Source organism: Coptis chinensis, chromosome 9, assembly GCF_015680905.1.
Source record: "Coptis chinensis isolate HL-2020 chromosome 9, ASM1568090v1, whole genome shotgun sequence".
NCBI lineage: Eukaryota > Viridiplantae > Streptophyta > Magnoliopsida > Ranunculales > Ranunculaceae > Coptis > Coptis chinensis.
In genome coordinates, this window is record NC_141464.1 from 42,097,059 (window position 1) to 42,169,147 (window position 72,089).

A 72,089-nucleotide genomic window follows, 5' to 3' on the forward strand; every position below is an offset into this window, starting at 1 on the left:
AGTAAAGGCTTTAGTGGAACTTCACTAAAAGTGGAGTCATGGACTAGTATTAATGAAAAGATGAGCAAGAACTACAATGTCCCATACACACAAAGGCAACTTATCAAAAACCAATGGGACTACCTCCAAAAACAATATGCGGCATGGAGAGTCCTATAAAAAAGGACGAGACATGGAGTCAATTTTGTTGGGGTGTCTTTGAATTCCCGAATGAAGTCTGGGACGATTTAATTGAGGTAGAAACCAACACACTTTTTTTATTCATACAATTTATTAGCGTACACGGTTTTTTTTATTTGATTCATTTTATTGCGATAAACATAAATATCCGTTGACGGGTCAATTCAGGCATTCTCTATTGGCGAATAGGGAGTTGTTAGAATCCTTGTTTGAGCCCACCCTAGCTTGTGGTGATGAAATGTTTAATCACAAGCATCCAATTCCGATTACGAATGCCCCTAATGATCATGCTGCAAAGGTTCAGAATATTGAAAGTGATGGAGAGGAAAACCAAATTCATGGAGTTGATTACTTCACTAATGTCACAATTTGTGAGGACTATGATCGTTCATACACTTCACAGGATGTACCCATGGAAGACACACAATATAATCCTACTTATGATGTTCCATCTGATAATGAAGAATCTTCTACATATGCACAAAATACTGCAGTAGATGGACCACCAAACCAAATACATGTTCCGACTACTTCAAGAACAAAGAGTGATGCAAGTAGCTCACAGCAAAAACATAAGAGAGATTTGATTGAGCCATCAGATCCTCTTGTAAAGAGTATTAGAGAGCTTGTGGAGATGGTGAAGACTAAAACCATGGGTGACAAAAAGCTTAGCTTGTGGATGAAGGTGATGCGCAAATGAAAGAGTTATATGCTTTGGGTTTGCTAGATGATTCTCTTTACCTTAACTCCTTGGAAGCTCTTTTCCTTCATCCTTCTCACAATAAGAAGCTTCTGAATCTTCAAAAATATAGGCTTAAGATCCAATTCTTGAAGAATACTACTTCTAGCTAGGATGACCTAATCTATGCAAATGATGTGTTACTTGCATGACTTTCGTATTTACATTTTGTTGTCTGGATTATTGTCATATGATGGTTAATATAACTCCGCATTTATGAGTATTTTTGTTGACTTGATTGGTTATGGTTACTTTTTGTTGCTATGAGGTTATTATTTGATTTTGTTTTGTTACGTACTTTAATTCAGGGAAGATGACACCACGACAATGGTTATTAGTCTATTTAATCATAATATTCACATGACTTTCGACAAATCGTAAGCGATATAAGGTAGAAGATATGCATATCCTCACTTAATTACTGGAAAAATGTACGTACAAAAGCTTCTACGTGGAACTTCTACACATATGTTTAATATGTTTAGGTTGAAGAAGCCTGCCTAGCTTCATTATACTATGTGATCCTTTTCAGCAAAGGGGTTAGCTTCATGATAGTAAACATATTGATGTAGAGGAAAAAATGGCTATGTTTTTAATGACTATTGGTCACAATAAACGAAATCGAACAATAGTGGATCGATTTCAAATTATCAAAACCTAAGATCGAGATAGGAGATTGAATCAATCCATTTCCAAATTAAAGACAGACCATCAAATGATCAGAACCTAAGATCGAGATAGGAGATTGCACAGTTATATTACAGGATAAAATAAATGAAAAATTGTTCATGGTGGAAAAAAAATATATATAACATTATGTACCTCCTTCAGCTTTAATTCGGATTCTTCTATGCTATAAGCAAAATCGGTAAGACATGATATTAGTATGGACATGTAGAGAAAATATTATTATGTTATTAACAAAATCTCGGGAAAAAAAGAAATCCATAGCCAATATAAAGTCGCATTATGACAAGGTTTAGAAACAGAATCATCAATATTAATAGATCTAATCACTACACCAGTCCTCAAACTTTTGCATTTTTAGTCCTGACCAACCCTTGCTTCCCACATTCCAGACTCAACATTAAGATCAGGAACACCCTCTCCACTCCAACATGAATCACCTCAATTGCAGAAACCACTTTTTCGTTATCGAGTTTAATTAAACCATCTCCTTCTGTGGAAGACTTACTCATGGGTCTGTAGAAACCCTATATGGGGGAATTGTTATATTCAACCCTAGTTCAATAGCTTTTTCCACAATCTCAATGTAGCCTTAATATAGGTTCACTGAAGTGCTGGGATCAAGTTTTAGGCGTCAAGCCAACCTGATGCTTCTTATCCGGACTTTGAAATCAAGAAAAATATTCATCATTGAGCACATGCCTAGCTAAAAGTGAAAATTCTTGAATCAAATGCAATCTCAGAGGACTAAATTTGATTAACGGTGAATTTCCAACTTATTGTGTAAATAGAAATTGTTCAATCCTTGATGGTATCAATAAATAGTCTCCTAATCTTTTTCCTTGCTCAGTTTCCTCATCAAGAAAGTTATAATGGTAAGAGAATGGAATTTAAGATCGTTTCATATTATTGTTATTTTAGAGGTGCCACAATGTTTAGCCAAGGGTCCAGTAAAAAACAACATACCTTTCTGGAGATTTATGTAGCATGCGAAGTTGTTCGTGAAATAGCACTTTTGAAACCATATAGGTCACCTTGCTGCCAAATTCAAGAGCCATATCCCCTATCTCATCTATAACAACAAAGCTCCCTACACATTGGAAATCATCTTGACATCAATTACAATTTATTGAAAGGACAACATATTGTAGTTAATATCTCCTTTATATATTCCCCACTCTCTGACACCCACCTTAAGATTGGATATCAAAATGATGGATGCTGCAGAAAGGTAACTAATCCATAAAATAAGATGGCAAATGGCCAAACAACATAGAGTATTGAGTCATTGGACACATAGATCGAGAAAATCATTCATGGGACAGTTAAAATCATTGCAGAAGGATGCTTAAATGGCAACGGTCCATCCGTAAGAAATTCAACAATTGAACCCACCAACAAAATAAAAACTCATTGCATGAACAAAGACCCTGCTAATAGTCCACACAAAATAATACATAGTTTCTTATGGACAATTTGGCGCAACTTGACTTCGAAGAAGTACTTTACGACAAAAGTATGTCAGAAGTGAATCTAAAGAGATGATTTGCACAAAAGCAAGTAGAATTGGTGATACATGTGTTGGCTATATATATATATATATATATATATATATATCGGTTTGGCTATACTGCCACTCTTATCTCACACTTCTTCTCAGCCGTCCGATCCAACCTCAAGATCTGATGATCTAATTCACCCAAAATTTCCGATATTTCAAAATTTCGTGTTATTTCAAAAACAAAAAAACAAAAAAAAAGGAAAAACGCGAAATTTGAGAAGAAAACTCATCTCGTCTTCTTCTTCTTCTCCAAAACCCAAACCCTTCAAACAAATTCATAAATTATTCAAACAAATCGGTTTGCAAATTTAAAGCCGCCTCTACTAGAAGGCCGGTGTTTTTACAAATTTGTCTTAAACTAATAATCGGATGGCGATAGATCCAAGTAATGAAGGAGGGGCAACCGAAGAGAAGAGGGATATTTCTTACATTAAAAGTACCCGACTAAAGACCAAGAAGAAAGATGACAAGAATAATAATGAAGATGACGACTTGGTAAAACCTTCAAATTTAAAACCCTATTTTTATTTTATTTATTTTTTTTACTGCCTTTAATAATTTATGGTGTATTTTTTTTTTTTTTTTTTTTTTTATGTAGTCTGATGAGGATTTGGCATTGAAGCAACAATTGGAACTTTATGTTGAGAGAGTTCATGATTCTAATCCTGGTATCCAGAAAATTGCTCTTGAAAGCATGAGGTACATCGAATTCCTGCTAAGAAAGCTGTTGCTAAAATACCTACACCTCGATATGATATTGTAGATACTTATGAAAGAGATTATTTATGTACATTTAATCAACCGAATTCTTATTTAGGTGGCCGTGGAGCTCGTTCGGAGATTGGGGAGTTTGTTGCGTATGATCTTGATAATGAGGATGAAGATTGGTATGAAGAGGAGTATATTGAAAACGAAGCGAAAAAGAATAAGAATTTACTCACACCGGAAGAGTTTGAAGGGGTATTGTTTAGGTTAGAGGTTATGGATCATAAGACGAGGGAGAGAGCGGGTGTTATAACACCTACTCTTAGTTCGCCGATACCTGTTTTGTTATAGATGGATGATGCATTTGAGGTTATGTAGTTTGAGTCGATAAGTTATAGTGTTTTTCAATCGATTTTTAGGTATTGGAGAGATAAGAGAGAAAGGTGGCAAAAGCCTATTCTTCGTCGATTACAACCCCCACCGCCTGTTAATGATACTAATCCTTATAATGTGTTTCGTCCTAGGGAGAAAGTTCATCGGTTACATACAAGAAGAATGCAGAGGAGGAGAAAACAATGTGTTGTCGTTTGTTGGGCTTCGTCAAATTAGGCTTAATTTGGATCGGACTAAAGACAGTGATAGAGGCATTGATTAAGAGGGAAGAGAAGAAAAGAGAGTTATTAGAGAGTGAAGTTAGTATTCTCGGGTTCAAATGAAGTACAAACAAGATACTCGGTTTATGGAAGATGGTTTTGGGTTTGGCTTTCCACCTTATTCTTATACTATAGATTCATCGATCGAGGATGATGATTATCCCGATTCGGATGATATGACAATCACTTCGGCTTCCACCTCAACCGGCTTTTGTGCAGAATTTACCGTTTACAAGACCGTTAGATCCACAAAAATTGGTCGCTGCAGAAATCAAACCACCATTGAGTCCTCCAAATCGAAATGGTATGCCAGTCCAATTATACAGATTTCGTGGAAGGATTGGCGAGGGAGGACGGATAGTATTTGATAGATGGAATCCACTTTTGAGAACTCCAATTGGTCATGACAATGCTCCCTTTGTATCACCTATTTGATTTTCAAACTTTTGATCCGATAATTTGTATAGTTTTGACGTTTTCAAGAATGAATATGATTCATTTTTTGTGATACTTGATTGTAACAATGCCTTAATTAGCTCTTGTACTGAAGGCTGCATTTCCTTAGATCCTTCATCTGTTATTGGGAATTTTGATTTTCAATAATGGAGGAGATTGAATACTTAAATAATGGTGGACTTCTACTTGGTTTGGCATTAAGACCTCCATAGCTCAGTATTAAAGCAAGTAAGCAACTAAACTTGGAAATTTAGTTCCAATCTGCAAAATTGTAAGGATAATCTGTAAGGCCATTGGGTATTAAGCCATTTACACAAAAAAACCAAATGGTGATGGGCAGCTCAGGTGTAAATACAGTGTAGTTTAGCAGCAGCTAACGAAGTTTGGTTTTAGCAAATATTCCATATGCCGTCTATATTTTGAGTTTGTTGTTAAAAATACACTCCAAACTGTGATACAAAGTTGGTTACCAAATGATGTATTGAAGTATTCAACCCTTTTAATTACAGGTGGTTTAAGAAGAACTGGTTCAAGACGGTATAAGATCCATAAGTTTGTTTTATATCGAAATCCTAATACTGTCCATCCAATGATGCACAAAGATATACACATTATGGGAAAACAAACACTCGGACAATTACATAAATACTTCTAGTCACTCATCTATCTCCATGCCGATGCAACTATCAAGATCTTGTCCTCCCACCCAAAATGGAGTGCACCCCCTTCTTCTTTCAACTTGTATCTATCGCAGTACTGTTGTTTGAGTGTTCTGATCGTAGCTGTATAAGATCTTATTAGTCGAAACCGAGATAGTTATAGTCATAAGAAGGCCAGCTCCGTCCATTATGCTCTTTAATACAATATCAAGCATCCATTTGCTTCTTCTTGCCATTGCCTCAAGGATAATATTAGAGCGAGAAACAAAAGAATACAAATGTCAGTAACAATAACAAGAACAAGCAAGTCTAGATCTAGTTCAATGATGAATCCTCCCACATGTTAAAAATACTATGATACAATCAGCATATTCAATAATAATAAAATACAATCACAGAGTTACCAATTACTTGCTAAAAGTGGAGGTGAAACTCTTATAGTGACACTCTTATCTCACTCTTCTCCTCAGCCGTCCGATCTCGCCCTCAAGATCTGAAGATCTAATTCACTGATAAAACCGATATTTCAAAATTTTGCGGTATTTCAAAATTAAAAAAAAAACGAAAATAACAAAAAACACGAAATTGGGTTCTCTCTCTCTCTCGGCTTCTTCTTCTCCAGTTTGAACCAAGCTTCTGGATTAAGGTATTTTTCCACTTTTAATTCGTTTGATTTGTTATTTAATTAGCTTGGATTCGTTTGAAATAAACCTAGTAAACTTTATTCTTGGATGTAATTGGTAACTCTGTGATTGTATTTTATTATTATTGAATATGCTGATTGTATCATAGTATTTTTAACATGTAGGAGGATTCATCATTGAACTAGATCTAGACTTGCTTGTTCTTGTTATTGTTACTGACATTTGTATTCTTTTGTTTCTCGCTCTAATATTATCCTTGAGGCAATGGCAAGAAGAAGCAAATGGATGCTTGATATCATATTAAAGAGCATAATGGATGGAGCTGGCCTTCTTATGACTATAACTATCTCGGTTTCGACTAATAAGATCTTATACAGCTACGATCAGAACACTCCTTAAACAATAGTACTGCGATAGATACAAGTTGAAAGAAGAAGGGGGTGCACTCCATTTTGGGTGGGAGGACAAGATCTTGATAGTTGCATCGGCATGGAGATAGATGAGTGACTGGAAGTATTTATGTAATTGTCCGAGTGTTTGTTTTCCCATAATGTGTATATCTTTGTGCATCATTGGATGCACAGTATTAGGATTTCGATATAAAACAAAATTATGGATCTTATACCGTCTTTAACCAGTTCTTCTTAAACCGTCTGTAATTAAAAGGGTTGAATACTTCAGTACATCATTTGGTAACCAACTTTGTATCATAGTTTGGAGTGTATTTTTAACAACAAACTCAAAATATAGACGGCATATGGAATATTTGCTAAAACCAAACTTCGTTAGTCACTGCTAAAACTACAATCAGTATTTACACCTGAGCTGCCCATCACCATTTGGTTTTTTTGTGTAAATGGCTTAATACCCAATGGCCTTACAGATTATCCTTACAATTTTGCAGATTGGAACTAAATTTCCAAGTTTAGTTGCTTACTTGCTTTAATACTGAGCTATGGAGGTCTTAATGCCAAACCAAGTAGAAGTCCACCATCATTTAAGTATTCAATCTCCTCCATTATTGAAAATCAAAATTCCCAATAACAGATGAAGGATCTAAGGAAATGCAGCCTTCAGTACAAGAGCTAATTAAGGCATTGTTACAATCAAGTATCACAAAAAATGAATCATATTCATTCTTGAAAATGTCAAAACTATACAAATTATCGGATCAAAAGTTTGAAAATCAAATAGATGATACAAAGGGAGCATTGTCATGACCAATTGGAGTTCTCAAAAGTGGATTCCATCTATCAAATACTATCCGTCCTCCTCTGCCAATCCTTCCACGAAATCAGATATCGGACTGGCATACCATTCTGGACTGGAGGACTCAATGGTGGTTTGATTCCTGCAGCAGCCAATTTTTGTGGATCTAACGGTCTTGTAAACGGTAAATTCTGCACAAAAGCCGGTTGAGGTGGAAGCCGAGTGATTGTCATATCATCTAAATCAGGATAATCATCATCCTCGATCGATGAACCTATAGTATAAGAATAAGGTGGAAAGCCAAACCCAAAACCATCTTCCATAAACTGAGTATCTTGTTTGTACTTCATTTGAACCCGCAGAATACTAACTTCACTCTCTAATAACTCTCTTTTTTTCTCTTCCCTCTTAATCAATGCCTCTATCAATTGTCTTAGTCCGATCCAAATTACGCCTAATTTGACGAAGCCAATCAACGACAACACATTGTTTTCCCTCCTCTGCATTCTTCTTGTATGTAACCGATGAACTTTCTCCCTAGGGCCGAAAAACACATTATAAGGATTAGTATCATTAACAAAGCGGGGTAGCAATCGACGAAGAATAGGCTTTTGCCACCTTTCTCTCTTATCTCTCCAATACCTAAAAATCGATTGAAAAACACTATAACTTATCGACTCAAACTACATAACCTCAAATGCATCATCCATCTATAACAAAACAGGTATCGGCGAACTAAGAGTAGGTGTTATAACACCCGCTCTCTCCCTCGTCTTATGATCCATAACCTCTAACCTAAACAATACCCCTTCAAACTCTTCCGGTGTGAGTAAATTCTTATTCTTTTTCGCTTCGTTTTCAATATACTCCTCTTCATACCAATCTTCATCCTCATTATCAAGATCATACGCAACAAACTCCCCAATCTCCGAACGAGCTCCACGGCCACCTAAATAAGAATTCGGTTGATTAAATGTACATAAATAATCTCTTTCATAAGTATCTACAATATCATATCGAGGTGTAGGTATTTCAAAGAATGACTTTCTTAGCGAATTGATGTACCTCATGCTTTCAAGAGCAATTTTCGATACCGTGATTAGAATCATGAACTCTCTCAACATAAAGTTCCAATTGTTGCTTCAATGCCAAATCCTCATCAGACTACATATTCAAAAAAAAAAAAAAAAAATACACCATAAATTATTAAAGGCGAAAAAAAAAATAAATAAAATAAAAATAGGGTTTTAAATTTGAAGGTTTTACCAAGTCGTCATCTTCATTATTATTCTTGTCATCTTTCTTCTTCGGGTCTTTAGCTGGTACTTTAACAGAAGAAATATCCCTCTTCTCTTCAGTTGCCCCTCCTTCATTACTTGGATCTATCGCCATCTGATTATTAGTTTAAGACAACTGTAAAAACACCAGCAGCTTCTAGTAGACAGCTTAAATTTGCAAACCGATTTGTTTGAATAATTTATGAATTTGTTTGAAGGGTTTGGGTTTTGGAGAAGAAGAAGAAGACGAGATGAGTTTTCTTCTCAAATTTCGCGTTTTTCCTTTTTTTTTTTTTTTTTCTTTTTGTTTTTGAAATAACACGAAATTTTGAAATATCGGAAATTTTGGGTGAATTAGATCATCAGATCTTGAGGTTGGATCGGACGGCTGAGAAGAAGTGTGAGATAAGAGTGGCAGATTTAGAGTGGCAGTATAGCCATATATATATATATATATTAGAAAAATGGATTGGCACAAATCCATTGAGAAATGAATGAATAATTTGTCTCCCAAGTTACTCCACTTGAGATGAAATGGGTTTCACTTGAAACAATACGTAAAGAGGGAAAAACCTTTTCGAAAGGGTGCACTGGTTTGAAACAGTGCATTATGCCGAAAAGGTACGACCTTTTGAAATAGGCACTAGTTCGAAACAGTGCTTTATGCCGAAAAGGTACGACCTTTCGAAACAATGATTTATGCCAAAATGGTGCGTCCTTTCGAAACATGTGACTTTTCAAAGAGGTGCCTAACTTTTTTAAAGAGTTATTGTGCCGAAAAGGCATTTCTTACCTATAAATAGTGGATGAATTTGGAAAGAAAGACACACCATATCACACATTTTGATATTTCTCTTCTCCCTCTGTTCTTAGTCAAATACTATGTTGTGTTATCTGATTATATAGAATTGAAGTGCTAGCTTTCTATAAAAGGAAATACGTTCTATCTTGGGAGACAGTTTCTCATTAACCTTTAAGCACCGTGAGGGGGAAAATCTGTCTTAAGGACATAGTGGTTCTACACTAGGCTCAGATTTAACAAAAAAGTACAACACTTACAAGACAAAAGGTTAGTAATGTTTGGTGATTGGTAAATAGTAAGTACAATTAAGTTGTATATTCCCAACAACTTAAGACAGATCCATTGCCTTGAATTAATTTTTGGTTATACTTATTGTTAATGCACTAACAATCTTGAAGTGTTTTGTTCACATTTCGTTGAGAAGCGGTGGTTGAAAGATTGATATGTGGCAGAAACATTTTCTTGCCATAGTTCATCACTATGATATTTCCATGTGATGGGACATGTATGTATTTCTAGTTAATTACACACTCAGAAATTTTATTTTGGCAGTTCTTTAATTAGTAGTGAACGCTAAGGTGACCTTCAAAATTCCTTCAATCCGTTTGAAGAGATGTGAAAGAAGGGAATGGTTCACGTACTGATTGAATGGAAAGTCAATTTGTGTCGATGAAGTGCTTGAAGCACACTAGTTTGTGTCCAATTTAATGGATGTCTAGTAACATAAATAACCACCATGGTCTTTGTAATGGTCTTGGCGCCATATGGTTTGGGTTTAAACAAAAATGGTTCATTGAACATGGGTGGAATTAAAATGAACTTGACGAAAAGGTGTGACTGTTTGAAAAGGCAAACACTTGGAAGAGGAACCAAGATATTTCAAACAAGACACTGGCCTGTTGGTAAGATAAGGTTCAAGACTTGGAATTTTTGTGACTCTTTGTGAACATAACCAATAACCAACAGAAGTAATAAATGGTTGACTATTCAGTCTTATGAATGTCAACATACGTGTAAGCAAATTAAGGTCTTAGAAGTGTTTAGATATTATATGAATGATATGTGATATTCTTTAACAAGACGCCTCACTTGAAAAACATACATCTAAATGATTTTCCAATTTATTGACTTTGTCATGAGAAATTGGAAAAATGTGGGGGATTATGTATCTCCTTAAATTAATCAATTCAAAATTGGAAATTTGTTGAAGCATTACTCAAAAGACATCAAATGCATGTAGTGTTTTACTCTAGGAAAGATGCATAAATTTCAAGGAAATCCTCATAGCAAATGTGCATAGCAAGGTCCACTATGGAATCATAATTCATAGCGTTGGACAAGGCTAGAGAAGAAGCAGAGTGACTTCAAAATTTCTTAGAGGATATTCCAAATTGGGCTAAACATGTGTCAGCAGTGTGTATATACTGTGAAGTCAATCTGCTATTGGTAGAGCACAGAGTATCATGTATAACGGGAAGTCTCGACACATCCGTCATAGACATAACACCATTAGACAATTGCTCTCAAATGGAGTTATCTCAATCGACTATGCAAGGTCAAAAGATAACATTGCAGATCCGCTTACAAAAGGTTTAACAAGAGAGCAAGTGGAAAAATTATCAAGGGGAATGGGCATAAAACCTTTGAGATAATCAAACAAGAATCCTCATAATGGAAAAACCAACCTAGTTGACTGGACATCCCAATATCTAGGTTCAATGGGCCAACTAAATTATGTCTGTGACTCAGTGAGCACTGAAGAGTAATACTATACTCTAACCCATTCCTATATAGCGCATATCTGCCGCGAGACCCAGGATAAGTCAAACTTTTAATGATTTACTATATCTTTGAAAGTTATGTTATCTAAGTAGAGTATTGCAGAATACTCTTTATAGAAATCACCTATGTTCGTGCGAAGTGGGGCAATTTCTATGAGAATTTTAAAGGCAAATGTCTTAGAAGCACTATCTAAAACCAAGAAGTGTTCAAGGCCAAAATGAACACAAACGTGAGAACCAACAGTATTCGAGAAGGTACTGTGTGAAAATGATTGTCTAGGTTTATACAAACGGTTGACAGTTCAAGGACATTAATTGAAGTCTACTGATCGTCCAATTAAATCCGATTGTCTTTCACTAAGGCAAGTTCAAGGCCTCCCAGGCTACTTGACCTGATGAGGTATTTAAGCATGCGCATAAGCAAATTTGTTGGCCAACAACACCTCAATTTTATTGGTTTCCTTATCTTTTCCAAACTGTCATAATCTATAAGCGTTTTATGTTGTTAACAACATATTGGATCAAGTTAAAGTAGAAAATACCTGCCGCCTTATATAATATGCATTGAATACATACAGTGGTGCCAATGGAAATGATATGATATGAGCATGGTAGTGTGATCAATCAAGGGTAGTACACTTTAAGATGAGATAAATAACCATAGTTCTATACTTCACATAAGGTGATCCATCACCAGATACTTTTTTAGTACGAAGAAGATAGAGTATAGGCGCAATTAATTACATGAACTACTATATATAGATTTCCCAATTGGAGTTGGTCGTATGTGATTTCTTTGTGATGTAGAATTAAGTCATAGATCTTTGTAGAGATTATTTCTTATAATTAAATTGTTATTAAGAGAAACAGGGTTTATAGGAAACACTCTCCCTAATTATAGGAAACTTTTTAATTTCAGAATTAAACCGTAGATCTTTGTAGAGATTATTTCTTGTAATTAATTGTTATTAAGAGAAACAAAGTTTATACGAAACACTCTCCCTGCTTATAGGAAACTTTTTAATTTCTAACTTAAGTTAGAAATCTATGACTCGATCTCTATGAGTGTTCCAATTGAATTAGGAAAGTGTTTAATGTGGAAATCGACTCTCTATGAGTGTTCCAATTGAATTAGAAAAGTGTTTAAAGTGGAAATCGACTCTCTATGAGTGTTCCAATTGAGTTAGGAAAATGTTTAACGTGGAAATCTCTATTTATTTTTAAGTGTCCACGTGGCATAACTCTATCAAGAATGCGCCACCTAGGAAAGAGACTGTCCACCTCACCTCTACTCTGCTTTAATATAGAGAGGTGATATATAGATAGATATATGGATATATTGATATTTGAAACTATTGAAATTACATACACGTGTATCCCATATTATTGTATACGCATCACCATACGGGTTGGGTCGGTTATTCTCGGGTTTTGAAAATACTAGGATACTGCTAAGCAGTGGGGGCGTGAGCGGAGAGGGAGGAGTGGAGATGAAGGGCGGAGAAGAGAGAGAGACTGTTAAAGGGAGGGGGGATGGAGAAGAGAGAGAGAGACTACTGGAGAAGAAAAAAGGGTGCGATCGGACACAAAAAGAAGTGTTTTTGGGGGGCATGCATTGCAAAAAGAGAGGGTGACACGACGCAAGCGATTTTTTGGGTGACTTTAGAAAAGCGACCTCAAGAGTTCGCTACGCTCACGGATACACCGACATAATCGGTTATGTAAATTAGCAATCCGATCTAAGTGGATAACCGACCCATATGACTCAGTTTGGGTCCGGCCGGCTGATTTTGTGGGTTACTGTGGTCCAAGCCATTGGAACATGGACTGGGCCTCCAATTCCTTGTAGCCACTTCTTCGAACATGGACCCCAATTACTCGGTCCAACCCATTTGGCCCAACTTCTCTCCTTCTTCTTCTTCCCCATCTCTCTCAAAACTTGAGATCAATCCTAAAAACTCAAATTCACACCATGAATACAACAGCAACACAAGGAGGGGGCCCACATTCATTAGCATTTAGAGTAATGAGACTCTGTAAACCATCTTTCCAAATTGACACACCTCTTTTTCTAGACCCACTTGATCTTTTAACTGGTGAAGACATTCTAGACAACTCTATTCCTTCTTCTCAACTCCCATCTCTTTTCCCACCTTTTAATAACATTCAAAGCCTTGAAACTGATCTTTCTTATCGAAATAGACATGAACTAAATACCCCTTTTGATGCCATGGGTCTTTCTGGTCTCCTTGTTCTTCCTCAAGCCTTTGGGTATGTTTTGTTTTGGATTTTAATTGGTTGGGCAGTTTTTCTTTTTAGTTTTAATAATAAGTTCCCCTGATGTGTGTGTGTGTGTGTGTGTGTTTTGCAGGGCAATTTATTTGGGAGAGACGTTTTGTAGTTATATTAGTATTAATAATAGTTCTACTTATGAAGCTCGGGAAGTTGTGATCAAGGTACTTCTCTTTTACATGTTTATGAACATTGATTTTTATTTGTTTTTGAGGTGACATACCCATAGGGGAATTAGATTCCTTAACCCTCGCTTAAATCGAAGACAGTGGTAGAATCCTATGTAGGGATAAAGTGCTCGAATGTTATATCTCTTGGTTCCTTGATGTTTGTTGGATTAAAAGAAAAGTGGCATTTGATGAAGATGAGACCTCAAAGCCAGCTGAGATGCCGTGAAATGACGTTCGTTGCCTTCTATTTACCTGTGCAACGAGATTGCATATGAAAATGGACTCCAAGTACTACTGCTTGTGACAGAATTAAAAGATCCATCAACCAAGCTGGACAATAGAAATGACATCCTAAGAGGACATTGTTGATTGCATTCCAGCACTATGTTCTAAAGAACATCAATTGACCACAAATTTCTTCCTCGTGATGTGATTATGTATGATGGTGGAATATGAATGCACACACACAACGCAACCACAAATCAATAAGGATAGAACAAAATATGAACTTCTACCTGAAAGAGAAAGCCTCAAAAGATGATCCATCTAGGTAGTTCCACTAGATGCTGATTTATCAAAAAAGAAAATCTAGGCAGTTCTGTTTCATACACCAAATCAAGGCGACTCTTCCAAGTTCTCACTAAAGTCAATTGCACATCATGTGCCTGTCCCTCAAATTGTCTCTTATGTTAGCTATTGATAGTTTGCTATTTCTTGTGAACCAAGTAATGGAGGGACATGGAGAAGAATCAATATGATATGTTAGTTAAGTGTTGGATTTGTGTGCGTGTGCATATAGAATTTAACAATTGGGTTTGGGATATTTAGCTCTTGTTCAATCTATGTTTTCACTTCTATTTCTCATGATGACGCATTGTGTACCTACTTTGTACTATTTTGATTGTTATGATAGCCTGTACCATACCTAAATGGGTCTGACTGGATGCAGGCTGAAATTCAAACTGAGAAGCAGAGGATCTTACTTCTTGATACTTCAAAATCACCTGTAGAGTCTATAAGATCTGGGGGCAGATATGATTTTATCGTGGAACATGATGTGAAAGAACTTGGGGCTCACACGTATGGTTAAAATCTTGTCCGTTTGCTCTTTCTTGATCAAGATACCATATCCTAATGTATTGATTTGCTTGCAATGATACTCAGGTTGGTATGCACAGCATTATATAATGATGGCGATGGAGACCGCAAATATCTTCCACAGTTTTTCAAGTTCATCGTTGCAAATCCTCTTTCGGTTAAAACAAAGGTACTATCCTGTCTCATAATTTGCATGATCAGAATGTTCCTTCGTTAACACCTAGTTGCTTCGGTTGTAACTTGTAAGCAACAACCTGTACATATAAAGATGCTTTTAAAAAAATTAGCTGCTGCCTGGGATGTTGTCTTAGTATTCTCTTACATCCTTTAATATGGGTTGTGCACTAAATTCTCTGATACTTTGTGCAGGTTCGCACTGTCAAGGTAGGTTCTTGCTGTTTGCATTTGTGAGTGTAAGTTCTCGTAATATTTTATTCAGTTAGAAATTTTATGAATCACTTGTCTTGAATGACTGAAATTTAAATCAATGCCTTGAACCTATCTATAAGGTGCCATAGTTATCATGAGTGAATTTTTTGCTGATCCAGATAGGGGGAAGAAATGCTGAGTAAGCTGTTAGTAAAGCAACGAGCACAATTGATATGAAAATTTTCTTTTAATGTTTAGTACGCACATCAATACTATTACAGTATTACAATGCAGATTATTCAGCCAACTTTGTTGAGTGTTTAGAGGTTGAAGCTTTGCACTTGTCAATCACAAGTCGTGCAGCTAAAAAACTAATTAATAGATAAGTAACATAAACAATGCTAGTGCAGGTTCATTCTTTTGAAATTGATTGACTATTTTATGTGTTGCTGCTCTGAACAACCTGACTAAGTCAAACTAATTGGTTACTAAGAAATCTCTACTGTTTAGGCGGTTGTTCATATCATGAAGCTTAAAGACAATACTAATGTTAACATGGATATTTGTTGCATCACCTCCTTTTTGTAGATAGGTAATCTGCTAGTTGAGTTTAAGCATTGGTTTAGCCTAACTCCATTGGTCTGTCATATAAAAGTTCCTGATTTAGATCCAGAATTTCTATTTTCTCTAGGTCCTATGTTTGTTCAAAAGTAAATAAGACCTTTTTCAGATTGCCTTCCTCTGCGAAATGAATTGTATGATGTTAATTTTCTAGTCTGCTTGATGATAGTTGGATCCTTTTACCTTCAGGAAAATACGTTTTTGGAGGCTTGCCTGGAAAATCATACAAAAACAAACCTTTATATGGATCAAGTTGAGTTTGAACCTGCTCAGAATTGGAGTGTGAAAGTACTGAAAGCAGATGAGCATCAGTCACTTTCTAATTCCCAGACTAGGTGGCTTGAGATATCCATTTTTTTTGGTTTAAGTACTTGTAGTTCACTCATTTCAGATATTTGGTCTTTTTTTTCCTCTTGTTAGTACGTATCTTTCCTTTGTTTATGTATAGCTTACTACTTGTTTATTCTTTCTTTTTTAGAAACTGACATGTAACATCTTTTTCTTGTTGATCTTCATTCAATTTGTGGACTAGCAGAGAGATATTTAAGCCACCTATTCTCATAAGATCGGGGGGAGGAATCCACAATTATCTCTATCAGTTGACATTGGCTTCACATGGGTCTCAACAAATGAAAGTCGAGGGAAGTAACTCCCTTGGTAAACTTCAGATAACTTGGCGTACTAATCTGGGTGAACCAGGGCGTTTGCAGACGCAACAAATACTTGGAAGTGTAAGTGTGCATTCATCTTAATTAAGTGGTTACACTTTGTTCCTGACATCCTAATGTACTGCACTGTGCAACTTTTACCTCGTTTGGTCTTTTGATCCAATGGATACGCTATGAAATGTATGATAGGTCAATAGTAATAAATAGAACTCTAGAATTGGGGTTTGTTTCAAGGGGTGCCCTTTGATGATAGCTGATTCGGTTTTGTCACCTTGTGGTATTACTTTTAATGATTTGCTCCTTTCGTTATGTAAGATCTGCATATGCATAGGATTGAGGTTCTACCTGTGGAAGTACACGAGTATTAATGTCCATGGACAAACCGGATTCTGTACAACTTCACCGTACTCATGTGTGGTGGATACTAAATAGGGTCTTAAAACATTGGCAAACTGCTTTAAGAAATGTGCTCCAGAATCCGTCATATCATACAATCACTCAACACCAAAATGTATTCATTTATTCCTTCGGTCTTAATAAATTAGTTTAGAATATGAATAGGTCTTCCTATACAACTATATACGACTAAGCTACTTGTGGTGTATTTGTATGCGCTGATCCTTCCACATGAAGAGGGGCAACCTAATTTTGATCGCTTTCTTCATGACAAATGGTCTTGTGATCATGTGGATGTACCTAAAAACAACGTGTGGGAAACCACATTAAGTACTTGGCGCTTGGGGTTTTTTCTGTTCTTTTCCTTTCATTTGTTAATGAGTACAAATTTTATTTACTGATTAAAATAAAAGCATAAATTGAAATTGTTTTGGTGAGAGTGCTAATACAACAGGCATAACTCCTGCACAAATATTCTTTTGCAGCCTATTGCACGAAAAGAGATTGAACTGAAGATTGTGGAGGTTCCATCTTTCATCATCTTAGCGAGACCCTTCTTGGTAATTATGTTACCTCGATTCTGCCAGATGTTTTTGGTTTTTCATATTTACTACACATATTTGCAGCCTGAATTTGAAAAGCTGCATTTTCTATGATAAAAGTATATTTCTCATTCTAAGCACGATTGGTTTGAAGGACTATCACCCATTTTATACCTAAACCGCATGCTTCTTGTTATAACCTTCTGTTTAGAAATTCTACTAGTTTGGTCATTTAAGTCAAGTTTTGCTGTGGAATCTGGATGGTTAAGATTGTATGGCTAAGATGAAAACTGTGTAACATTCTTTTTTGTTTCTCTCTTTTTAATATATTCTACTGTGTATATGATTTGCAGATGCGGTAGCAGTGTAAAATGAAGATACCTATTTAAAATTTAAAAAAAAAAGGGAAAAGAAAATTCTAAAATTGGAGTTTGATTCCTATTTTACGTGTTAGATGCAGTTATAAGGCATTCATGTAGAAGTTCATAGAAGTCGTGTTCTTCACAGGTACGCTTAAACCTTTCAAACCAGACGGAGATGAAAATGGGACCATTTGAAATATTTTTCTCACAAAGCATTCCCGAGGATGAGAAAGCTGTTATTGTTAATGGTCTCCAGACAATGGTAAGGTGTTGCCTTTTCCAGTAAGTCTTCAAAAATACATGAGTTGAAGTGTGAATAGTCGAGAGTTTCTGCATGGGCCCCCAGTGAATTAATTTAATTGACTCTATGTTTGAAAGAATGAGTTAACTGAGTTGACGTATTTTGTACAGGTTTTACCAGAAGTGGAAGCATTTAGCTCTACAGATTTGAACCTTGTGAGTGGAAAGTTTAGATATTCAACTTTTAGATCCTTACTGCACTTGAAATTTGCTTGAGTCTCCATGGTGCCGTTAGTATACAAGAATGTAATGATGATTGATGAGTAATTATCATAGGTCCATTTATTTCTCATTCCAGCCTTCCTTTAAAGTGATACTTTTTTGCCTTTGCTAATGCAGAGTCTGATTGCTACTAAACTCGGTGTTCAGAGAATCAGCGGGATTACAGTGTTTGACGTGAGAGAGAAGAAAACTTATGAACCTCTTCCAGATATGGAGGTTCATTTCCAAAACAAATTAACTTCAATCTTACATTGCATTTCCTTAACATCTTAATGGAGCCAACCACCTTACTGTATCTGACATGTCTGTTGAAACCATTTATATCTTTGCAGATATTTGTGGATGCAGATTGATACAATTGGTGCTTCAGATTCCTTTGTGGCAGAAATTGCGTATAAAACTCCTTCCGCAGCTTAAATTTGCTCTTCATTGTCTGGTAACTCCCTTAAATAGCTGAGTTGGAATCTTGCCCTCAGTTTCAGATCAGTAACCGCCTAATCAAGTACTGATTCCCTTCACTGCGTTGGTGGACCTGCTGCTATCTCGTAAAGTGTGCCATGCCCAAAACCCGGGGAGGCAGGAATGCAGGGTTTCTGTTCATTGAAACTTTATAATTGTATCTTTTGTGCAGACAAGGTTGTGTGAATTGATCTCAGTTTTAAAGTTAGTTATTTTTTTTGCAGATTGTCTTCAGTTCCTGTTACTAATTGTATGTAGATTCATTCATCAACTCTCGAGTACTTTGAGTTTGTATCGCCATTTTACTAGTCCAGAATTTTTGTCTAGCATTTGAAGTATTGTAGCCCTGGAGGAAGTAGAATGATTCTACATGATAACGTGCATTCAAAACTCATCTTTTGATCTGGTGGGTGGGGGGTGGGCCTGGGCTTGAACCTCTGGCTTCTTAGTTGCATTAAGGTTTGTCTACCGTCTTGCGTGCTCGCTTTTTTGTAGCCTCGGCTTTGAGCCCAATCCCGCGAGTTTTTTTTTTATTTTCCTATAATTTCTAAGTTTGAATTGATCAACTAAATTTTGGCAAGAAAACTTGTTTAGTTAATGTTTATTCATCTTTAATCTTACAGTTGTCTAGCTTTACTCCCCCAGAATTTATCCCCCCGTTCTTTCATCAAGAGGTTTATCGCTTTAAGATCACACCACATCCAAATCAATTGTTATCTTTTTGGTTAATGCATGTAAAAAGACTTCATTGCCCTTTGTTCTTTTAATATTTTTCTAACTTTACCCCCAGAATTTAGGCTAATTAACTTTATCCTTCCAGTTCTTTCATCTAGAGGTTTATCCTCCAGAATTTAGGTCAATTAGTTTTACCTCCCTAGTTATTTCATTTAGAGGTTTACTCCCTAGGACCACAACACATCCAAATCAACTGAGTTTGACCATAGTATTTTTTGTCAATACAAATGAAAAGACTCTAATGCCCTTTTTTAGGTATAATTACATAAATACTTTGTGACTTTGGCAAATACAAAATTCAAATTCAAATCATCTAGGACACATGTCACGATCTTGTAAACTATATCCGACGGCTATACACCATCACTACCATTTAGGGGTGCAAACGGATAGGTTCGGATTTGGATATAACTGTATCCGAATTTGAATCCGAAAATTTATACCGATATCCGAACCCGTATCCGAATCCGACGAAGATTAAAAAATTTATCCGAATCGGATATCGGATAATATCCGATCCGAAAATTAAAATTAATTAAAATTTTATTTGCTTTGAATAATTCATTTTACCACTATAAAAACTAGTATAAATATATATATTTATCATTTATTATTATTATTTTGTTATTACAATTTTATATTATTAGTTTATGATTTTATATAATATTTTATACAATAAAAAAAAAAATAAAAAATAAATTATATATTTTATATATTTTGTTATATACCAATCCTTATCAAGTGACATCCATACCCTTAGAGTGGTATATGACTGTCGGATAGAGTTCACAAAATCATGACATGTGTCCTAGATGATTTGAATTTGAATTTTGTATTTGCCAAAGTCACAGGATATTTATATAATTATACCTAAAAAAGGGCATTAGAGTCTTTTCATTTGTATTGACCAAAAACACTACGGTCAAACTCAGTTGACTTGGATGTGTTGTGGTCTTGGGGGGTAAACCTCTAAATAAAAGAACTAGGGGGGTAAAGCTAATTGATCTAAGTTTTTGGGGGTAAAGCTAGAAAACTATTAAAAGGACAAAGAGCAATGAAGTCTTTTTACATATATTGACCAAAAAAGATAAAATTTGATTTGGATGTGGATGATCTTAGAGTGATCTTAAAGGTGGGGCGGCTAATTGGCCTAAATTCTGGGAGATAAAGCTAGAAAACTGTTAATCTTACTAGCAAGTTTTCCTGACGGTAAGTCCGAGTTATTTTTGTATGAATTTCTTGTGTAAAAAGCTGTTGATATTAAAATTTGAGAGGTTTAAGGGTTGTAGGAATAATAATCTCCACAATGGTAGTTCATTTTGCGAGAACTGTCAAAAATAAGAGCTTTGATTTAAAAGTACCTATCAAATGGAAGTTCTGTTTGAAAAGGGTGATTGTAAGTTCAGCGAGACAACCACTGCATCAGAAATACGAAAAATGCGTGGTCAACCCGCACACCACCTGCTCTCAGACGTCCCATACTCTAGAACATGGGTGAACATCTATCGCTTCAATTAATTAGAACTAATGAATTCCATGAACAATCTTAGGAATGATAATGAACAAGTTGTTCTAAAACTATAATTTTCTTTTTCTTCATGTGTGTGTATGTGTCATGTCCCTCAAGCACTGGCATGGTATTTTAATATTGTGCAAGGGTATTTTAGTATTTTACTTATTGGGTAAGTGAGTATAAAGAGAGAAATGTTGTTTAGAGAAATCAAGAAGAAAATAGAAGAAACCATGCTTTAGTTTAAGTTTAAGTGAAACAGAGATTAGGCTCTGCATTTGTTTGAATCAGAAATTGTTTGTCCAATTATCTTGTTTCTGTTTACTGTTTAGGTCTTCACAAACTCGGTTTACTATTTATGTGAACTCGGCTCACTGTTCATAAGAGTGGTTTACTGTTCACTAAATGGATCTAGTTCATAACAGTATGAGTGACATATTTTGTCAATGGTGTTTTGGTGCACAAACAACGCTTCAATTTTATTTGCTATTGAATGTCGAAATCACTTACATATTGGAATAGTACCTATTATTCTTTTAATATTGTTATATTATTCTCTTATTCAAATCTTTTCGTATATATTACCGTATTAGTATGTTATAAACTATAAACAGACCAGTGTGTATACCCCCAAATGTTGATTGGGCATACCATCTTTGATAAATATTACCTTGACAAATAGGGTAATTCCCCATCAGTGGATTCAGTCTCTGAGCATACAAAATGGTAATGTGCGAATAACAAAAGTACAATGGAGGTAAGCGACAAACATAAAAAAAATATGGTTGGTTGCTACATATCAAAAAGAAAATCTTAAAAATTCGAGTACTACTCAATCAATCAAAATTCAAAACAAAAATACCATCTCTACTCTACTCCCATTAAAAGTATTACTTATTATTTATGTTTCTACCCATCCAGAAAATTCTTCTTGGATTCCAATAAAATAGTAGAATCGTGGATAGGGAACTCTACTAGCAACCTACCAAATTTATTGTAGAAATTTTTGGGTTGAAGCTCTAATATCTAAGCTAAGGGCTCATATAAAAGAACTTGTGGTGTGCGTAAGGCTTTAGTGAACTACTGTAATCTTGGCTATTCCATATGAATTTTATAATTTTAATTCATAATGATAATGAATATATTGTATATGTTATGTAATATGTAATATAAATAGAATAAATAATAATATATTTACATACAACACAACAATATTATTATAAAAATTTTTATTATAACAATTAATAGAATTAAATGGAAATAACTATAATAACTTAAACTTATATTTCTATATATATATTATAGCTCTCCCCTCATCAATTGAGGGAGAGTTTTGAGAGTGTCCACGTGGCCAAAACTAATTACTATAAAATAGGGAGAGCTAATTACGTGAAATCAGGAGCCAAAAAATTCATCAACTTTTTTTGTGCCGGCCTTTCTCCACTAACGAGAAGAGGTAAACCCCAACAAAAACCCCGAACTCTCTCACAAAGTAAAAAAAACAAAAAACGGAAAATTGTCGAACTCAATAGATCGAACTTTGCCAATCAATTCCCCACCCTACTAATAACATATTATGAGAAAAGATGGCAATTCACATATTCCTTCTCCTTTCTCTAAAAATTGATTTCTATCTCTTCTCAATCCTTAGGGCATCACCAATGGGTCCTTCATATAGCCCTCTATTTTCAAATTTGAGGGAGCAAAGGAAAAACTCTCTTCCAATGCAACCCCTATATGGGACTCTAATATTACCATCCTTTATAACTGTCTCTAATTTTATGGGTGATTTTCCAGTTTCCAGTTGGCTCGCATTTATGGTGATTTTATAGTTTCCGGTGTTGTGATTTGTTTTTCTGTTCAATTACAAAAAACAAAAAAGAAACAATGTTCAAGGTGAGAATCGAACATGCGACCTACCACTTGAGAGGCCACATAGAATATTACCGTACCCACAACATATGAGCTGTGATAGATTTCCAAGCATTTAATCTTGATTTTGAAGGTGTGCACTGTAGAACTCAATTTTGAAGATCCTCTATACCACTTTGCTCCTTCATACACGCCTTGAAAAAGCTGATGTGGCCCTCTATTTTAAGGGCCTGCATTGGTGATGCCCTTAATGTTTAACAGATTTTTAAAGGCAAAACAAAAAAGGGTTTTGCTTTAGTGTAGTTGAATCCATACAATTTCTCCAGTCGATGAATGACTAAACGAAAAAGGGTCCGGTTTATTAATACGTACAATTTCTCTGGTGATGAAGGTATTTTTTTAGGTTAAATTTGTTATATATTGAGTTTCAATTTGATCTCAAGTTAATTGTTACTTTTTCTTCTTCGATATGTGTTTTTAGGACTTGGGTAATGTTTGTGTGAGTTTGGGCAGTGGATTTCTGGAAGGAGAGAAGAGAAAGAAGGAAACACTCAAAAGACGAAGAAATTTGATGGTGTTGTATATGGGAGGAGAAAAGAGAAGGATGGAAACACTGAAAAGGTGGGAGAATTTGCTTTCAGCAATGGAGTTCAGAACAAATTTGATGGTGTTGTATATGGAAGGAGAGAAGAGAAACAAGGAAACACTGAAAAAACAGAAGAATTTGTCTTTGCAGCTGCACAAGAAGCTCATGTATCGGATAAAGAAAGAGAAGAAGAGAACACAGAGGACAGAGTAAACCAAACCAATACGAGTTTGAGCTGCATCTTCACAGAAGGAGAAGAGTTCAGAGTCTAAGGAGCTTGATGTAGGTACAAGAGTTCAGCCACGGAGGAAAGCCTAATTCAAAAAAGATAAGGAGGGACATTGATAGTGATGAAACACAACCATCATCTAGTAAAACACAATCACATAGTGGTAAAGAGATCGACATAGGGTATCTAACATTAGTCAAAGTTATTATCAGTATAATTGTTCAACACTTCAACTCATTTTGGTATATGAAGAGATTTATGCTTTTCAAACCTTTTGATATGATCATGGCGTGGCCAAAAGTGATTGCGTTTTAGAAGCAACATAAATTAGGTTGCAGTAGTGAAGTCTATGTTGTTACCCATTAAGGTGACTTTATGGTATTCACTTAGGACTTAATAGCAGTCCCTTTTAGAGGTCATTAAGGGTGTCCACGTTGACAGGGACAAGGGGATTATGAGAAAGATGGAGAAAAAAACGCACACGCACACAACCACAATTTTTGTAATTCTAACGTCTTCTTTGAAGGTTGATGAACTGATGAATTGATAGACAGTTGCACCTTCAGTCGACTCAACTACGACAGACAAATATGAAGATGGAGATACTTCAGGTCAGTTCATCTTATCTATTTCCTTTGCTCGAGACTGGGTATCTCTTTCAGATGAATAAGAAGATTAAGTCCACTGTACTCGCTCATCAAGTAGGAAATTTGCAGGCACATCTTGAATTTGGATATCGTCAAACCCGCTTGCTGCGGTTGGATACGTGGACGCCAAATTTGATTTGAAGTTTATGTGGGAGGTAAAAAGTTACTTTGAGTTTTTGAAGATGTTGTTTTTGTTTTTTATTAGTTATAAAGTTATGTAATGTTTATGGTAGGTCTTTAGTCCATTGTTGAAGCCTATCGTTGCGCTTGAGAATCTACAACAACAACCAGTCACAATGCTTTATGAGCTTTGTCAGAAACAGGGCAAAAATGTTGATATTAAACATTTTCATTTCACTTTATTTTAGAGTTTCGGCCTGAGTTATTGGGGTAGTCATCTTAAGCGAGTGCTTCATATGCTTGGTTTGTATGGTTACAGGGTGTTTGAACCTTTGTAGGCATCTTGAGCGAGTGCATTATATGCTTGATTTGTGTGGTTACAGGGGTTGGTAATGCATTGCCAATAAACCCCATGTATCTTAATGGTCAGGTCAGCCCAAGCCTTCTATGTGAAGTAGCAAATTTTATAAATTTTACTTTGCTTAATAAGGTCTTATAAATATGCGTCATTTATTAGAATTTTGCATTTCACCTCAATAAATCATTTATTTTAAATGAGTTGTTATGAATGTTAGTCTTAAGCCTTACAAGCCGGTCTAATTTCAAGTAGGAAAGGTTAAGTAACTGAGGGTTTATCTTTAGTGAGTATCAAATTATGTAAGTGTTTAACTATTGTATCTTTTATCCTATCCAGGGCATGGTAAATTTGAGAGTCTAGGAGCTCTTGGGATTTCTTCTATGCTTTTTGATGGACAATTTAATAGTATATAGGCTCATGCACTTATACAGAGGGACTTAGACGTGGAGCATCGCTATTCAACACTTCAAGTTAAATTACGATATCAGGTAAGTATACTTTGTGTCATCAAACTTTTAATTACTATAACCTTTGAACTTATATGAGACAGAACTAGAAAGACATTATATTGAATAGCCTCTTACGTTATGTAAGATTGAGGGTAAAGTAGCCTGTTGCAGATTCCATCTACACGAAGTGTAATTTGTTCTTCATGGTGGCACTCCTTTTATCGGACATCATCACAAAGCTAATGTATAGCAGAAAGATAATTAGGATTGAATGTGAGCTTTGAAGTTATATTAGAATAAGAAAATAGTGACGGATTCAAACTCCTTGAACACGTTGGACTGGAAATGATTAATTATAGTATAATAGGGACTCCTTTAATTGTTATAGGAAGGATTCAAATGTAACTATGTAAGGGCTGCACACAAATATAATAGAGCCCCAAAATACGAAAACACATCTCTCATAAAAAAACAAAAGGAACTACATAGTGTATGTTGCTTCAAGGATATTGCATTGGATAAATCAACTTCTACTATAGCAGTTAGATCTTCCAAGTAGAAATGACAATCTTCTAATTGAGATATGGAACCCATGATCCATCTCCTTCCTGTGTGTCCAATCAAAGACTGAATTGGTGATATATGCAATAAGAACAAAACATATTGTTCTCAATTAAGCCTACAAACTCATGCATCAATTCACATTTACATTTCACAGTAGCAATACCCTACGCCAGTTAAAGGACACACTTTTATTGAAGAATATGCATTCAATATATACATATTCCCACACACATTCAACTCAAGAACTACACTCACAAGCTCTCTTCAATGCATATTAATTAAACAACTTCAGACCTCACAACTGCTACTGGTGTAATAAGTCAATGTAGGATCAAAAGCAGGTTTTAAAAAATTAGGATCATGTGATATCCTCTGAAGTAACAACTGATATCTATCTCTATACAAACCCGCCTCCGCCGAAGCATCCCCATGTATAGGAAACTTTCTAGTATACCTACAAGAAAAAATGCCTCTTAATTTGAACTTTGTAAACACTTTTTTCTTCGTTTTCACTCCCATTTTTTGTATTTCTTCCTCTTTTTTCTCTCTTGGTTTCTTTGTTGGAAAATGGCGGCAGCATTAAGTCTGGGAACATTACACTTGATGCTTCTGTTATTAGATTCTCTGACGAGGCTCTTGATGAGCAGAAACATAGCATTAGGATTGCCGATGAAAAGGTTGTGTTGGCTGTTCAAGCCTATGATTTGGTACGTAACATTGTTACTTAGTGTTTCCGAATGGAAGATATATGTTATGTTATGATTTGTTACACGTTCATGCAACAGGTGGATGCACATATTCAATAGCAGGATCAGTACTTGAGGAAATTTGATGAAGACCTTAGACGAGGTAGTTTTCTCATTTATGAACTTTGGTCACTGGCTAGATGATTCTATGAGACTAGAAAGTACTACTATGATTACGTTTATTTATCCATTCATTGTTTGTGGTAATGGGGATTGTAACAGAGAGGGATACCGTCTTTGCTCTTGGGGTGTCTATTATGAGCTCGATGGCAATGCAAAGCCTGGGAACGGTAGTGGAAGTGGTAGACCAGGACGTAAGAAGTAAGCATTTGTCTTTGACAGTGGAAAATATTGTTAAGTTTCTATCATTTTTAATGCAATGATTGAAGTCTAATTCCAGTCAAATTATGGTTATAAAATACTGTTGAGTTTGTTTTTTGGACTTTCTGACTTACATTTTGGAGTACATATGCAGGACATGCTTAGCAACAGCTGTTGCGCAATCGGATGCACCAATGATGGATTTAGACTTGCCAGAAATCCATCATTGTTATAAAGTTTGAGACAGAGACTTTGGTTCTAATGTTTGAGACAGAGGCTTTGGTTCTAATGTTTGAGACAGAGGCTTTGGGATGAGGACAAATCAAGGAAGGAAGCCAGGAATATGAGATGAGGGTGTAGGAGTACAAAGTATAAATGTTCAAAATAGGCTTAGGATTTATATATATGCCTATGAGGGGAGTGCAAGCTGCATACGCTTAGGAATTGGTTCCTGACTTCTTCACATTTATGAGTTTTAATGAGATTCTTAGATTAGGCACAATAACACTTGGCTGAGTTGATCTTAAGTTTTCGACCCAACCCTAATTTGTCCAAGAAAATATGATGCCAATTCAAATAATATCTTATTAAGATTAAGAAACTAGAAACTACAGTAAACTATTAGCATAACATTAGACACAACATATGGAATTATTTCTTGAACATTTAGATTCAACTTGGAAAAATAACAAACATTTAACATAATTTTCTTTTCGGTTCCTTCTATTCTTTGGGCTTAATATGTTGTTTCTTATTGATTTGATTTATAGGTTGTGATATGACAGAAGATGACAACTTCATGTTGTCAATTGAAGCATTTGAGCAGATTTTGAATTACAGGTTCTCTGGCAAGTCACTATTGGCAAAAGCATTAACTCACTCTTCTTTGCTGACTCATCGCCATCTTACATTCTTACCAACGTTTATAGTTCGTTGGTGATGCTCCTTTGGGGCTTGCTTTTGCAAATTTCGTATATATCACATACCCTGATCTTGATTCGGGCCAACTCTGGCTTCTTCGTGCTTCCAATATTAACAGTGAAAAGATTGCTCACACTGCAGTCCGACATGGCCTTTTTCATTTTGTTAGGCACAATGTCCCTTCTCTTGATGCAAAGGTACACAAGCTAAGAATATTCTGTTGGTTTTAAACTTTAAATATTTGGTTTGATCATGCTTTGATATTCGGGTTTGTATATTGTTTTGGTAGGTTAATGAATTTTCTTTAGCAATTAAAAAAGAAGAACAAGCTTGCGAGATCTCAGCGTATGGAGGAAAGGTAAAAGCGCCAAAAGTCCTAGCGGATATCGTCGAACCCATTGCTGTGGCTGTATATGTGGACGCCAAAATTGATTTGAAGTTTATGTGGGAGAACTATGTGATTGTGTTTTCATAATTTCATACATCTTTCGAATGTTAAATTACTATGTGATTGCTGCGGCTTTGTTGTTGTTTCATATAGGATAACTATTACCGATTTATTATTGATATGATCAAATGAGCTGCTGCAATCAGGATCATTAGAGAAGTCAGTATTTTAGATATTAACTGAGAAAAAAACACTCCGTGCTAGCCAGTCAGATTTACTGATAATAGGAATTATCATGGTTTACTCCAACATCTCAATGGTCTATTCCCTTGATTATGAAACGTTTTGTTCGCTCGAATCATTCACAAAATCACAAGTTATATGTACCTAATGTAAGTGATAGATCACAAAGAATCCTTTTTCATAATCAAGCCATGAGACCGTGGTGAGAAACTAACAATAACACAACGAATGTATAATGTCCTAGCACAACAGAAACACCGAAGGAACATACAAAAAATGCAAGCAACAATTCAGAAAATATACGTGTAATACAATCATCTATAGTTGCCATTAGAGTATCCCGTGAACAAGTTCGATAAAAAATGCATAATTTTGCTTTGTTGTGATCCATAAAAATGCACAACTTATTCCGTGCTATAGTGCTATAATGGATTAGTAATGGATTAGTTAATATGGATATGGATTATTAATAGATTGGATTGGATATGGATATGGATTAGTTAATAGATATGGATACAAATTAGTTAATGGATCAACAATAGAATTCTTTTTTTTTTGTGTATGCTATACAACCGGCTCATCTGTCATTAAAATATATAGGTTTAAAATATATATAAAGACATCAAACAATTACAAGAAGCAAGAATCGTCCCTTCGATATTTCTTAGTTTCTCTTTCAAAATCTTCCCATCTTTTATGTTGATGAAATATTTGTGAACCTGCTGCTAGTATTGTAGGCGTTCTTGGATGATTACACATTCACACCATATCCAGAACTAAGGCTGTGTTGGAGTATGAAATAAGGATCGGATATCATGTTAAACCATTGCTTGCATACGTGCGCCTCAACTCACTTAGTGAATTAGCTGGAACTCCTAGAAGAACTTTGGTGATAATGTCATTGTTAAGATGTTGGCTGCGATTTTGCTGTTTTGCTGATTCTATTGCTTCACCACTCTGACCACCACCATCACTAATACGCCCCAGTCCACCAATTCCAGATTTATCCACACTGACACCTCCAATTAACATCAAGTTTTATAGTGTTCAACTAAAATTTGGTCCAACACAACACATTTGGGTGCTTTAACTAACTATTTTTCTTTCTAGGCTTCCAGCAGTATTCTGTTCTACATGATTTCGGTTGACGAGAATTTATCCAGCAGAAAGCGATGGACACCAACAACAATCCAACTTGAAAAACTGCATCAAGTATTTGATCAATTCAATGGAAGTCCAAATAAAGAGATAATTAACAATTTGAAAGCTGAACTAAATCAACACGGTAATGTTTGAAAAAACATAGTTACTTGGTTTTACGACAACATGCGCTACTTTGAAAAGAAAAGCACTCATTAACGCAGAGAAAGATTCAGATGAAATTCAAGTAGAGATTCAAATTTCTCCAAAGAAGACCAAGCCTAATAATATGGAAGAAACTTCTGGTGACATTGTTCCTTCACAAGAAAGTATGTCTTAACTTACAACGATTCTGACAAGTACTTTATATATTCATCATACTAATATTACTCTTAAATTGCAGGTCAGCATTAAGTATCAGTTAGAAAAACAACAACTACAAAGTCTACCCCAGTCAAAAGAAAATAGAGGAGGAAAACACAGAAGTGAAGTTATAAATCTAATCGTCTTAGTAGAATGAAACGTTTTGGTAAATATTTTCTTCTTATGTATTCAATTTATTGTTCTTATAGCATCAAATACTTTATTAAATGACATATTATTATTTTTTAAACAGTATCTATGCCCGGAACAAGTGAAGAAGAAGCTAAAATAAATAGAGCTAAACGAAAAGAGATGCTAAATTTGAAGAGCATTGGAAATGATAATTACATTGACGATGAAAGTGATGATGATTACCTATCACAAATGAGTGGATCAGATTCCGACATTGAAGTGGACAATGAAACTGAAGTTTCCATTTCACGTGGAATAGATGTCTCACATAAAAGTAATTTTCTTACAGCAATGTTTTATATTCTTATTATAATTAAATTCTTTAATTATAATTAACTTTTTGCCTTGCAGGAAGTTGTTTTGAGCCTTTGGATCTTGGATGTCCAACATCCATATGTTCTCACTGTGGAGCTATTGTCTGGTACAAAGAAAGGAATGATAGGAGCAAAAAACCTATTAATCCTAAATTCTCCATATGTTGTCAGAATGGAAAGGTTCAATTGCCTCTTCTAAAAGATACTCCAGAATTTTTGAAGAATCTTTTGGATTGCAATGGAGGGTCAAAATCATTAAATTACATGGAAAACATCAGCATTTACAACTCAATGTTCGCGTTCACATCTACTGGTGGACAAGTTTAGAGCTCAGTTAATGATGGAAAGGCACCCTCTGTTTATAAAATAAAAGGGCAAAATCACCACAAAATTGGAACATTGCTTCCAGCTGAAGGAGTACCTCCAAGGTTTGCACAGTTGTACATACATGATACTGAAAATGAAGTCACCCACAGGTTGAACTCTCTTAGTAAGAAAATTGTTAAGAGGAATCCAAAATATGCTTTAGATTCTAGCATTGTTCAAGGATTGATAAATATGTTGAATGTTACCAACGAACTCACTAAGACTTATAGAATGACAAGGGATAGATTTAAAGAATGTCATGTGGCCGACGTCAACATACAATTGAGTAATAGAAGACAAAAAGATGGAAGACTTTATAATTTGCCATCATCAAAAGAGATAGCTGGTCTAATCGTTGGCAATGGTGATGAATTTAACGAGCACAGAGATGTTATTGTGGACAAGAAAGGATTTGGCTTGAAGAGAATAAACGAATTGCTTCCAAGTTTCATGGCAATGCAGTATCCACTTTTGTTCCCCCATGCTAAAGATGGATATAGACTTGACATTCCATATAGAAACAATGCAGTAGTTGGAAAAAGAAAAAATATTAGCATGAGAGAATACTATGCTTTTAGATTATAACTCAGACGCAATGAAGGACAGACTATAGTTCGTGGGAAAAAATTGAGACAACAACATTGTGTAGATGCTTATACAGCTGTTGAACAAAATAGAATGGATTGGGTTTGAAATAATCAACAAACGATTCGGGCAGAATTGTATCAAGGATTAGTAGATGCAGTTGTTGCTGGTGACACGAGGCCTGGTACTGTAGGCAAACGGTTAGTTCTTCCTTTATCTTTCACAGGTGGTCTGCGGTACATGGTACAGAACTATCAAGATGCCATTGCAATATGCAGGCACACAGGTTCCCCAGATCTCTTCATTACTTTTACATGCAACCCTAAATGGCCAGAAATCCAAAGATGTATTGACATGATAGCTCATGGTTATAAACCAGAAGACTTTCCCAATATTGTTGCAAGAGTTTTTGAGATGAAATTGCACGAACTGATGACTAATTTACAAAAGCGCAAGAAATTTGGGAAGGCTTGGGCAGGTAACCTATATACTATATTGTTTTAAATAATTTAAAAAGTCATAATATTTTATGAAAATATTAATAAATACGTGTTTTGTTAATGTTTTGTAACATTATACACTATTGAATTCCAAAAGAGAGGTTTACCACACGCTCACATTTTACTTTTTCTGGACAACGCTTCAAAGCCTACTACTCCTTCACTAATCAACAAGCTCATATCAGCAGAGTTACCTGACCCAATTGGTGACAAAATTGCCTATGATTCAGTACTAGAATTCATGATACATGGGCCATGTGGAATAGAAAACTTAGATTCCCTTGCATGAATAAGAAAAGTGTACTAAGTTCTATACAAGACCATTTAGTGAAGAAACAACTATTGACGACAATGACTTCACAGTTTACAGGAGGCGGAATAACAATCGAAAAGGAATGAAGAAGAATATAGAAGTTGATAGCAGATGGGTTGTTCCACACAATGTTGATTTGATAGTTAAGTACCAAGCTCATATTAATGTGGAACACTGCAACAAGGGAATCAAATCAAATACCCTTTCAAATACATTAACATGAGAAGGGACAGGGCTACTGCAATTATTGTTGAAAACATGGTTACAGACAAAGATAGTAATCATCAAATAGTAAAGGACATTGATGAAGTTGAAAATTTTTAGACTGCCGATTCTTATCTACTTCTGAAGCGGTTTGGAGACTATTGAAATTTGATATTCAGTACAGAAGACCAGGCGTTGAAAGGTTACCATTCCATCTTGAAGGTGAGCATTTGGTTTATTATAGTGAGAGAGATGATGCAAGAGATGTAGTAAAGAGGAAATCTTCATCAAAAACCAAGTTCACAGAGTTGTTTAAAGCAAATGTTGAGTATCCAGAATTAGTTAGGGGTCTTACGTATGTCAATTTTCCTACTAAATTCGTATGGGATAAAAAGGAAAGGAAGTGGAAGCCAAGAAAAAATGGGAAGAAAATTGGACGTGTCTACTTCGCACATCCTATTTCAGGAGAGAGATTTTATCTGCGGCTGTTGCTGAATATTGTCAAAGGTCCTCTGTCTTATGAAGATATTAAAACTGTTAATGGAAAAGTTTATCCAACTTTCAGAGCAACATGTCAGGTATATTTTATTACATATTCCATATTAACTTTTTTTTTTGTATATTGTTTTCTCGCCTAAAATCTATCGCATATACTTTTAGAAGTTCAAACTGATTCATATGTACTATTTAAAAACATTGTTATATATTATTATGAAATTAAAAGTGATGCATGCAGACCAAAAAACATATTTATTTCACAAATTCTGATGTTACAAAGGTCTACATAACACATTCTTACCCTTTAATTCTGCATATTAAATTTTTGGTAAGTACTAAACTAAACATACACATTTCAATATAGCACACCATGGTTACAAAACTAAATAGTTTGTCACAGTCAAAATACTGAAATTAATGACTTTTAATAAAACATACAAACAAAAGAACATAAATTCCATCTCTTGGAAACAAGAACAAAGATACCACAAGTGCAGATCAACGAACGAAGAAAACGCTAACATGGATAAGGTCTTGGGGTAGAAAGGTCCAAAAGAAAACATGGGATCCAAAGTCAATCAGATGCATAACTAATACTCCGGCACAAAGGTAATGGCCTAACACATAGGAGGTAAGATACCAAAATAAAGGTCAATCAAAGAATCACTAATTTAGTATAGTCCAAGTGAAGTTCTTACAGATAGATATTCATTTGATTACTTCGTGCAAGAGGTGAAAAACTAAATACAAGTAAGCAAGTTCAATTCTCTTGGAATCCAAAGTAGAATTCCAGAATCTAAGATATGAATCAACTATAACATATACTACATCGTAATAAACAGTTAAGACATGACTTACCTAGAACTTTTGAAGCAGTGAGACGTTGGGTGGGATCAATATAGAGCATTCCAGTGATCAAGTCCCTGACAGATGCAGATATATGATCCCACGGATCAGATGGAAACTGCAAATTGGAAGCCCTGACAGAATCGAAAATCCTCGACTTAGTCTTCCCCCAAAATGGTGGCATCCATAGTTCCTTCTCCTTTCTCTAAAATGGTAGCCCCCAGCACTCCAGCACATTAATGTTAACCGCCAATTAATGTTATATAACCCCCAGCACTCCAGCACTCCAGCACATTAATGTTATATAGCCCCCATAATATGTAAAATGGTAGTCTTCCCCCAGCACTCCAGACATCAGCAGCTTGGTTGTAGCCCCCAACTAATACCTCAGGGGCAATATAAAATGGATTTCCAATAGTTCCCTGTAGACTTTGCCTTGTTCAGAAAAAACAAAATTGTTTACACCCCCACTACTAATACACTGATAATTGGAAACTATAAAGAGCAATGAAATTAGTCAAAAGAAAATACCTGGCTTGATATATGTTGCAAGACCAAAATCCACCAATTTAATGCGTGACGATGAGGCCTTTGTCGCCAATTAAATGTTTTCTGGCTTTAAATCTCTATGAACAACGCCATTATCATGGCAGTACATAACCACCAGCATGAGATGCTTGAAAAGAACTCTGGCTTCAGACTCTGAGAATCTACCATGTTTCTCTAATCGATGAAAAAGTTATCCACCAGCACAAAGCTCCATCACTAAGTGTACATAATTCTCATCGTCATAAACCGCCTTGATATCAACAACATTCGGGTCGCCAGATAACCTTGCCATTATTTCTATCTCAAGCTTGATACTACGAAGATCTTCTGCAGTGACCAATCTCTCCTTGGCTATAGACTTACATGCCAAAACCTCTCCAGTCAACTTATCAGAGAACGATCTGATAATACCAAACTGCCCCCATCCCAATTGATCTCCCAATTCGTACTGCTCTTCAAAATTAGCTATATGTTTTGTATCCAAAATTGTTTCAACAAGATTTGCGACTCTGTAACAGTTGCAAAATTGTGGACCATATATTCCCTTGAGGAAAAAATATTGTATCAAACATAGAAAAAACCTTTCATCAGAAAAAGATATTGAAGCAAAAAAAAAAAAAGTATGTACTAATCATAAAACCTCAGCTCATTTATGATGGTTTACTATTAAAATGCAATTCATATTGTTACATTATTATTCTAATTTTTCATTTTTATATCAAGGCACATGGATTACTTGAGGAAGCAAGTCATTGACAAGTTCTAAAATCTTTAAGACAATTGTTCGTCACATTGATTTTGTTTTGTGGGGTGACATATCCTGAAAAACTTTGGGAGAAACATCAAAAGCACCTCGGAGAAGGTATTTTGTTTTGATATAGAAAGAAGAACAATAATGAGAATCTCCAACTCACTGAAGAACATATTAGAAATGAGACTCTCTGTGAGATTGAACAAATTATGGATGAAAAGGGATTATCTCTCACAAACATTCCTGATTTCCCGAAATTTAATATGTCTTCAAGGATCTCCACAGATAACAGATTGATTGCTGAAGAATTAGACTACGGCTGCAATGAGTTGCGAAAGGAATATGAGATTCTTAACAACGGAATGAACGCTAATCAACGTGAGGTATTCAACTCTGTTAATGATGAAGTTCAATCTCAATTAGGAGGTGTTTTTTTCGTGTACGGATGTGGAGGAACTGGCAAAACATATCTTTACAAAACAATTATATCTAAACTTCGGTCTGAAGGAAAGATTGTTCTTGCAGTTGCGTCGCCTGGGATAGCTGCGCTCCTACTTCCAGGTGGAAGAACTGCTCACTCTAGGTTTAAAATTGTTATTCCGACTGATGAAAATACCAATTGTGACATCTCTCAAGGGACATTATTACACAACCTTATCAGACGGGCTGATCTAATAGTGTGGGATGAAGCACCTATGACTCATAGACATAAATTTGAGGCAGTAAACCGTACACTGGAGGACCTTTTTAAATCACAAGGCAAAGAATTTGGTGGTAAAACATTTCTAATGGGAGGAGATTTCAGACAGACATTACCAGTCATTCCAAGAGGCACAAAAACTAATGTTGTTGATGCTTCTATCAACAAGTCAAAATTATGGAAAAACTGCAAAGTCTTTCACTTAATTGAGAACATGCGACTGAAGAATGGAAATATAGAATCAGCTACAACAAAGTCTATTGAAGAGTTTAGCAAATGGGTTTTAGACCTTGGATACGGAAATCTTCCTACTTCTAGAATGAGTGACGAGGTGGAATCAACTTGGATCAAAATTCCTGAAGACCTGCTTATTCCGGATAGTGATAATCCAGTAGAAGATATTGTGTCATGCATATATCCGGATTTGGTCAACAAATATACAGTATCTTAAAGAAAGAAGCATTCTAGCCCCAAGGAAGGAAACCGTTGATGAAATTAACTCCACAATAATTTCAGAACTCCCAACAGAACTAAAGAGATACTTAAGTGCAAACTCACTAAGTCCAATTCAAGGTAAAAGTGCTGAACAAGATGTTTTATACCCGACAGAATTCTTAAACACTCTAGAATTTTCCGGCATACCGAACCACAAACTGGATTTAAAAGTTGGTGTTTCGATCATGTTAATGAGAAACATTAATCAGAGTCGAGGACTGTGCAATGGGACTAGGATAATCATCACAAAATTGGCTTCCAAAGTGATATATGCAGATATTATTACAGGGAATAGAGTAGGAGATCCAGTTTTTATTCCAAGAACAGTTTTGTCCCCAAGCGATACGAAATGGCCATTTGAATTCAGAAGGAAGCAATTCCCTGTTAAAGTTTGTTTCGCTATGACCATAAACAAAAGCTAGGGACAAACATTCGAAAAAGTTGGAATATATTTGCCAATGCCAGTTTTCACTCATGGCCAGTTATATGTTACAGTTTCAAGAACAAGCTCACGAGAGGGACTGAAGTTTTTAATCAAAAGGAATGGGGACGAGCCTAAAGGACATACACAGAACATTGTCTATAAAGAAGTTTTCAATTCAATCTGAAGATTATTACACTCAAAGGTATTTTCTTAAAACAAATGATTATTATATTTTTTATATTTTAGATGCTGATTTTATTTTTTTTACATTGTTTAATAGGAAAATCTCCTTTCAACGGAATATAGGGAAAACAAATAGAGGCAGTATGGGCATAAAAAGAACAGAGATCAAATCCTCCTTACTTCAGTGTAATTGATTATCTCCTAAGTGCTTTGCTACTAATCCCTTTTTATAAGCCATGTAGTACTAGGGACAGTAGGAGATAATGTTAGCTACATTAACGTTCCCTTATACTCTGTCTTCTTCATGGTTCTATTAAATCATATTGTATTGAATCTTATCTATTCTTAATTATTCTTCTTAATGTTTGGAATTCTTCTTAACATGCAAACTTTATTAAGTACATTAATGTTTGGATTGTGTACTCATTCAACAATGCAGTGAGAAGACCATTTTGGAACTGAAGGTGATGATTCTAAACACTCGATGCTTCCAAACACCAAATTTTTTTGTTTCTATGTCCTGATTTATGTTAGTGCTCTTAAGTTTGTTAGAGTATGTATAATAAGACATATAGTGACATGCAAATAAATTGAGGTGGCCAACTCTTATTAAATTTATAGGAGTTCAGATGATTAACTAACATAAATAATTATAGTTAAGTTGCACATTATTATTTTTTCCGTAACTTAACAGTTGTACCGACCTTTTTCAAGATCATAGATTGTCTTGAACTGTGGTTTCCGCCACTTTCTTAATAACCACACTGTGAAAATCAATACAACGGCGATAATAAAAAGAGAGAACCTCCCAGTTGAGTCACCACTGAGTACAGCAGAAATCCAATCAGAATGTTCTCTGTCCAAGTCTGACATATTTTGCATGATAAAAGCTCCTAATGCCCAGTCTAATGGGATGTCTCCCACCTGATTCGTGAAACCAATCCTGCAAAATAGTTATTCCAATTAAAAGGCCATTAAATACAATGAATATTTGAATACATTAGAAGAAAAATAATAATAATAAGAAGAAAAGGTACACGGTTGTTTGTGAACTAATATATATGTATCCTCATTATCGAGAATTCATTTAGACATAAACTGTGCAAAAAAAAAAAAAAGTTTCTAATAGATCTCTCCAACATGCGAAAGTATTTCATGGTATTTAACAATGTGAAGCGCAAGTCAGAATTCGGTACCTTCCATCGTCTAAAGCTATTCCAAGACTGTCATGCAAATATATGTCGAAGACAAGCAATATCTGAGCAAATCTTCCTTCTCAAGAGTGTGGTACTTCTTTTGTATTTTTGACCAATCCTCTCCACAAAACTTTTCCCCAGCCAACATCAAGTTAGATATAAATGTCTTGGAAGACAATCCAAAGAACTGATCCAAAATGTCAAACCAATAAAATGCATAAGATATTGTTCATAAGACTAATATTCCAAAAATTAAAAATGTTTCCATATTAAAAATCATAGTCCCTAAAGGAAGTAATCCTTGAACCTTTGATGTGTAGAAGAAATTCTCTGTGGCCAACAATCTTCCCCGAAATTCAGGTACAAAAGTATTTCCAATGTGGCAACGTTGATAGGAGCACTCTTCTGCATCAGACGTGTGAGTGTCAATATCTACTTTTTACAATTTAGAAACAAAAACTCTATACTCAAAATATGTTAATTAGATAAAATTAATAAAAAAAAATAAATAGAAAAACATAAAAATGTAAATTAGAGTGGATTACAATGGTAAGCTAATGAAAAACTTGCAACCTTTTCCTTTCTCAGAATAAACTTCAAAGTCTGAGTTTCTACACTTAGAGAAATTACCCTTGGCATGAAGGGGTGGAAGATATCTACCGTGAGAGACTCAAAGACCCCATGTCATGGGCATATCCCAAGGAGTACAAGGGTCTACAACTACTCCATCTCCACCAGATATTGCAGCTGCATAATTAAAATAGGTTCAGAATATTGGGATTAACCAGCCTGGTATAAAAGATTTATGGAAGCATCATTTTTTTTTGTCGATAAAACAATATTGTATTAGAATATCAGTGTGAGAGGTTCAAACTAGCCTTATAATAGTTACATCAAAGTTGCACTATAAATTCCCAATCAATTACAATTGAATCAAAATTCAAATTCCTAATAGTAGGAAGATGAGATACCCAACCCCAAATGAATATTTGCAATTACAAATAAAACTATTTAAATCACAAAACTTATCATCAAATGGCAAGTGATATGTTAATGATGCAGTTTAAGGGACAGTTCGGAAAATTACGAAATTCTGTTAAAAAAATAAGAATAAAGAAAGAAGTAAATGAACTCTAAAAAGGCATAACTACTTACAATTCCAGTCTCTTGAAACAAGTAATTCGTGTAATGACTCATAAGCAACATTCTGCAAAAGATATAATAGTTAATGTTTATACATATACTTAAGTGCCACCATGATACACCCATAGCATAAATAAATAAAAATAGATAAAACTAAGAAATCTAAGATTTTTTTCCAACTGAAAAAGTTTCACCAAACGTCCTATAAAAACACTACATATAGACGAGCTACGAAATGAACTTCAAAAGAACAGTAAGCCTGTAGAACTCTTAAAAGACACCCAGAGTACCACAGCAAAAAATAAAAAACAACTTCCAAAAAAGTAGTAAAATGGACAAAGGATGAGCAGAAAACATGCTACATCCACCACAAGTGTATATCAGGACAAGATAGAAGATGACAATCTAAAAGCCCAGAGTTGATGGTTTGCATATATGACTGTTCCACATTGTACTAGAATGACTAAATTGTGAAAACCTAAACATGTACTATTCAACATTTTTCCTATAAGGTTTCTAATTCTGTGATGTCAGATTCCTGAAGGCCGACAAGTGTTTAATACAGAGGCACGATACAACTAACAAATAGTTCTTTGTCCGAAATATATCATAGTTGAGTTGAGAAAAACACTAATTTAAAAAGAGTAAGTCGTATGAGACTTGCAAGTTCAATTTACTAGAGAAGATGGAAACAAGTATTAAATTATATTACATGGCACACCATATTTCAGAAATAATCCATGGATGTGTCCATGTATATTGGTGTCCGACACGACACATGTGCATATTGTATGTGATATACCTCAAGATTTTGTATTCCACCGAGTCAGACACTCGGTAATCGTGTCCGATACAGACAAACGTATCCATGTCAATGTAACTTTGGTATTAATCTACTCTTCAAGGCAATCCAAAATCTTAGATGCATATCCCTACTTGATGCTTCCAAACACCAAATTTTTTTGTTTCTATGTCCTGATTTATGTCAGTGCAAAGCAAAACTTGACTTGATGCAAATCCTTCCAAAACACTCCACATTTTGATTAATGCGATGTCCTGATTCATGTCATGGTAAAGAGAAAGTTTACCTGATAGTCTTTCCACAATTGTTCCATTTCATTGTAGTAGTTCTGATCAGACCAGGATGTGAAATGCTTCCTTGCCCTAGGAGCAGATGCCAATCCCTTGGGAAGCTCTTTCACTATTTTCACATCTCCTTGCAAGGTCGTGATAAAATGATGTTCGTCGAATATATCTGAGAACGTACTATACAGTCCCAAGACAATGGTAAATATAAGTTAATAGATCATATAAAGATGATATAAACCAATTCAAAAAGTTTTAGAATCCACACAAACCTTGAATCCTTCCGAAATGATTTTTTATCCAGCTGAGGAACTACCAATGTTACATTCATAATGAGTGCTACCATGTCTCTCGCTCTATCCGACTTTTCAGTTCCCTGCGAATGCGAATTTGGCTCAGCTTTTCTGGAGACAGTTTGTCCCAATAAATACCTACAACATTGGCAATTGCTCAAGAAACCATCCAATTTTCTACTTTTACACAACTCCTACACCTAGCTTGAAATCCTTTTGTTTTACCAGCTCTCTGTTGCGTCGGGTGTGTGCCTATGTGGACCTTATTTATGCACTCCAAAATAGTGTTTATGCATGTCATAACCGGTCTAGGTCTGCGCAGTGAGCTAACCGACATATACTTGTGAGTGAAAGCAAATACATTTCTGGCAGAATACCTAAAGGAATGTCTGTATTCATGCTCATGAACTCGGCCAATTACAGTCAGCGATATTTTCTGTTTTTACTTTATTTAAGATTGTATGGCGAATGAAAAAACTCCTCATTCCTAATGTTGCAACATAAAAGTGATACATCAGAATTACATCTTAAGCTCCTAGGATCACTCTATCCACTAAAACAATATAATTAACATAAAACAACTTAACTCCCTTAAACACTTCCAATCCACCTAACTTTCCACATACAACAACAACAAACAAACTCACATCAGACAAAGATAATGCAGCAGTAAGTGAGTCAACAAGGAGAGGAACTTACGTTTTGAGCAGCAGAAGCAGCACCAACGAAGTAAGGAATACGATGATGAACAGGGCAAGGCTTTTGTGCTATCTTTTCACGTTCCATTAAATCCCATAACCTTTTCCTTATTCTCCATTTCCAAGCCTTATCCTCAACTTCTTCTTCTAGGTGTCTCATCCTGATCAAGAACCTATACCAGCAGTTAGCGAACAAACAATAATACAAGTTGAGAAAGCACCTTAAGACTAGGCTCTACGGCAAGGGGGAAGGAGATTGTTGGAAAGCCTTATTACAGCTAAAGTCTTGCACCAGTGAGAGAATCCATCCTATTTTGAAATTAGCAGAAGCCACATTTATTACTGGAGCAAATCAGAAATGAGACAAGTGGAGTAATGTTTAGAACAAAGTTAGAAAGTCACTTCAATAAAAACCCACATATCAAATAGACTCCTACTTATGTTGACGCACAAACCAAATTTGGAAATAAACATCATGACTGAATTAAAGTTTTAATAAAACATAAACACTACAAAGATGAGTTTAACTAAACTTCTAAAACCATATCACAATAGATCCTTATAAATTTAACAACACAACTTCCTGTATACCATAATGGCAGTAGCAGCAGAAGGTAAAAAAAAAACTTTTTATACTGACAATTTTTATACAGGCTTATCATAAGTATCGTAGTGAATATTTTTTTTAAAACTTACACAATTTTTATTTTCTTTTGCAGATTATTAATAAGAGATAAGATCATCTACGAGGTAATTTCATAATATACCATGGTATTTATTCACTGTATTTGTTCTTAGCAATAGAAATAATAGTGCATGTTTTACAAGCTAATACGGTTAAAAACCTAATTCAAATAATAAGAAAAAGATAGTTTAGTATCATATTCATATTTTCTATTATATAGGAATCAAATTTTATATTAATTGTGACTAAAATTCTATCAAATAATGCAGGTAAACTACATGGATAGTATAGATGTTGATGAAAATAGTTTCAATTACAATGGAATGATGATTACTCAAAAATTAAGTGATCCGTGGATTATAATTGAGCAAAACAGACTCTGTTACTACAGGATATACAAGAATACTATTTATTATGAAGACTACAAAGGATTGACAGATGAAGTGAAAAATAAAGTCCGGGGAGATCGTTTAGAAAAAAAAGAAGAAAAGAAGAATTTAGAAGAATAATAGGGAGAAGAAGATGAAATATAGATGAAAAGGAGCAAATAAAAAGTTGTGATGGAAGACATACCTTTCAAAACAAATTAATTAAGATCTTCTGTAACCACTACTTCTTCTAAGTTCTTTTCTTACATTCACAACTCTTATTATTTCAACTACATTGCCTATAATTTCATTGCTTTATATTGTACTACAAACAAATAAATAATGTTATGTTAGAGGAATAAGGCTAAACATGGAGTATATCTGAAGTTCCGATTTTCAGTAATTCATTGTTACAACATAAACAGACAAAAAACTTGTCAATGAAACCAATAGCAACTCATCATTAGAGACAGTTTTTGGTGGAATAGAGTCTTGGAATTCAAGTTTAGATTGTTGTCAATGGGACTTGGTCACCTGCAACCCCCGCTCACCTTCAAGAAATGTTGTCACTCTTGATATTTACTCATTTGTTACTTCACTGGCTCCAGAGGTTGTTGTAAACTCAGCAGTGTTAGCGCCATTGTTTCGTATAACAACCTTGACATCTCCTCCAATTCTATACAAGGTGAACTCCCAGCAAATGGGATTGCCAACTTTACCAAGTTGCTTCACCTCGACTTGAGGGAAAATAGCTTCAATGGATCCATTCCTACTCAATTGTTCCGTTTACAAAGGCTACGATACCCAGATATGAATAGTAATATGTTCAATGGAATCTTGAGTAAAAAGTAGGAGCCCTTCGGAACTTGAGAGTACTGAACTTAGCTGAAAATTTCCTCTATGGAGAGATTCCTATAGAAATTGGAAATCTAACACACCAAGCAATTGTCGCCGCCGCAATAGATTCTCTGGTGGACTTTCAAATTCACTTTTGCATTTAACTGAGCTCCAAGTCTTGGATTTGCGCAATAACTCTCCATCAATGGAAATTCCTACCAACACTGGAACTTTGTCCAATATTTCAACTATAGCCTTAAGCAAGAACCAGTTGACTGGTGGAATCCCTTTGTCATTACAGAATTTGAACAAGATATAGTTACTGAATATCAAGGCGCTGAGGGTTTTGAGCCTTGGAGGAAACAACCTTACTTGGAACAACAACGCTAATGTAGCTCCAAAGTGCATGTTGTCTCAGTTATCTTTGAGGTCATGTCATGTTTCAAGTCCCTTACCTCAAAATCTTAGCAGCCTGAGCGAACTCGAGCACCTCGATCTCCATAACAACAATATAACCGGCGAATTGCCAAAGTTCCTCTACCAAATGTCTAGCCTTCAAGTTCTTAATCTTAAAAATAATTCTCTTGAAGGCCGGATCCCAAAGATGCCAAGGTGGAACCATATACAAGGGTCGAGCATCAATAGGCGAAGGAAGAGTTGATTCCTTCCATGGGAGAGCACCCATTGTTAGCAGATTCTCTGCGAGAGGTCTCAGGACAAAATCCACACCAAAAGTTTTATCTAGAATATACGATGAGTACTGTGACTTGATATTTGAGAAACCGTCGAGGCAAACTATTATGGCTTTACCAGAATGTGGGTCCTTACTTTCATATATCTACTGTAACCAACACAGTAAAAGGAAGGATTTAGATTAAACAAGTCAATTGAATGAATGGTTGGATTTACAATGGGGCACTGGAATGACGAGTTATCAATTTGATCTAGAATACTTTGGTGTCTTGAGAATGCAAGAGGACCATGCATCAAGCCGGAATTATCATGTGTGTCTATTACTTATTGTCCAAGAATGATCACACAAATAGATTTGGTAGGGGGGTGCCTAGTGGAATATTTGCACTAAATACTATATAGAGTGGGCCAAACTTGCCAGTTGATATGGTAATATAACCAGCAAATTGCCAGAGTTCCTCTACCAAATGTTCGATGAGTACTATGACTGGACATTTGAGAAACCGTCGAGACAAACTATTGTGGCTTTACCAGAATGTGGGTCCTTACTTTCATATATCTACTGTAACCATCACAGTAAAAGGAAGGATTTAGATTAAACATGTCAATTGAATGAATGGTTGGATTTACAATGGGGCACTGAAATGACGAGTTATCAATTTGATCTAGAATACTTTGGTGTCCTGAGAATGCAGGAGGACAATGCATCAAGCCGAAATTATCATGCATGTCTATTACTTAATGTCCAAGAATGATCACACAAATAGATTTGGTAGGGGGATGCCTGGTGGAGTATTTGCACTAAATACTATATAGAGTGGGCCAAACTTGCCAGTTGATATGGTAATGGCCTGCCAGCAAGAGGAGGCCAAGTGTCCTGAGTTTAAGAACACTGAAGGGCACCTAGAGTTTGAGCTGTTCTAGCGAATCTCTGTACAAGTTTAAATTGTTGTTAACTCAATTAGATTTGCACTAAATACTATATAGAGTGGGCCAAACTTGGATTGGTCCAGCCTTTACCATACTAGAATCAATTCTTTTTTATATACTTATCCATTTCTAATTCAAATAAGTATTGCATAATTCAACTTCTACCTACGATCCTCTTCTAATTTAGATAAGTATTTCTTAATTCAATTTCTACATATGGTACAAGTCCAAAGCAGGTATACTTCTAAAACTTGAACAAGACCTTCGGAACTTATAAATACAACACAACAATGCCTCCGATTAATATAATTTTCAGAAAACTATAGGGCTACTACAAAGAAAAGGTACACATGACAATAATTTCTTTTTCAATCTTATTAGATTTTTTAATAGTATTAGTAAATATGTGTTATTTTAATCCATGAATTCAGCATAAATAATACATCTGATCCATGCATACATAGAAAAACGGTTGTATATTCATCATAATTGTAATTCTAATAGCTGGATATAATGTAACATAACATTATGACTGGAAAATTCAATTTTTTCGATGAGGTGAACGACAAATCTGACAGTTGGAAGGTTTAAGCACGCATAAGCAGAATGTGGGAAGCTGTTAATCTACAGGAAAAAAACACAATCATATGGTCTACACATGCTGCTACTTGACGAAAAGGTAGAACAGACTCAAAAAATTACTTCTTTTATATCAAATTTTTTTTTGAATTTAAATCCACTTATATTACATTGTGCAGTCGAATCAAATTCATGCAAAGATTTCACCAGGAATCCAACACATGTTTGAAAAGAAACTGATAGAAGGAGACATATTCGTAATTGATAAATTTGAAGTCAAAGAAACAACCGGAAGATATCGTCCAGTAAGATCTAAGTACACTATTTCTTTCACGAAAGATACTATAGTATCTCCTTCAAAAGAAATAGGGACGACATTCAACAGATATAATTTTTCGTTCGTAGAATTTGAAGATCTTATGAAAACAAAGGATATCTCATTTTTCCATACCAAAGGTGAGTTCTTTATACATACCCTATTGTTTATTATAACTAATTTCTAAAAATGTCTACAAATCAAATTTCATAAGAAAACTGATCAGAGTCGGACCAAAGAAACCTCAAGGATTCAGGGAAATCACAATACAAAACGAAAGGTAAACAAAATCTACATAAATTATTTTTTAACTTAATTTGTTACACAACTAACTATGTAAATACGTAATCAGGGGAAGTGAGCTTACTATAGCTTTATGGGGTGACAACTCTGATAGACTGGCAAATATCAGCAATCAAGAAGAAGATATGATGCTCATCATCACATCATTATACCTAAAAATGATTGGAAGTAAGTACAAATCTTAATCATTAGTTATATAAATTGTTAAACATATATAATGGAAGTAAGTATAAATCTTATGTTTTGAATTTTCATATTTTACAGAGGAATACAAACTTTGTTTAACATCTGCGACAAAGTTGTACTTGAATTTGGAACATTTTGGCCACGTTGACCAGATGAGAAACAGGTGATATTCGTTAACAAAAGCATTACTATTCCTCACAAAAGCATTAACAAATATGACTTATCCCTACTTTGTTTTTTGTAGATATCAAATTAGAAATACAAGAGTTCAAATTGAACAAGCAGTGACAGACGAACCTAGTTCAATGAAGGAACTAATGAATCAAGACAGAGTCTCAATTTCGGAGCTAATTTCACTAGGAAAAGAAACACACAATCAGGTATACCAAGTAAATGCCTAAATAATATCGTGCTGAAATTAATAAAAACTGAACTAATAAACATAATTTTTGTAGGGAAAGCAATTCACTTGCAGGGCAAAGTTTGTGAAGAGATTTGGAAACCAGTGGAGCTACAAATCATGCGAGAACTGCACTTATAAGCATGTTGACAAAGGATCAGAACCTTTTTGCACTAATTGTGAAACAACATACAAGACTCCACAAGACAGGTAAAAAAATCACTAATAAATACTACATCTTTGGTTTTATAATTCATTACTAATTCCAACTTTAAAACATCAACAGGTACCTACTTAAACAATGCGTACAAGATGAAAGTGGAGATCAAACAACTTTTGTCGTCTTTGGTAAAAAGGCGCAGAAAATAGTCGAGTTTCCTATCCAAAAAATAATGGAGCTGACTTCTGAGGCAAGTACATGACTTAATACAAAAAATTATTTTATAAAATGATACAAAGTTCGTAATTGAACCGTACCTATATTTATTTTGTCAAAAAGCAGGGAAAAAGTACTGAAGAAATTAAGGAAAAGCTTGAAAAGAATGCGGGGAAGGAGTATATTTTCAAAGTTAAGCTGAATGAGCATAGTATAAAAAGAAAAGTTCCCTTTATTCAGCATTACGGATATATTAGAAGACGATGAAGACTCGGTTGAAGAAAATCGTCCATCCAAAAAATTCCGTAAAGATTAAGAAACAGAGGAAAATGAGGACAACAAAGAGATCAAAGGATGAAAAATATCGCCTTAGGATGGAAGATTACTAGGAATTCTATTAGGATTTATTCATATTTTATCAACAACATCTGTACTTTGAGATACATTAATGATGTTTAGGTTTTAAACTATTTGAGATATTTAGTAGTGTCTTTGGATTAACTTACTTTAATTCATTAATTCAATCTGAAATTTGTGAGTTCAATTTGAGTACAATTCATAAATTCCTATTCCTATGCTTGCACTCTAAGCCACAAAATAACATAATCTCCTTTATAAAAGGTGATGAACATTTAGTAATCCTTAAGGTTTATGTGCTCACTTTCTGGATCAGTTTTTGTACTTAAGGCGAGTTAACAAACTATTTGCTCTGCAATAGCCTAGCACTTTTGTGAAAATGACTATCATCTATGAGCATAAACACTACAATTATGATCATGGCTTTTATGATCCAGATGACATGGGAATACTATCAAAAAAACAGGGGCGGAAGAATGGGTAGCAGAAGATGCTAATCAAAAGAAGAAAATAATAAAGCAAGTCCATTCACAGGAACAAAAGAATACCGCCTTGATGAAATCTGACTTGGAGGAGGTGTGTATGTGTTGATATGAAGATACACCGTGTCCTCATTTTTTTGGCTTCGGATCTTGCTTCCGCTTCTGCAGAAAAACCTATTGTCGCCAGCCAAATAGATCTTTGACGCACACCATGTTGCAAAAGATTCGTGATCATTAGATCGACCCTCCGCCTTATCCACTGAATCATTTGATGATACATGGGGAAGAAACACATTGTAATTGTTGAATATGAGTAGTAAGGAATAACCGCAGCAATCACCACAAACAACACAAGGAGCCAGTAAGATGGTGCAAGAGAACAAGCTTCAAGGAAGACTCTGTAGGCATTTGTTGGTAGATTGGGAGGCATAGAACCATAGGCCAAGGAGAAGAGGTACTAATTAAGAACGCTACCCCATATGACGATATGTTGTATCAGTGTGAAGTAACTGAGAGAGATATCCATGCCAACCTAGACAACACAAGTATACATTGTGGTTCCCAGAATATCCATGCCAACAGTCTTACCACCTTTGCGAAAGGCCTGGTAAGCAAGTGCTTTAGTGTAGAAAAAGAAGATAATGACGGCACTGGTCAGCCCATTGAACATCCAGCCAAGTATCCGTCGCTACCTGAAAAGTACATTATGAACACCTTCTTGATACAAGAGGGGAAACTGACAAATCAAAGAGAAAATTAAAAATACCATTCATCACCTTAACTTGACAATCAAAAAACAAGTCATATAAATGAAATACCTTGATACAAAACCGTGTAGAAACATCTTGGTCTAAAACTCCCAGAGCAAGAGCTGGAAGTGCAGTGAATAAGACATTGTAAAAGGACAAATACCAATCATTATATGCATCCTACCCAAAGAATGACGTATATGCCTCGAACAAGAAGACAAGAATAATCAATCGACATTTTTTTTAGAAAAAGTAGCAAATATGGCGGAAAGGCAAAACCACAAAGTGAACTTGGTAATTTACTTTGTTACATCAATTCTTGGAAGTGCAATGATACTTGAGATGATAACCAAGACTTCACAACCGCATACAAAAACACGCCGTAAGTTACAGATTTATGCAATCAAAGAATCAGGCTTAAAGCATAAGAGAAAGAATGAAACATCAAAAAGTACCATAGTTGAAATCCTTCTATAACACCAATGTCCGTGCATATGTAGCAAGTAGTTATGTCAAGTGACATTGCAATATAGCCTAACACTTTTGTGAAAATGACCATCATCTATGAGCATAAACACTGATTATGATTATGGCTTTTATGATCCAGATGACATGGGAGTATACCTAATATTTGTTTGATATGCCTATATAGTTTCTCTTAATACGTAAAGATGCAAATGTTGTTAAATGCAAATGGAAAGGTGGTTGAGATAACCACGGTAATACAAGTTAGAAAGTTCATAATGCGGAGGGGAGCATCAAAACACTAATCCTCTTAGTGCACCCAAAAGTACAACACAGAGTAGTGGGTGAATTCACTATACAAATTTTAAATTATTTACAGCTTGCCACTTCATGAGGCTATTACATTTTTTCAATACAGAGGGTTATGGCCCCTTATTGATGCACCATAATCTGTGAGTGCTTTGGACTTTAATTACAACTTGGCTGATGGATCACTTCTAATATTTGGCTTTTGTAGATTATTTCTGTGATTGTGCCATGGTCAGTCTTTACAGATTGTGCCAGTTCCATCATTTAAAGGCTCTTTGAAGGTTATGCTCTTACATGGGAATTTGGATATTTGGGTCTATGAGCTGAAAAACCTACCCAACATGGATATGTTTCATAAGACCTTAACCAATATGTTTGCGAAGCGGCTTGGGAATGTTACAAACAAAATTGAAGGGCATGTATCAAAGGTAAACAATGATCCCTATGTCACTGTTTGAGTGGCCAATGTTGTGGTCAGCAGAACTTACGTTATTAGTAATAACGATAACCCAGTTTGGACACAACATTTTAGTGGTCCTGTTACGCATCATGTTGCAGAAGCGCATTTTGTTGTTAAGGACAGTGATATTGTGGGATCCCAAGTTATTGGAGTCGTGGTAATCACAGTAGAAAATATAATATCAGGAAACAAAATTGAAGGATCTTTTCCAATCCTTAATATGTCAAATAGGAAGCCATGTAACCCTAGAGCTATATTGAAGATATCTATTTAATACATACCAATTGAGAGACTAACTGCTTACCATTATGGAGTTGGGTGTGGTCCCAATTACACAGGAGTTCTAGGTACATACTTCCCTCAGGCAAGGAGGGAAGCTAACATTATACCAAGATGCCCATGTTCCTAACGGTTGCCTTCCAGTTTTGAAGCTCGAAGGTGGGGTGCCTTATGAGTACGGGAAATGTTGGTATGACATATTCAATGCAATTAGTCAAGCCCGGCGCTTGATTTATATTACTGGTTGGACAGTGTACCATAAAGTCTGATTAGTTCGAGATGTTGCTTCTGGATCATATGTCACTATAGAGGATTTTCTCAAGTCCAAGTCGCAGGAAGGTGTGAGGGTGCTACTTTTGATATGGGATGATCCTACTTCAAGAAGCATCTTGGGTTTGGATTCATGATGCTGCTGTATTTTATATTCAATCAATTTTTATTTATTTATAACCTCTTTATAGTAGATATTGTTGATTACAACCGAACCCAAGCAACGTCAACAAAATCCCCACACACACACACACACACAATACATATTCAAGAATGCAATGAAGAATCAGTAGTAGGTTTAGTAAAAGTTAGCCTAGATTGGTAGTTTAAAATTTTAAATAACTGTTGCATATGAAGAAGAATGGTGTATAGCCTGATCTCATTTTGTGTTTATGCATTTGTGCATGGATTCTTTCTTCTTTCCTTTTATTTTATTTTCTTATCTTACACGGACCTTTCATAAAGTGTTTATCAACTTTGTACCCGAACTTCACTGCCTGAGGAAGATACCAATGTGATTTGTTTTAATCTCCTGGACTAGCAAGGAAGTATACGGTCTAATTCCCATCCCTACATAAGGACTTATTCTACCAAAAGAATCCTATTTATACTTAAATTCCTAAACAAACCTATCTAATAAGAATCTTATTAATACTAAACTTCTAATGTCATAAGAAAACCTAAACAAACCTATATATATAAAAAACCCACAATCCTCCTAACACAAAACAAAAAACAAAGGTAAACTTTCAGTTTTTTCTTTTAGTCTGATTTACATTAGTTTTACATATATAACTGAGTTCTTTTTCTTTGTTTCATTGCATACAATAGAAGATATTCAATCAAGGCTTCAAAAATAGTTAACAAAAATGGATAAGGTAAACTATTTCTTTTCCAGTATCTTATTTAATAATTTTGTTGATTTCTCTTTTATGATTCAACTGATGATAAAATAATAATAATAATAATAATAATAAAAGTTTAAGCACATGAGATATTAGCGTAAGCCTGTAACGGTTTGTTTTTTTATTATTCTTTTAATTCAAAATTATATTGAACTATATTGAACTTAAGACCTGTATTAGTGTAATAACCACTCACTATTAACTGTTCCTAGAACCCCTCTTACCCCTCCTCTTTATAATTCTTCTCAATATTGTGAAATCAGTGGGACTGTGGGAGAGACAAGTCTCGAGTTGAAGCTATTGAGTCAATCAATCCAACACGACAATTATTGATGAAATTATATGAAATATAAGAGCAGACCTAAGGAGAACATATCAACTTTCAAATCATCCATATGCTTTAAAATTTATTTCAAGGGGGAAAGGTGTGTGTGTATAAGGTACGGTATAGTATATATATGTAACTAGAGTATAAGAAAATGCATGTTTTTATAACAAAATTATGAAATGCTGGAACCAAGTTTAGTGGTATATATATACCTGCTTAGAGTCTCACACAATATCGGTTGTAACTCTATATCCATCTTCCATGACATTTCTCCTTCCTCCTCCTACTGGCCACAAAAAAATCTTTTCCCTCCATCTCAAACTCAGGAAAAGTTCCGCAGGGAACTAGCACCTATTCATTATAGCCCACTTTGACACACATTTGGTATCCTCTCACAAAGCCTACAAAACAGTAAAAGATCCATCAATAAAACAAAGCCTAAAATTTGCATGTTCTAAAAATACCAAATTACTATATGTCCTGACAATGGTGAGACTGCATATTTCTGGATAATATAAACTAATGTAATTTTTAAAATGCAGCTCATGGAGTATGAAACCAAACACAAATTTTCACTCAAGACAGCGTTGAGGGAAATTCTAATCAAGGAAAAAATTCAGGGAGAACCATTTTACATATCAAAGATTGAAAACAACCAATACGTTGCAGATGTCATAATAGATTTGCCGATAATGAGAGAAATCTTCAAAAATCTGAATTATCCTATAAGCCAATCATTTCTGGGGACGTATCAAACTAAGAAAGTGGACTCAGAGAAAATGCAAAAAGCAGGAAAACGCTATCCACTTTCTACAAAGATATATAAAATTTGAGGTTTTAGACGTCAACCACAAAGAAGTCATTACTAAACGTGAAGAGCTACATGAAGCAAATACTAGAGAAAAACAACTTCATCAATATATTGAAAACTTGAGAAAAGAAAATGTCTATTTGAAGTCAATAAATGAAGCATTGCTTATAGGAGGACCAAATTGGGATATGGACTACCTAAGCATCCCAAATAATTCATCAGATTTGGATGAGGATTAACGTAGTGTTTTTCAAGCTGAATTCTATATTGGATGAGGATTAGCACAGTGTTAGATCCATCAAATTTATGTTTTTGTTTTTTACAATTTGAATTATCTATAGTTCATCATAACATAATGAAATATTTATTTTAGGACATATATAGAGCCGTTCAGAATTTTCTTTTGATGACATTAAGAACCTGTTTTGGCTTGACTCCACCTAAGGTCATCTGAAACAAAACCTTTTGCTCCTCACGTGTTAGCCTACCCCCATATGTCCCTAAGTCGGTCTTCGGCGGGTGGTTGTGGCGACCACATTCAACACTCACCTTCCACTTATCATCACGACCAGGCAAGTAAATCCCTCTAAGCAAGAAGGGACAATCACACTTCTTTGTGCCACTCTTTATCTTTCTTTTCTTTTTCTCATGTTGATCCTTCACTATTTTCTTATGCCTTTCAAAGTTCACGTCATAGTAAATACTTATTTCGATAGTATTATAGACAAATTGAGATAATTGCAAGACCAATACAGTTCTTACAAGAAACTCACATTGAGCACACAAACATAATATATAGTACATTAGCTGTGCAATCATAGATACATAATTTCCATTTTTATGTATGTATTGGTAGCATGACAGTTTTACACATAATGGAATTAAAAATGCAAATACACTAGATTTTGTGTTTCAGTAGTCAGGTACTTGAGAATGATATTCCGAGATTGGTTGAATAACCAAAATTTGCTGAAATTTAGGAAACAAGAACTAAGAAAGATCAAGAAGTATTTACTGTTTGACATCGGTAGGTTAAAAAGAGTGTCAGGACGTGAAGGTCCACTGTTTGAGATTAAAAGTCTTCCACCTATGGATTATAAAGTATAAACCAACACAAGTTTCTAGGTTTACTAATTAAAACCTATAAATCAGAAAAACAATGCTTACAGTCCTCATGAAGATAAGAAATTCCACGAGCTGCACAAGCAGCAACCTTAGACCTGGTTCCACATTCCATAACACACCTCCCGTTGCCTGAAAAATGTGAATGAGAAAATTAAGAGAAAAGCTAAAGATACAATTCTTGAGAACACATCCACATAATCAGATACATATCTTACCATGAAGATTAGAGCAATTTAGTGTGAAAGGAAGCTGCGTAGGAAAAAGAGGTAGCAACTCAAATTTGAATTGAATTTGAGATACAATACCCGCTTAAAACATATGTTATAATTTGTTGGGCCCAGGCCTAACATTAATAGTATACTTAGAGGTTTCTAAACCCAATAGCTTCTACCTAATTAAAAAAAAATATCTAATTTAAAATAAGGTGATTTAGCTTTAGGTCATCCCAATAATATGAGTATTTGTGTTGGACCCAAAGTTTTACATTTCTTAGCTTTAGGTAACCCTATCGTTAGTTAATGATTCATTTACCAAGTTTGACCGTCTATTGTGGTGTGTCTGGTGTTATGCCCTTTCAAAATGCAACAACTACGCCTCACACGTTTTGCACGTGCCCACACCATAAAACTCAAAATTCAAATTTCAAATTACCCGACACGTGTCATAATCCATGCACCTAATAGAGTGGAGGCTACAAAAAAGGAGAAGCTCGCTGTTCCAAAATATCAAAATTTAGGAGATATACAAAACTAGAAACCTACGAAAAGTGAACTTCCAATCACTTAGTAAAACATAATCTATTAACTTAAAAAAAACAATTTAACTACACATATCGAAAAACCAGGTAGCCTATTTTCTTCCTCTTCTCCATTATTTATAATTATTTATTAACTTCATTTTATTATGTATATTGCAGATAATGGCGTATGAAAATTACAGCTTATGTAAAAAAAAAATGCTAAAGGAAATTCTAGAAGCAGGACTTAACATTCAACAAGATCCAGTCTACAACACAGAATTAGAGAGCGGACGATTCAAAAGCACTGTGACATTAAAGGTACCAAAAGACTTATTCTTTAACAGTGAAGACGTCATAGTTAAAGAAATTGATGGAAGCCCAACATATTCTGTTGCAAAAGCAGAGGATTCAGCAGCTTTTCACGCAATACAGTTTATAAAGGATGAACGTGATATGGAAATTGAAGACTTCAATTTCAAAGAACTTATGAAGAAAAGAATAGAAGTTGAAGAGAAACAGAATCAACTCGACATCCTCAAAAATATTATGCTAGATTGTTTGGTTGATGATAAACACAACAAAGATAAAATATATTATCTCGAAGAAAAAATTAAAGGAATGAAGGGCATGGAGAGTTCCATAATAAAGAAAAGAGAACCATGAGGATTAGTACTTGAATACCAAAATTTTATTATGTTGGTCACATAGTATTTTTTTAATGGCCGAGGTTTAACGCTTCTTATTTATGAAAGTTTGTCACTATTGAGTCCTTTAATTTTAGTTTAAATTTATAATATTAGCACACTCGCTTTTCCAATTCGACTACTTCAAGTTATATTGTGTTCGATATCGAAAAAAATATAAGTTATTTGTCACCTTTGGAGTAGGTATTTGTATCATAACATTGTTTCGTTTGTTGACCTTCAAAAAGAAGTGAGTAAATGTAATCATTACCTATCCTCCCTTACTATTATTACAAACGAATTTAGCAAAATAACCTAACAATTAACAAATATCGATAAAAAAATAAGTGAAGAATAATAGGTGATTAGCTATTTCCATACTGCAATAAGTGGATGCCCTGAACATTCTACAATGCAAATACTGGACAGGGTCTTCAAAATATTAATGAGATAGTGAGTTCCTCCTTCAGTATTCTAATGCCAAATACCAGATGATCTTTTAAAAAAAAAACACACCATTGGGAGTGCGAAAGAATTAGGCAGTCAGCAACATTCTTAGATGTCTAGATTTTTTTAGTATTATCAGGGCAGTTTTGCAACTCCATTATATAAACTCTCCTAAATCACCACAAATTACCACAAGAGCACATTCCATCATGAAAATGGTGAAACCTTATATTATCCCTCAAGACAATCTCTCTCCTCATAATCAGAGACGCACCACACATCACAGTGTGGAAATCCTCACACATTCTGAGGTTCTTTACAATCCTAATGGGGGTTCCAGCAGTCGTAGTCAATAGTCCAAATGATGTCTGTAAAAGCTCCTCCAATGCTTCCTTGATCTCTTTTGACTTTGGGTGCGTAATGTCACCAGCAAATAACTCATGTATAATCCCATCCTTTGCTTCCATCAAGCTGCAGCCAGGGTTCTTTCTGAGTCCTTTTTCTCTAATAAGGATTTCCATGGATCCGACAAGCACCAAGGAGTGCTCCCCACACGCCTCAATAGGCATCGTCGCTACAAGGTTTAAGGCTTCTTCCAAGTTTCTAGCACAGCCAATAATATCTACCATTACTATGTCAAAAAAAACACCAAGAAAATTAATATCTAGATGACATATTACACCATTCACTATGACCAAGAAAATCGGTTTTGGAACTTGGAGCTTATAAACGACCTACAAGTTTTGAACTAACTAAAAAGTGATGAAAAATTCCATGTTGACACAAATGAAAAGAACAACCACATCATCGCTAAACCTACCCGCCCATAACCTTCTTCTTGGAAAGTGTCAGTACCTTCGAGGTGCACGCTCCATAAATCTGCCCGATAGGCATTCATATGCCATGTGTACCACGTCCACCACAGTTGTGGCATATCATTAAGCCCCCCATGCAATCCCTGCTCATGTGCCCAACCTGATGGCAGCTCTGGCAAACAATGTCTTTGTAACCACTATCGCGAACTACACCACCTCTTTCTCCTACATATTCATATTTTGGGCACTGCCTAGCCACATGACTCATTCGGATAGTGACGACCCAGGTGGCCAGTCTTCCTACAATTGTTGCATGCCTTATCATTTGTGCAGTCAACAGCTATATGGACTTGCTTATAGCAGTTGTTGCAAACCATGAGGTCACCAGGTGGTAGAGAAGGCGCCGCGCAATCTTTGGCAATGTGACCAGCCTTATCGGAAGTATGGCATATCCCCTCATTTTGGCAGTCACTGGCCATATGGCAAGGCTCACGACAATTCCAGCACAATGACTTGGTGGAACACTTAGCTGCAATGTGCCTGATAACAATGCCAAGGAAAGATAACATATCCATATTAAATTTTTTGGATGTAGATAGAGGAGGAGAGTGTTTCATTACCCAAGAACACCACAATTGTTACAAACGGCCACATTGGGGCACTCCCAAGCATAATGACCTGGTCACTTGCAGTTCTTGCTCAGGTTGTCTTGACTAGAAACAACAAATACAAGAAAGTTACAGTCAAAGGTCTTTCTCTGTGCTGATTTTTCTTGAGTAAGTTAAATTTCTGCCAATTCCTCACCTTGCAACCCACTTCCTCCAAAGACAACCTCCCTTGCTGCCAAGTAAACTCCACGAGATACACTTGAAAACGCGGGGTAGGAAATCAAAATAATATTTTACATAAGTACAGAACAACATGTAAGGCTGGCTTAGGGGCTGAAAGTTTACAAACAGAAAAATAAAACACAAATACAAATCAATTGAATTACCATATCAACTATATTAGCTTTAGATATATAATTTCAATATCAAAATAATGTTTATTTTCTGAATAAGAATATTAGAGTGCAGTCCATCACTAAACCTCTTAAGAGCTCTTCATACCCAAAATTTTAAACTACCAGTATCACTAATCCCACAATATTTAACCAATAAATCATTCATACCCAATGTTTCGTTGCCATACCTTTCAGCCCAAAACAAATTAGAATTAGCTTCAAAGGCAATAACAATAAGGTCACCCATTCATTTTTACTCCAAATGCCACATCCATAAGGCAGAGTAGTTTTACCAATACATGAATCAAATAAAGTTTTCCAATATTGCCTTTCAAATTTTTATAATTCTGCCATATCATGTCTAATAAATTGATATACTGTTCTCAATATGGATCTACAAGAAGCATAAAATGTACGATTTTTAAAAACAAGTATCTTTTTTTTTTGAATGTGTATTGCTACATTTAGTTATTTTGATTAAAAAAATAATCTTCTACTTACTACAATGTGAACATAACATTTTTTCTTGGCTATCTTATACAAAAAAAATATATAAAATGATCACTATGGAGATGAGAACAGAGCAATATTCAAGAGGGATTGAAGTGTCATTCAAACCTATGCTGGAAGAAATAATGAAAGATCTAAATCTGGATCAACCTATTTACGAAAGTTCAATACATAACAGAATGTACAATGCAAGCATCAGGTTGAGAAATGATGTAGTTGGTGTGGAAGGTGCGTCTGAAATCATAAGTTTTAAAGGAGTACCATCAAAATCCATTGAAGAGACTGAAAACACTGCAGCAAGTCGGGCAATTGAATTTACACAAAAAGTTAATGAATTCGAAGTTGTTGACTACAACTTCAAGGAGTTGAAAATCAAGCGAAAGTTCTTCAAAGAACAACAAGAAAGAATCTAATTCCTCGAGAAATCAATGAATATCAAACAACGAACAGAGGCAAGTTTTTTTTATTTAATATGATTTTTCATATGTTATATATCACTAACTTTTTAAAGTTTAGATTGGAAGAATTGAAGCATGTCGCGGAATATCCAGTACAGATATTAGAAGTATTATTTTAGACAATACCAAACTCATGATCAAGGAGAATAAAGAACGGTACTTGAGTCTCAACAAATTCAATAAAAAGGTAAATAGATTTAACATTCATATTTTTTAGGTTAATTGTAATTTTTAAGTGTTTTACTAACAATAAATTGATCTATAAATTGATGCAGCGAATTCAATTTCAAAAACTTATCCCTCTAAAATTCAAAGATATGTTGATGCACTGCACCAAAATATTAAAGATAGACGACCCAGAACTTTCTAACAAAATATTGGGAGAAAATCAATACAGATGTCAAATATCAATTGACATTCCAATCTTTAACATCAAAGACAATCACCAATTCGAAGGAAATTCAACAATTCGAGAACATTCAGAAAATTCAACATCGAAGAAAGCAATTGATTTTCTGCAGTGAGATAGGCTTTGAAGTAGTAGACTATAACTACGAAGAAATAGAAGAAATTTGCAGCAAACTTGAGATTGCAGAAAAGAATGACACGCTTAGAAATCAGTGCATACAAATTCAGGAAGAAGAAATTCAGAGTCTGAAAGAAGATATTGATTATCTAAAGGCAATTATAAAGAGGGAATTGTAGAGTTATGATTCTCTCTACGTAATCATCTGTTCGATCTTGGAGATGAGATGACTTATCAGACATTTTTACATATATGGAATCATATTTTAAGTAATAAATGTAATCATTTTTTAGCCAAGGTTTTGTGTACAAATGGAAATCAGAAGTGCTGGGTTTAAAATATTAATTTTAAACCAATTATGCAAAGTGCCAAAAGCTGGAAAGCATATCGCACAATGTTTTCTTTGTGTGTTGTTACAACTCATTTTTCTGTTTCGTATAACATAATGAAATTGAAAGTAAGCAGACACCAAATCAATATATCATAACCCATTTAAAAGCCCATTTGAAAGCTCATAGACAAGTGAGAAGCAAATGCAATAAAAAGATCCCAGTAGCTATGTAAGCAATAAGCTAAGGGGTTCACAATGTTCTGTGCTTGAAGAAACCTCTGCATTGCCAAATTCAGAGCAGAAGCATAGAATTGAAGGAGCATGCCACGCGCAAAGCATAAATAATCAGAAATTATATACAGATGCATAAAGGGGTTCTAAAATTGTAGATAATGTACTTTAAAAGTAAACTAAACTTACAAGAGTAATCATTTCTTCAAGTACAGCTACTTCAATAGCAAGGAGTTCCCAATCATACTTCTCACATAAATAATTACGAGTAATTAGAAACCCAAAACGAAAGTGAGTTTATAAAAACATACTCTTACATGTATGAAAACTGTATAGAAAATGAAAACTATCAAACTAACCTAGAAAAACATTTAACGGGAAATCAGAAACATGATGCAAATGCAATTAACTAAATCGGAAACTTAATGCAAATGCATTGAATTCACCACAAAGAATAATTAACATAAAATCGGGAATTAGATGCAACTGCATTAAACTAACCTCAATATCTCATGCTTCCTTTTTTATTTGAATGAGTGATTAAAATAATTTTAATATCTCATAGCTATGCATAGTTGCTAATATTTTTTAGAATAATTTAATATAACGGCACACGTTCGAAGGACGGGTTCGAAAACTAGTTATAGTAGAATAACTCTATTCTAATTATACAGGAGCGGTCCTAAGGAAAAGATAGGGATAAAGATTAAGGATAAATCCATATTAGAATGAGACATTCCTCTGAGTGTAGAAGATATTTTTCTAGAATATCAAACTACTTTATCAAAATGAACACAAGTGGAAGAACTTGTACCGCAATCGGGAAAACCCTTACAACTTTTCATTGTGGCTAATGCTGCCTAAGAGCAAGTCCAATGGGGGGCTATATGGGCTGCTAAAGGCAAATATAGCACCCCAATTACAAAAACCTCATTCCAATGGGGTTGCTAAAAGGGTCTTAAATTTGGAAGGTGCCAAAAACCCAGCCAAAATGAAGACCTTCGCTAGCAACTGCCATAATAAGTTTTGGGATATGGACGACATAGTTTCTGCCGTCTGTTGGTTATTTATGTACAGACGACAGAAACTATGCCGTCCGTATCCCCTTTTAATTAAATGGACGGACGGCAGAAACTCTGCCGTCTATACCTGGTAGACGCAAAAACTGAGAAATCTTGTTCTTCTTTTCATATACAAATTCATATCCATTCAATTCCACCCACTCCACAATCCATTACCATTCATTCCACAACTCAACAATCCACACATCTATTCAACTAACCAAAATTCATTCACCTTAAAAAATATATGATTCAATTCATTCAAACAAAATCCATAGAAGTATATCAAAACACACATAAAAACAAATTTTAAACTAATTTTGACTTGAACCCTCACCAGGGTTCCTTTTCTTTAATTTACTCCCTCGCCGTGATTCTCGCAATGTCATTTCTATCATCTGTGCTTCTAACTCTGCGACTCTATCATGTGACTTTTCTTCTCTTCTCGCTTGGCCACCATATAATGATAGTATTCGTCGGTCGTAGTCATAACTGAATCACGCATCCCATGCATCATTAGCTGTGACTCGACATATCGCGCTCTAAGTGTAGCCTACAAAAAAAAACAATAACTTTAAGAAAAATCATCACTATAAACCAAATATAATTCAAGTTTCAAAATATAAACCAAATACTAACCTCATCTAGAGTGTCAAAATTCGGGACAAGGTTTCGAAGATAACTTTGATCAACATAAGGTATAGGTATGGTAACATGCATTCCCTGATATGTAACTATGCCATAGCTCCATGGGTTATCCGGATAGGAAGGAGCTGGAACAAAAGCCTCGTAAGGACCTTGAGATGAAGAGTAGGGCTCAATAGGGTATGGGATATGCAAATCACTTCTAATAGCCTTATGTCCCACAAAGTCCATGTTACCAGCTCTGTACATGTTAGCAGGCAATATAGGACCCCTTGAGACACGATCCCAGTAACTATCGTAGTCACCATTCACATCTAAATATAGAGAAGCTTGTGGCCACAAGTCTTCATGCATTCTAAGATAGGACCTCCACTAACTAGCTCTTCCCAATGGGCATATATTCTCTGGAGGAGGGTGTGGGATGAAAGGTGTCCTAACGATTTGGTGCCAACACCTATCGCCCAGGTACCACACGATGATACCTGCTCCAAACTCAAAGATGATTCGGCGCATTGTAAGATTATATGAATGACGTACACGGTGAATCGCCTCACGTAACCAAACATCATATCATCCATGGTATGTCCCTCCATATCATCAACATTTAATTCCATATATCGAGTATGAAACCATGGTGTCCACTGTATCGCCAATGCCGACCTAGTCTTGAGTTAGTTACGATCTAAGTGAATGTTGTGGCATCCTTGACCAGTTCAGTGATCTTTAAAGTCATTCATCCATGCTCTAATCCGTGGGATGATATTACGGTCTATGTTCGGTCTCAAAAGAGGAGCCATGGTAGGTACGTACTCATGCCACCAATACTATCATAAAAACAAATATCAAAATCAAACTTGTATGTAATTTAAAAATTATAATACTAAAAATTTAAAACTTACTTGTAAAAGAGGGATGAAGCCACCACATTGACCATTCGCAACATTAGTTGTGACTCGGCACGCTTGATCCAACGCGTAAATCAAAGCTCCAAACATAGCACAACCCCAATCATACTGATGCATGTATTCTAACCAATCCAAGCACTCTATTCAACCTAATCTCAGTGAACTATCACCCGTGGGGAAGAAACACTACGTGATTAAGTAAAAATAGAATACTCTCAAATATCTCTTCCGATCTGTACCTGTCGGGCACCAACCTTCGTCACTTTCTTTCGTCATTCACAAAAAAGGAGGGTTTGATACCCCCTTTAGTCCAATGCTCCGACCTTATATTCGGCCAACACTGTTGTCCATAATCAAAAGTCGCGAACCCGCCGAACCGACCTTCTCCAAACGTAACAATCTTTCTCCTTCCTACATTCATTCCCGTGAGCATAGTAACATCCATTGGAGTGATGCCTACCTCGCCTTGTGGAAAGTGGAAAGTCTGAGTTGTGTCCCACCACCGCTCGATCAAAGCGTATATCAAACCACGGTCGGCATTTTGATAACCACATCGAAATAATGACCCAAACAGAGATTGTAAAATTTCATTTCTTATGCCTTCAAAACAATCTCCTTTGGCAAGCATTATCTTCCACCAATTGTTCACGGATGCCCAACAACACCGCAATTTCATCTCCCCCCCCCCCCCTCCCTAAACATTTATTCAAAACACTTCATTAAAATTAAAGAAAATACAAATTATGATGTTAAAGAAACCAAATTTAACAATCAAATGCTTACCATATTTACACAATGAGAGATGTGAGTTTCAGAGTTTCTAGCCAATGTAGCATGTGTTAGTGGATCAACTGAGTCCAGAAATTCAATTACTGGAGGGTTTTGCAAATTATAGACTTCGCTTTCATCCTCATTGGCGTTTAGTGTTGACGTCGACTTATTTGTCAATCTAGTAACTGATTTTCGACTGAAAAATCGTTTATCCTTGTTACTCATTTTGCGTGGCACCTGTAATTCAATCAACAATATCCTCTTAACTTCAATTCAAACAACACTTCTAACATTCTAACATCAATTCCAATTCAACATTCTAACATCAATTTCAACATCAATTCCAATTCAACATTCAACATTCTAACATTCTAACATTTAAGCATTCAATAAACAATTAACAATTCAAGAATGAAAATTGTCATTTTAATGTTACCTTTGAGTGAGGAGACCGAGTGAGTGAGAAAGAGAGGGGTTTGTTTGAGTGGAGGAGTGAGGATTTGTTTGAGTGGTAGAGGAGTGGAGGAGTTAGAAGAGTGGAGAAGAGAAAGAAATTCGCGTTTTAGTAAATACCCTATACAGACGGCATAGTCTCTGTCGTATGTTGCAATTTAACACACAGACGACAGAGTTCTCCCGAACTTAATAGCTGCTAAAAAGTGTGATTGGAATGGTTTTTTTGTTTTGGGCTGCTAAATAAAGCTGGGCCTACTAAAAGGCCTATGTGGCACCTTTTAGCAGCCTTCCATTGGACTTGCTCTAATGGAAGTAATTCCATGAGAGTAAACTGTTATAGAATGAAGCGGTAAGAAACACCACTTCAATATATGAATAATCCAAATCGTCTTTGTAATATATAGATACACCGATCATTGCAAGTGCAGTTTCTAGAAAGCAAGTCAATACGGTTACTCATGCTTAGAAATCACTTGAAACACAAACAAGTTATTTTAGTTAATAATTTTGGGAGTTAATTCAAGCTGCTTAAAAGCTAAAACTTCTATGTACTTATTCAAAAACTTATAGTGAATCGAGTAATTTGTATACTCCAAGTTGATGCCGAATTCACTTACTACCCTAATTGTCAAAATAAAAATGTTTTGTATGATAATCATAAATATGAGTTATCTATATATATATATATATATATATATATATATATATATATATATATATATATATATATATATATATATATATGCAAATTCACTTACTACCCTAATTGTCAAAATAAAAATGTTTTGTTTGATAATCATAAATATGAGTCATCTATATATATATATATATATATATATATATATATATATATATATATATATATAACTCACCATATCGCTCTATTTTGCATCTCGAGCAATATGATTGGTTTCTAAAAAATTGGATGGAAAAATAATTAGTAACACCTCTCCAGGTTTGTTTAAATCTCCCTAATCCATTCTTAATTTTCTATGGACTCCTCAAATTAAAAATAATAATAACAAATTAAATAATCCTTATACAAATTCTATCGAAATCCTAATTTTTCTCCTGAAACTACGGGACAAACTGGCAGCCATGAAACAAAAATTGTACTCCTCAATTCAACAACCCCTTTTCTCTCTTAGCCTACGCCCATTTCCCAAATCTCACTCTCACCCTTCCATCGTCATAATGACCAGCAAAGAAAACCCCACCGTATTCTAAACACTAATGAGAAAGTAATTATTGTAATTTCAGGCCATGGGGAGAAATATATGGATGGTAGCATAGGAAAAAATAGAAATGAAAGAGATAATCAACTTGGGGTTGGTGCAATGAAGATGAAGAAAGTGAAGACAAAGAGGAAAATTAGAGAGCCAAAGTTTTGTTTCAAAACTTTTAAGTGATGTCGATGTATTGGATGATGGATATAAGTAGAGAAAGTATGGCCAGAAAGTGGTAAAAAACACCCAACATCCAAGGTACCCGGCGCCTTCCCTCTTTATTTATCCTTTAATCAAGTAACTTCGTCTTCAAGTGCAATTCCTCTCAATTAACATATGTACGCCAAACAGAAGATCTACCAGTTAGTCTTGATACTTGAACGCTCCATATTGGAAATGATGAACAAAATAAGCTGCAACCCTTGATGCGGTGTACCACCAAAGGGCTTTCGATCCAAAGAACGTCATATGCAGCCTCACGAAAAGCTAAGGATCCTCGGTGCACCATAGTCAAATGCTATTATGACACATCTGGAAACACAAGCAAGGTTGAAAGATAAAAGGGACTTCATCAAGTGTAAAATATGCATTATATACTCCAAATAGAGGGAAACTATACCTTGGATCAGGGAGCCAATCCAGTGTATATGAACTTGTGTACTGAACTTAAGTCCCACAAAGGACGGTATGGATCCCTACAGTTGAAAAGAATGAAACTCTTCTTGCTTAACTTTGCAAAGGCAATCTTAGCAGGTCCAAATATTTACTTAGTTGATTGTTACCTACCATGAGTCAATTATATCTTTGTTTAAGCCAACATAATATAATTTTACATCTCAACTTTCAGTGGCTTACTGGTCAAGCATTCGGAGGTTGGCCAAAGGTCATGGGTTTGATTCCCACCTCCACCAGGAAAATGGAACTTAAGAAGTTAGGAAAGAAAAGTTATAACTATAAAAAGGGTAAAAAAAAAACACCGAGAGTGATATTTCGTGCTATAATTTGGAATGTTTGGATCGAAAGAAACAGGAGAATCTTTGAAGGCTGTTTTAAAACTTTTGACCAAGTTATCTGTAACGTAATTAAGGGTTTGGGGTTTATCAAGGCTCATTAGTAAAACTCTTTCATGGTTGGTTTATTCTATTTTTCTTTCTCATTTCTCTCAAATGTTTAGTGTATTAATCAAACCCGGTCTACCTTCAAAGTGTTCTATAGTCCATTATGTATTGGCAGTCCAACATCTTAAATGTGCTTTAATAAATTGTATATTGATCAAAATGTGTTGACCAAGACAGTGAACAATCAACATATATATCTTGGTACTTAATGCCGAACATGATAACATGATATATTCCTTCGTAAAATAGTCATAAAGTGAATTGTTTTTCCGCAATTGTTGTAGTGTGGACTCACGAGATTCCTCTCTTGAAGTAGAAATGTCTTGCATAATTCTTTAATTATGGCTTATCTTTTTCCTTATTGCTAGAAACCTAGAACAAAATCCTACACAATGTATTAAAAATGAAACATTGAAACCCTTAGTAGCTATATATGGTTTGGTTCTTCACCTTCAATTCTCTTTACACTGTTATTTGTTCCCAATTTATTTTTCCTAATCGTGTTTGTTTCCTTTTTAATAGTGTGCTAACACAATGAACGCAGGAACTTCGAGCACCAACAAAGTTGAGTAGCTCAAGCGACGCAATTCTGATGAAGGTTCATTTGGTAGGTTTGGATTTTCTTCTATGGTTTCTAAATAAATAGGTATTTGGGATTTTGGTTTTATTTTTTGTTTTAACTAGTGAGACAACTCACCTGCCATGGTATGTATGCTCCCATTTAACATGTTTACCTTCCCAGATTACTATTACTGTACGACGGACGTTGGTAAGATGCTACAATGAACATGATATTTATAATGGACATATCACATCTATAATGGACATAATAATTTCACTTAAAAAATGGCGTTAGAATAACGAATATCAAACTACTTTGAGTATTTGTAGCTATTGTTTGTGCATTCAGAGTGAGGATTGATGTTAATATCACTTGCTACAAATCAAAAGGTGATTGATAGTGTGGTTACAAGCAAGCATTTATGTAGATATTGTTTTGGTTTATATCGTTTAAGTGGCAAGGTAATAACTAAGCGCTTTAAGTATTTTTTATTAGTAATACGCCTACATTGGTAATTCTATTGTAGAAGTGTTTTATCATGTGTCTTACTAAGTGTTGAGGTGAGCGTAAACGTTGAATTTTTAATAGTTAGTCTTAAGATTAGTAAGGTTGCAAGATAATATTAAGATTAATAACTAAGCACTTTTAAGTATTTTTTATTGGTAAGTATGCCCACATTGGTAATTCTATTGATTCATTAATTGGTAATGTTGATTGATACTTTGAGTCTATCTTCATTTTGGTAGGTTATAAGGTAGAAAAACAATTGTCCATTGTGGTCTTGGAAGTTGTTTTTAATACCGTCTATAATTTTCTAAACATATTTTGGACCACATAAATCAACCATACAATATTTGAATGCCTCATTTATGTCAAATTATGGTGGTGGTGGATTTAATCATACATGCACTATTTGTTCCTTGGCAGGGGATTTTTTTTTTTGGTGAATGGAGAAGGACATCAACTATTCCTCACACTGAAATATGGGAGTTAGATAATGAAATATGAGATCCCTGCAGAAGCCGATAGCAGAAAGCTCTTCCACCAAGTAATTGACTCTGTTAGTTACTATCTTGACAATGGGGTCTAACATAGATATGTCAAGGTAATTTCTTAATCTTTAACACATTATTAAGAATAATCATAATAGTTCAGTTCAATAGGCTAACTTGGCTATCAAACCCCTTAACTTTTGTGTAGACGACATAATCCCATGATGCTGCCTCAGCATTGCTTTAACTTCAAGTACTTTCTAAGACACATATCTTCACAGTAAGAATTGTTAGCAAAGTAAATGACACTTAAATATCGAAGTTAGAAGTTATATGTCTGTCCATGCTATTTGCTTGGAGTAGTGTAAAAGGAGATTGGTTTAGTGAAACGTAAGTCGTGATACCTGTCAACTTAACCATATAATAACTCTGATAAGTGCTTTTAGCTCTTTTACTCGAGTTCCTTCTCCAATTATATGCTAAGCGTCCAAGAGTATTTGTAAAGTGCGCGCAATTGATTTTTTCCTTTTATATGTCTTTTCGTAATAATTCTAATCTTGCTTTGTCATATTAACTTTTACTAATGGTTGTTATAAACATGTCGCAAGCATGCAACTTCGCCACCTTTTTTTACATTTGGAATTTAATTAAGAAGTCTTTTATGCATTTGCTACTACTAGGGCTCCACAAAGTATTTCTAGATTTGGAATGAGTTTTAAATAAAAAAAATTACTCTTCTCGCTCATAACCCATATGAGTTTAGCAATATACAACATGTAAATTAGTCGTATAAAGATTTTTGTGGTAAGGGATTTCATTTGTGTACGTATCTATGATTGCAGTGCTAACAATCATAATTTCCTTGAATCATCATAATTCAGTTAATGTAGTTTAGTCTATTTTCTTGATAATTGTTCCATTATTTGTCTAATAGGTGTGAATATCAGTTTTAATGAAATTTGGGTTTGTTCCATTATTTGGGTTTCTTTCACGAATTGCAGTGATAATAGGACTTGGATGCAATTAGTATATCATGTTTATTGTTTTGTATGTCAGTGTGTGATTATGCGATTTATGCTTCTGTTGAGTTTAAATAAATGGCTATAGTTTCTTTTCGCTTCAAAAATCTCCTTTTCCTTTACTCTTTTCTATGTTGCATGATCTCATTATGTAAAAGTGAAAATAAAGTACTACAAATAAAAGATTAATGACTCTTCGCATCAAATATATGGAGGTGAGAATACGTCCAAATTCATTTCATTATAGGTCCCTATAGGCTATGGCATACACGTTTATGTTCATTTAGACCCTCAGCTCTCTAAGAATTTGGTTTGATTTTCTAACATACAAACTATGCCGCTATAGGTTGTACGTAGTATTAGGTTTCGAAATTGCATTCATCTCTTTTGTTGTTCTTAATAGTGCTCTTTGACTTTTTACTACATCGACTTGCTGACCATCCAACCCATGCCCCATTAAATAAGAATATCGGATATACACACCTTTGATTGAAGTGATATTTCAAATATTTTCACTTTCCATCTATCTTTGACAATTGTATGAACCCATTTCATACTTTTTGTTCTTATAAGTATCGACTCCTCGGTTTGATGTTGAAGGCGAGAAATACTCATGATTTGATTCCATCAGCTGAACCCATTTGGGTTGCCTACGTACCACCTTATCGGGGATCAAGCTGCGCCGTAGTTCTCCCCTCTCTCCTCTCTCTTCTGTCTCACTCTTGGATTCTCCTCCTCTCTCTCTCCTCTCTGGACGTCATCTCCTTTGGTCATCTCCTCACTCTCCTCTGGACGTCTCCTCACTCTCCTCTCGTTGTCTCCTCATTCCGACTCCTCTTCTCTAGGTCTCTCCTCGTCTTCCTTTTCCTCTCTGAATGTCGTCTCCCTACTCTTTGTAGTGGGAGGGTCTGCGACATCAAGCGTCAAGGGTAAAATGGGTCCGAGTCAAGCCACAATAGTAGGAGCCGGGGAGTAGTAGATCCCTTTGAAGGAAGGGCCCGACGCAAGATAACCAAAAGACGCAGGAGTAGAGTATCGTACTACGGCATGTAAGTGTACGGTGACAACCCTACACGTGGAAGGCGGGGAAGCGATGGATGAAAGGACAGGTAGACAACTGCGATGGGTGAGAGGGGGGGGGGGTATAAAAAGAACACTGAAAGAGAGAAAAAAGGGGGGATCATTCCAAGAGAGGCGAGACCTAGAGAAGAGAGTGAGAGTGTGAATGTAATAGTGAACGATATACAACATTTGGCGCCGTCTGTGGGGAAGAGATTTAAACAACTTGAGAAATGGCCGTAAGAGTGAAGAGAGGGGTAGGAAGGCCAAGGAAGGTGGCGGCGGCAAAGGAGGAGGTGGAATCAGTGATGAATGAGGGGGGAGAGCAAGGAGGAGAGGAGAACGCCGCGACTGGGTCGGAGGAAACACGAATGTTACACGAGGAAATAGTGAGGTTGAGAGAAGAAAACGAAGGGCACACTACGGAAGGAGAAAGAAACCATAGAAGAATCAAAGGGAGAGGTGTCTGAGTCGGAAAAAGAGGAGGAGGGGAGACCCAACTTGGCGGACAATGTGCTACTGGGAATCACCAAGGAGCATGTCACACCCCAAATTTCGACAGAATTCGGAAAAACAATATTTGTTCCCGACTCTTCGATTTTCGAGGTGTGATGCACTCTCCACTCCCAAAAACCCATAATCAGTTTAAATACGCGGATAATTAAAACCCAATAAAAATTTCAAATTAACAAAAGTCCTCTTCATTACAAAAAGTCACAAAACTGATTAAGTTATAAATCTCCTTTCAACCCTCTTTAGTTATAAATACAACTGAAAATATAAAACAACATTTGTCTCAACTAAAAATCTATTACACCTTAAGGGAAAACAAAACATATCCTGAATGTGACGCTAATGCAAACCACAAGCAGCAACCAACCTTCTTCAACACTAAACATGTCAAGACTTATCAACTATGTTCATTTAATGAACACACCCGATAAGCAAACATGCAAATCGGGTCAGCATTATAAACAATGCTGGTGTGAGTAGCTCTAAAATACAACATATACTCATACATATACATACACAATCCATAAGGCAGTTAGTTCCTCCACCGAGGCGCCTTAACTTCCAACAACTAATACGACATTCTTAACTACAATAAGTAAGGCAGGTAGTTCCTCCACTGAAATGCCTTAACTTCCCACTAACCACACAACAAACCATACGCATAATAAAAAGGCATTTAGTTCATCCACGAGGCGCCTTAGGTTCTAACTAAACTAATAACCAGCCAAGTATATTCTATACTTACCGCATTTCATGCTCAATTACAGAGTATTAGTTTGACCCACACTTCTGCAAAACCATATACAATCATCTATCTAAAGATACATCATTAACCAACACATTACCATAATTATATTAATTAAGGCTTTCTTTGCATGTCCCTAAAATCCGCGTCAGTATCTATGTCTTACCTAGTTTCCCTGGCTACCACAATCTTTCCCAACGCCCGAACATGTACATCCACATGCCTCCCCTTACATAATGAACCACTCCGTGCATAACTACCCTAAGCAGGATGCCGCACACCAGGTAACCCTCACACGAAAGCCATTATGTAAGTACTGCCACTATTCGACATAAAATATCGCGCGTCTCGTTCTAATTTTGAGAACGAAATAATCAAGCCACTATTTGGCTACGCCCGAAGAGCCATTCAGATTCACTGAAACGCCAGAAGGGCCATTCAGATTCACTGAAACGCCAGAAGGGCCATTCAGATTCACTGAAACGCCAGAAGGGCCAATCACATTACTTACGCTAGAAGGGCCATTCAGATTCACTAAAATGCCCGAAGGGCCAATCATATCACATACGCCCATCACAAAGGCAAATCACATGAGTTGTGGTAGTTAGGTTCTAGGATTTTCGTTACGTAATTTATTCAGGTGTCATACCTTTATATCTCAGAATAAATATTATTCTATCTCATGTCAGTATACTTAATTGTACTGAAGCTCAACGTTTCTCGTTATACTACAATCCACATTATCACGTGCCAATACTATTCATTGCACGATATCCAAATATCTCTATATCAAATCTCGAAACTTATTATTTCACGTGCCAATTATATATTGCACTACACCATATGGAATATCTCAAGCCTTCATAAATACTACAATTCATTTAAGTAACAACTCATAATAGTAATCAATCCTGTAACGTATTCGTTCAATATATTTATGTGAACTCAAGTCACCATCAAAGCCCAATACTAAAGTCCATGAATCTAAGTCTGTATATAATTTAATTCTCATAAAAACGTATATATCTAAGTCTTATAAGAATTCCCCTCTTGTTACGTGCCAGTACTTATATGATTTACACACTACTCACGTCAAATCTTAATTAGATACTGACAAACAAAGTTATACAATTTTCGACAATATTTTATTACTACATTTGTCCATATTCTTAAAGATGTGAAAAACTGGAAAAAGTCAACATTCTACATTCCAACGGTCAACAGTCAAAGTCAACACGTCATTGTCAAAGTCAAACTCTCGTTTCCATGTTCAACAGGTTCAGGGTTATAGCCATGGTTCATGGCTAAGGTCAAGGTGCATGGCTCATGGGCTCAGGACTAAGGTCATAGTTCGGACCTAACTAGTCAAGCCCCTGACTCAACCAAATATTCAAATAATGTTAGCCAGATCCACATAACAATAATGACCAAGCCCACAAATAAAAGAAAACCGGCCCATGTATACACAAAACTTAGAACTGGCCCCAACAAAAAAAAAACAAAACTAAGTTCCGGCCCCAAAACAACTAATTGAAATGGCCCAAACAAAACTAATAGAACTGGCCTAAAACTTTAATTAGTTCGGCCCACAGAACTGAACCTAAACCGGCCTAAAGGAAACTAAGGTGGTCCGGCCCAACAACAAACTAATAGAATTGGCCCAAACCAAACTAATTTAATT

The 72,089-nt window shown here is 35.3% G+C and overlaps 2 protein-coding genes, 1 long non-coding RNA gene and 5 pseudogenes across 10 annotated transcripts; 4 read left to right on the plus strand and 4 right to left on the minus strand.

Annotated features, from left to right (window-relative positions):
- Window positions 1-3,536: 3,536 nt before the first annotated feature.
- Window positions 3,537-5,136, plus strand: LOC147476097 (uncharacterized; annotated as a pseudogene). Its single transcript, XR_015209745.1, has 3 exons — window positions 3,537-3,662; window positions 3,766-3,816; window positions 3,861-5,136. The product of XR_015209745.1 is annotated as an uncharacterized LOC147476097 (transcript).
- A 2,247-nt stretch (window positions 5,137-7,383) lies between these two features.
- On the minus strand, window positions 7,384-8,524 carry LOC147476098 (enhancer of polycomb-like protein 1; annotated as a pseudogene).
- Window positions 8,525-13,239: 4,715 nt separating this feature from the next.
- Window positions 13,240-19,181, plus strand: LOC147476099 (trafficking protein particle complex subunit-like protein). 7 transcript variants are annotated; one of them, XR_015207814.1, is made up of 13 exons: window positions 13,240-13,624; window positions 13,725-13,809; window positions 14,765-14,895; window positions 14,980-15,082; window positions 15,283-15,297; window positions 16,093-16,238; window positions 16,436-16,634; window positions 17,453-17,527; window positions 18,017-18,133; window positions 18,283-18,417; window positions 18,511-18,609; window positions 18,726-18,829; window positions 19,077-19,181. XR_015207814.1 is itself a non-coding variant. In XM_086582810.1 (12 exons), exons 1-12 carry the CDS (start codon window positions 13,326-13,328, stop codon window positions 18,744-18,746), a joined length of 1,335 nt encoding a protein of 444 aa, XP_086438936.1. In that variant the 5' UTR covers window positions 13,240-13,325; the 3' UTR covers window positions 18,747-19,075. The 7 variants fall into 7 exon arrangements, 2 of the variants coding, with proteins under 2 accessions (XP_086438936.1, XP_086438937.1); XR_015207811.1 differs by having other exon boundaries at window positions 18,283-18,327; XR_015207812.1 differs by having other exon boundaries at window positions 16,439-16,634; window positions 18,283-18,327.
- A 7,752-nt stretch (window positions 19,182-26,933) lies between these two features.
- On the plus strand, window positions 26,934-28,447 carry LOC147476100 (uncharacterized). Its single transcript, XR_015209444.1, has 3 exons — window positions 26,934-26,989; window positions 27,144-28,107; window positions 28,200-28,447. It is a non-coding gene; the product is annotated as an uncharacterized LOC147476100 (long non-coding RNA).
- Window positions 28,448-33,724: 5,277 nt separating this feature from the next.
- On the minus strand, window positions 33,725-35,335 carry LOC147476101 (calcium-dependent protein kinase 13-like; annotated as a pseudogene).
- Window positions 35,336-46,130: 10,795 nt separating this feature from the next.
- Window positions 46,131-47,275, plus strand: LOC147476102 (uncharacterized). Its single transcript, XM_086585870.1, has 5 exons — window positions 46,131-46,259; window positions 46,356-46,440; window positions 46,522-46,657; window positions 46,733-46,887; window positions 46,964-47,275. The coding sequence occupies exons 1-5, from the start codon at window positions 46,217-46,219 to the stop codon at window positions 47,097-47,099; spliced, it is 555 nt and encodes a 184-aa protein (XP_086441996.1). The 5' UTR covers window positions 46,131-46,216; the 3' UTR covers window positions 47,100-47,275.
- LOC147476103 (phospholipid-transporting ATPase 10-like) lies at window positions 47,247-49,150 on the minus strand (annotated as a pseudogene).
- Window positions 49,151-56,310: 7,160 nt separating this feature from the next.
- LOC147476104 (uncharacterized) lies at window positions 56,311-57,527 on the minus strand (annotated as a pseudogene).
- Between the last annotated feature and the right edge of the window lie 14,562 nt (window positions 57,528-72,089).

Bases quoted from the DNA above. Each gene is read 5' to 3' on its own strand.
- LOC147476099 (XM_086582810.1), top strand. From the start codon at position 13,326: ATGAATACAACAGCAACACAAGGAGGGGGCCCACATTCATTAGCATTT. The intron at 17,528-18,016 runs GTAATTATGTTA...TGTTCTTCACAG, and splicing joins TCTTAGCGAGACCCTTCTTG to GTACGCTTAAACCTTTCAAA. The intron at 18,328-18,510 runs GTGAGTGGAAAG...TTGCTAATGCAG, and splicing joins GCTCTACAGATTTGAACCTT to AGTCTGATTGCTACTAAACT.
- LOC147476102 (XM_086585870.1), top strand. From the start codon at position 46,217: ATGATGCTCATCATCACATCATTATACCTAAAAATGATTGGAA. The intron at 46,260-46,355 runs GTAAGTACAAAT...CATATTTTACAG, and splicing joins ATACCTAAAAATGATTGGAA to AGGAATACAAACTTTGTTTA. The intron at 46,658-46,732 runs GTATACCAAGTA...TAATTTTTGTAG, and splicing joins GAAAAGAAACACACAATCAG to GGAAAGCAATTCACTTGCAG.